The sequence below is a fragment of the Equus asinus genome, chromosome 16 (genome assembly GCF_041296235.1).
Source record: "Equus asinus isolate D_3611 breed Donkey chromosome 16, EquAss-T2T_v2, whole genome shotgun sequence".
Classification (NCBI taxonomy): Eukaryota; Metazoa; Chordata; class Mammalia; order Perissodactyla; family Equidae; genus Equus; species Equus asinus.
The window spans coordinates 29,755,232-29,810,279 of record NC_091805.1 but is presented as its reverse complement, the minus strand read 5'-3'; the positions used below and the strand labels follow the sequence as shown (position 1 = coordinate 29,810,279).

The 55,048-nt window shown below is 43.2% G+C and overlaps 1 long non-coding RNA gene across 1 annotated transcript; it reads left to right on the top strand.

The window, feature by feature from the left end:
• Positions 1-28,118: 28,118 nt before the first annotated feature.
• LOC123277501 (uncharacterized) lies at positions 28,119-54,083 on the top strand. Its single transcript, XR_011494854.1, has 3 exons — positions 28,119-28,210; positions 36,088-36,195; positions 53,947-54,083. It is a non-coding gene; the product is annotated as an uncharacterized lncRNA (long non-coding RNA).
• Positions 54,084-55,048: the final 965 nt, after the last annotated feature.

Genomic DNA, 55,048 nt, shown 5'->3' with positions numbered 1-55,048 from the left:
GACTGTGTCCCTGGGACAAAGTTTGTGTTCTTGTTTTTACTAAGACTCTCTTCACAGCTGTCAATTAAAATAAACACATGCACAAAGGTCAGAGCGACAAAATATGTGAAGCAAAAACTGATAGAACTGCAAGGAGAAATAGACAATAGAATAGAATATACAACACCAAGAGTGAACCCTAATAGAAACCATGGACTCTAGGTGATAATAATGTAACAATATTGGTGCGTCGGTTGTAATAAATGCACCACACTAATGCAAGATATTAATAATAGAAGAAACTGGCAGGGGTGGGTACTAAGGGGTATACCAACTCTGTATTTTCAATTTTCTATAACCTAAAATTGCTGTAAAAAATAAAGGCTATTAATAAAAGAATCAGTTTGCACCCCACATTATATTTTTATGTATTTTAGATTTGTGTCATATTATCCTGGTTTATGAATATAAATTCTTTTTCTTATGTTGTATGAAACGTTGGCTACTTAGAATACAGTCTTTCTGTGTGGTTGCTATCTCACTATTACACATTAGACTCCATGATTAGAAGTAAGACATTGCCATTAAAGAGTGAGTAGAAAAGCCACAAGGAGAGGTGGCCCAGTCACAGGGTTTGCGGGTTTGGATCCTGGGCGCAGACCTAGCACCGCTTGTCAAGACACACTGTGGTGGTGTCCACATAAAATAGAGGAAGACTAGCACAGGTGTTAGCTCAGTGACAATCTTCCTCAAGCAAAAAGAGGAAGATTGGCAACAGATGTCAGCTCAGGACCAATCTTCCTCACTCACACACTCACACACACACACACACACACACTCATGCACACACACACACACAAAAGCTGCAGGGAAACCTGTTACAATGTTATAGGTTATTTGTAAGGCCTAGTATCAAGCTCTTTTATCAAGGCCTGCAGAGTCGTGATTTCCAGGCAGATACCACTCATCAGAATGTTATCGGGCTGGCCTGGTGGTGCAGCAGCTAAGTTCACACGCTCTACTTTGGAGGCCCAGGGTTTGCCTGTTCGGATCCCAGGTGTGGACCTACGCACTGCTCATCAAGCCATGCTGTGGCGGGCGTCCCACATACAAAGTAGAGAAAGATGGGCACAGATGTTAGCTCAGGGCCAGTCTTCCTCAGCAAAAAGATGAGGTAGCTCAGGGCTAATCTTCCTCAGGAAAAAAAAAAAAAAAAACAAAAAAGAAGGTTATCGACCTGAGCCCTGGAGCCAGGCAGCCTGGATCCAATCCCAGCACTTAAGGAATGTGCAACCTTGGCCAAGTCATCAGCCTCTCAGAACCTTGGACCTTCCATCTGCAAATGGAAATGGTAATAACTATTTTCTCATAGAGCTATGGCGACTTTTTAAGCTGTAACGAATTTTCACAAACTGAACACACCCGTATAACTAGCACCTTGATCATGAAGCAACATTTCCCTTAAATCCATTATTATGTGATTGTAAGTTGTAAATTGCTCTCTCATATTTCTGTATGGTATTCCATTGTATGAATATTCCACAATGTAATTATCGTTCAGTTCTTGACGGGCTTTCAGGTTCACAGAGTTATTTTGGGGATTGAGCGGGATACACTGAACTTTCATAGCCTGAACACATGCACGTAAACCAGCACCTAGGTCAAGAAAAAGAAGCCGTCTTCCTGTTCCTGTCCAGTCACTGTGCCCCAAGAGTAACTGCTATTTTGATTTCACATATTATATAATTTTTTAAAATAGTACCTGATTTTTAATTGTTGTCCTTGTTGAGGTCAGAAGAAATCTCAAGTTATTTTTTCTCTTCTTCAGCAAGAGTTATGTCAGGAAATCATTTGTTTTCAATGAAAGTAGACTCACTTTCCGGAAGAGAAGGGGTTAGCGCCATCAAGTTGCTTGTGCAAGGGCAGGGCTAGGGCCCTGCTGAAGGAGGCGCCACTTTAAGTCACTGAGAGTGACTTCCTCAGACCCTGAGGCTCTGAAGGTAGCTGCCTTAAAAGGGTTCACTTTCATCTCCAGTATCCAAGGAAATGGGGCATAACCAGACCCTCCTTGACTCTGAGGTTTAAATAGAAAAGCTGACCAAAGTTTAGATCAGTGTTCCTCAAACTGTGGGTCTTGAACCCTTAATGGATCACAACGAATGTTTTTAAATAAAATGACAGAATAGAATAGAGAAAGACTATATCAGTATGGATCACATGTAGTAAGGATAATTTTTGCCAAACTTTTGTTTCAAATTCACGTACATAAGTGTGTGTGTGTTTATTCAGTTGAGTAAATGTATTTCTCACTGTGGGTTGAGAAAAACATTTTAGGTGGACCCAGAGGAAGGCAAGAGGGTCAGGGCTCAGGTCTGACCCAGCTCTTCTAGGGCTGGCTGATGCCCCAGAAAAGGGGCTGTCCGTGTAATCTTAAAATGCTGTGCCCTGAGGCCGGCCTGGTGGCCCAGCAATTAAGTTCACACATTCCAATTCTCGGTGGCCGAGGTTCTCAGGTTCGGATCCCTGGTGCGGACATGGCACCGCTTGGCACGCCACGCTGTGGTAGGCATCCCACGTATAAAATAGAGGAAGATGGGCATGGATGTTAGCTCAGGGCCAGTCTTCCTTAGCAAAAAGAGGGAGATTGGCAGTAGTTAGCTCAGGGCTAATCTTCCTCAAAAAAAAAAAAAAAAAAGCTGTGCCCTAAATCCCGCAACACTCAGAGCATAGGAAGGGGACACTGACTGCCCTTTTTAAACCTTGAAAGCACCAGGCTTCTTGGACTGTTCAAGAAGAGAACATCCTCCAGAGGAAGCTCCTCTGCTTCCTGCTTACGCAACAGATGTGTTCTTAAGCTATTACTTGGGAAAAATAAAAGTGGTAGGTGTGTATTTTCATTTTGAGTTTATGGAGAAGTTTATAGTAACTCAACAATTCATTCATTCAGGAAGTGTTCAAGATGAAGTTTTATGTCTGTCTGTCTATCTGTCTATCTATTTATCTTTCTATCTATCTATCTATCCATCAGATTGTCTATCTATCTTCCTACCTGCTGTCTGCCTACTTACTTATCAAAATGTAGCAGCGAAGTTAAAGACTGGTAATACAGGCAGTTTTCACTTGGCTATAAAAAGAGATGCTCAGTACATATTTGTTGAATGAGTAAACGAATGACTTTCCTTCTGTGTGCTTTCCATCCAGTTCTAAACTCCATGAGAACAGAGACTATGTCTGTTTTGTTTGGTATTGCATTCCTAATGCATACATGTAGCAGGATCTCAAAAATACTTATTGTTTGAATGAAGAAATGTTTTTTTAATTTTCTACATTAAACACATGTTGCTTTTAAAATCAGAAAAAAAGAATACTAGTATACCATACTATAGTATACCATACAAAAAATAATGTTATTATAAGAATAACTAAGTAAATACGTGTCATCGAAAATGGGGATTGGTACTTTATTCCAAAAAATAAGCACATTGCCCTGACCATCTCCTTGGCATTGAACTATGCTGTTAAGAAACCAGGAGGACTCTCAGAGAGCAAAGCATTTTAACAGAACACATAAGCCTTTCATAATTGTAGTTCCTCCATCTTTTTTTCCTATTCCAGCATCATTTTTCTCTTATTTTTTTCTAGAGAAAAGAATGCTTGAATTTTTAAAATGTAAAATAAATAGATAATTTCTTCCATAGTGCGCACGTAGAAAAATCTCAACCCTCTCTGAAAATCCTCTTCTTTAGCTATCCGTTTGAAAATGAGACCTTTCAAGGCTCCGACCTGTATCTTCAAAGCCCCAGATGAGTTACGAAGGAGACTATCATTTATGAGCTCTAAATTCAGATCAGTTTGGACCATCTTCTTCCTTTAGGAACTTTTTAAAAGGAAACTTTAGATGTTTGTAATAAAAGATTTTAGGGGGAAAAACCCCACTCCTCTATGTTTGGATCGAAGGAGACCCTTTAACATTCTAGAATCTCTCAAATGTGAAATTTTTCTCTCCATTTCATTCACAATAACACACCTTCTGATTCAGAAAAATCTGGAAATGAGTGACTCAACATTCCTATTGTATCTTCAACCAGCTTAGCATTGAAGGCGTGCCACCCCACAATTAAGCAATAGTACACTCCTGACTTAATCAAACAGAGCCACCTCTGCCTGCAGACTTAGAATGCCTTTCACCTCTTGCCTAGTTCCTTTCATGATTTTTTTAAAAGAATTCTGGAAATGTATCTGGTAGATTATTGACGGCGGTGATGGGAGGCAGTGGGGTTGGTGGGGAAGATGAACTGCAGAAGCATCTCAGTGCAAAGTCCAGAGTTCTCTCCTGATCATGAGCTGGGAAGGTGTGGTCAGCAGGCAAGAACTCTCAATGAGGAGAGGGGAAAGGACTTCCCAGGACAAAGGGTAGGGAAGCAAAGGTAAATCCTGATCTGTTAATCACGACTGTCTTCTCCTGCTCTCGTGTCATGTAACGTGAGGGTAACAGTGCCGTTTGTCAAGTGATTAAAATTGGGAGAAGAATATATAAGGCTTTGCTAGAAGCTGGAATTTCTTTCTTCTTTTTTTTTTTAACATGACTAGGTCACAGGTTATGATCTTTGACAATTCGTTTCTTTTTGGGTGAGGAAGATAGGCCCTGAGCTAACATCTGTTGCCCATCTTCCCCCACTTTTTTCTCTCCCCAAAGCCCCAGCACATAGTTGTGTATCCTAGTTGTAGGTCATTCCAGTTCTTCTATGTGGGATGCCACCACAGCATGGCTTCATGAGCGGTGTGCAGGTCTGTGCCCAGGATCTGAACCAGCAAACCCCAGGCTGCCAACGTGGAGAAGGTGAACTTAATCACTCAGCCATGGGGCTGGCCTCTGGAGTTTCTTATGACTATATAAGCTTTGCTTAAAAATATATATTTTTTATATATATAAGTATATAATATCATAATTTTATGTATAAATATATACCCCTTAGATAGTATTGAGGAGCTGCTTGTCTATTTCCTCAGTGGTGACAGGACAAACGTAAAAGTTCATAGTTGCTGCCAGGCAGATTGTAAGAGCAAATGTTCTCTTTTGAAAGCTGGCATTTGATCCACACAGCGGAGGCGCTTTGGAAAGGTTGAGCGTATCAAGTTGCTTAAAGGAAACGGAATGTAAAATAAGAGCTCACATATTAACTTCTGGCTGCCTTCCTAGGTGTTCAAATGGGAACTCAAGTGAAATGGTGATATCTGACTGCCTCTCCTGGCCAGACAGTGGGCCCTGCAGGTGGATGTGGGAAGGTGAAGCGGGCCTGCAGCCATAGACTTGGAGCCAAATGGCTCCAAAGCCTAGTATCGGTTGAGGTGTCCTCGAGAAGCAAACAATAGCCAATATCAGTGGGGATACTTTAGGCTACAAGTAGTAGCATAGCAAAAAGTCACAAAGTGGTTATGTCTGTGGATTCTGAGCCAAAGGTAGGGTTCAGATCCTATCTTTGTCACTTAACTAGCTTTGTTACCTGGGCAAGATATTTAATCTCTGTCTCTTAGTTTCCTTATTTTCCAAATGAGGGAAATAATCAAGTTTTGTTATAAGCCTTAACTACATGAATTCATTTAAGCTACTTAGAAGGGTGCCAGAACTTAGTTCAATACATGGTAACAAGTAATAGAATCCTCTACTCACACAGACTTAAACATTTAGGAAATGTATTATCTCACATAGCAGGAAGCCCAGGTGGAGGGTGGGCTTCACAGTGAATAAATAAGCAGCACCACGTGGCCATCATTGCTGTTCTGCTATCCTGAATAGTAGCTTCATTTTCAGGCTGCTGGCAAATGGCTACAGAAGCGTCAAACATCACATCTAGAAATAGGGTGTTTCTTTCTGTGGCTTTCTTTTAAGAGAGAAAGATAATATTCCAGAGAAATTCCTCCTCAGATTTCCTCTAACATCTCATTGACCAGAATTGATCTATTGGCAAAAGGAATGAATAGGTTACTCTCAGACCAATCAATTTCATCTCTGAAGCTGGAGGTGGGGTCAGCTTCCTCTGACTGCTTGGAAATAAGCTAATGTCTGAGTGGGGTTGGGTTCCATCAAAAACTCATCCTGAAGGGGTTGGAGAATGGTAGAGAATGGATGCCGGATAGCCAACCAACAGTGACCGCTACAATAAGGTGGACAAACAGGCAACAGGTGTGAGATAGGACAGAACAAGAGAGCACAAGAGGAAGAGCCTGGAGAGATCCATTGAGGCAATTTTTCCCTCTGGGAGATGACTGTTTAAAGAGCATGGCCAAGCCCACAAATTGGGGGAAGCTGTGAAGGACAGCAAACGTTATCCCGGTTCCTCAGTAGTTCTTCTTTCATGAGTGGACAGGAAGAGGATTGTCCTAGGTTAACTTGGTGGAAAGCTTTAACCCATTAGGCGCATTATAAATAAGATGGATTCACGTCAAGAACTGTGAAGCATCTGACATTTACCCCATTTGCCAGCTAAGAAATTAGTCTGTCACAATTTTATGGAGGCTGGCAGGAGACTTGAGACTCTAAGGTCAAAGGCAAAGGACTTTATTACTCACAGCAATAGCAGGTGCCAAGGCACTTGTTCCCCAAGCCCCAGTTTCCATAGGGTGGTGCAAAAAGGGCCAAGTGACGCCTGCACATATAATAGGGAGGAAGATGACCTTAGAACACCCAAATATTTTACAATGGAAAGCAAGCATGCCTGCTCTTTGTTGCAAAAGTAAACATTATCTTTATTATACTAGACAATAAGCAAGTCTATCCACATTGACTTGGATCCTGCAAAATTCTCCAGGAGTGGACCATTCCGTTGGCCAATAGAGGCTGACACTAAATCTGTTCAATTTGTCTCATACAGCATTTAATTAAGCTATTATCAGTAGGGCTCCAATCAGCAGGATGAGGCCAGCCTGCAGTATTGACCCCCACCATGCCTCCCAGGGTTCCAGACCCAGGCAGGAGAACAAATCCCATCTGTCATCAGGTTCGACCTTAGAAGGTCAGGGGATTTTGCTCCTTAAGTTTCTGTACTGGCGTTTCCCGTTGGCTTGAGGCATTAATCCAGGTACAGCAGGATGTATCAGTGATTGCACAGGCTCTGTCTTGGGCCTCAAAGAGGAAGTCTAGGGTAATTCTCTCATCCATTACAACGCTGACCAGTGAGCTGAGGCCAACTTAAATGCCTCCCAGGGAAGAGGTGGTAGCATTGAGCACTTCAGGGACTAATTCTGAACGACCTTTTCAAATTGGATGACTTCTGAGATAGGGATAACTGCATACAACTGCATAAGTAACAGATCAGTTATCTCTCTGGGAACCCCTCTCAAGTCACCAAAGGTAACCTCTTTTTGGAGAGATCACCGCAGTTCTGAGGGCTGCAGGATCTGCCAGTGATGCTTCCTTCAACACTGGAAGATTTCTTAGGACCACTGCTAAGTTGCAAGTCACTGTGTTTTCAGAAGGCAGGGAGGTTAACGCACGGGTTCCACAAAAGAAGCGCAGTCCCAAGGGTGTACCTCATGCCCATGGAAGGAAAGTGTTGTTCATAATTGTTCGTAACATACGTCATAGGACGTATATTATTTAGAAGGAGATGTTGGCAGTGCCTCCAACATAACCTTTTGGCCAGCTGGTAAATCTTAAAATTCCCAGTTCAGTTTAAATATTTGAGTTTGGTCTTTGTTTTCAGAAGGACTACCTGAGGGCAGTCAGTCTGACCTGTCCTGTTTGTCCATACCACTGGCTGGTTAGCATTTGTCTTTCTGGGAAATGACTTGATGATAGTTATGAGAATAGGGGTGGAGAAGACACCTGGAGGTATTAACAGATGTTTTTTGTGGGAGGTGCAGGAGCTGGGGTCATCGTCTGCTTTTCTGATTGACTTCTCAGTGAGGTAAGGAGAACAGGTGGTCAAATGACAGTCAGAGCATCGGGCAGAGGATAAGCAGTCAGTGACATCTGAGGCACTTGTAACGGTTTGGGAAAACCTACCCAGGATGTGTTCCTCCGTGAGGAAGCCTCCAGGGGTGAGTCTAAAAAACAAAGATCATTCACATCCCTGTCTCCCCTGTATTTCTTGGGCTCTGAAGTGCCCCATCCCACATGCTGTTGGTGTTGTCTGCCCTCGGTTGCTTCAAAATTGGTGCATCCTCAGGTCCAGCTGGTGGCTTAGTGATTAAGTTCACACAATCTGCTTGGCAGGTTTGGATCCCGGGCGTGGACCTAAACACCACTTGTCAAGCCATGTTGTGGTGACACCCTACATGTGAAATAGAAGAAGATTGGCACAGATGTTAGCTCAGGGCCAATCTTTCTCACACACCCAAAACAAAACAACATTGGTGCATCCAATTCCAGTATCTATAATTTCATTTCTTCTGCAATCATCCTCTAAGCACATCCAGACCTTTTACTCAGAGAAAGAGGTGCATGAGTGATTTGGACATTTTTATAAAAGTTATAGAGACCCATTATGCCTCATACATTGGCCTGTGTGGGCCACTGTAGGAGGCTTTGTTGACTGTGTGCTCAATCAAGTGGTAATTATCCTTATGATCTAGGACCCTGTCAATCCAACTAGAGAGTTCCAGTGCCAGAACCAGAATTAAGTTTGAATCTCCCAGGACCCCTTTTGACTGGGCTGCCATCTGGAGGGTATAGCAACCAGGCTGGCCTGGGGTTACTATCAGGGGAGAGAAAGACATCCTGTGCCCAGAAATGATCAGGAAGAAATCTCAAATTTTCAAAATAAGTCTATATCACCTCCCATCCCTTTTGTCCTGATCATTACCCAGAAAGCAGACAAGAGGAAATGATCCCTTTCTAAGGACAGCTGCATTTGGTGACCAAACTGCCTTACTAAAGTGTGTGGACCAGGAGAAGGTGAGGGAAGTAGAGTCAGAAATTTTTTGAATCAATTTTTGAGGAGGCCATTCTGATGCCTGTGGACAGTAGGGAGCATGGAAGGTCCAGCTAATATCTGTACTATAAGCAGCTGAGGCAAACATAGAAGTGTAGGAAGAGTTCAGATGGCATGAAGAGAAAGGGCCTCTCCAGGTCGGCAAAGCTTTACATTTACCTTTAGTTTCAAACAGCGTGGCTGTTTCAAACAGGAAGCTGCTCATGGCTCAACCGAAAGAACTTGCAATGCTTTTGGCTGGTTTAACAGTTTAAATTGGGTGAAGATCCTCATGGCCAATACCACCTACTTCAGCTGTGGGAACCCTTTGGTTCAGTTGTCACAGACACATTATTTTCTGGCTAACGTCCCTGGGTTTTCACCCTTTTGCTGACTTAAGCTTGGCTCACACAATGGCAACCCTTTTTAAAGGAGTCTGCCTCAATCTGAGGCAGCTGCTGCCCCATGATCAAAATAACATCTGTTAAGGTTTCATCTAGTTGCAATGTAAGTTTTTCAGGCCTCTGGAATTGACCGTAAGAATTATGCAGAATTCTTCGGGTCAGTTTCTCGTTCTCCAATGGGTCACCTGCATTAGCATTGTAAACCCAATCCCAGGCTGTAAGAGCTCAAATATTAGTTAATGTCTCATCTATGGCTTCCCATGGGAGTTTGTTTGTCACTGGGAAATCTCCCCAAAGGGCCATTATAGCAACCGGGACCTACTGCAAAATACCCTGAGATATTTTGCTCTTATCCGAATGGGTCTAAGGTTGGTATGATACATTGTAGAGTTGACTGAGCCATAAAATGGCCCAGCTGTTGCCATTCTTCCAAAAAGGGGCAAAACCTTCTGCCCATCCAGGATGAGTATTAATATTAGTACTAGTTATAGCGAGGCTGACCTAAAGCTGACAACCAGATTGCTGGGGTAGTCTCTCGAAACAGAGGAGACCTAACAGCACTCCAGGCACACACAGCTAGCTTTGACCCTAACTTACTAGTACTCAGCCTGTAACTCTTCAATTCCTACTTATAATTGGCAAAAAAAAGTGGATAACTGTTTAACACCTTATTGACCATAAAATTTGGTCAACACGTTCCCTACCGATTCCCAGGGACTTCCCTCAAAATCTGTTAATCGGCCTACAAGGCCCTCAGCCTGGCTCTTTCACATCACAGTCTACATCCTATCTTGGTCACCAAGACCGTCAAGAACTGTGAAGAGTCTGAGATTTTACTATCTTAATAATCTAGGATAGTCTGCCACAGTTTTGTGGATGCTGGGAGAAAACGCAAGACTCCTGTATCATAGACAAAGGACTTTATTACTCACAGCAATAGCAATAGCCAGATGTCAGCATTTATGGCAGTTTCCCAAGCCCTATTGCCCACAGGACAATGCAAAGAAGGCCAGACCCATGGAGAATTGTTTCCCAACAATGAGTTTTAGCAACTGCTTCTCCAAGTTGCACCATTCCTCATAAATCTCTTATGAGTCATAGTCTATTCTGCATCCCAGTTTATCACAGATTGGAGATAGGATATTAGTAGATGAAATGGAGCCAGAGATGGTGATGACTGGGAAGGACCTTAATGGATAGAGGCAACAGGCATTAGTAGATTTATTAGAAGATTTTTTGGTTACAAATGGCAGAAACCTACTCTGGTTAACATAAGTAAAAAGGAAATTTGTTACAGAATTATGGAGTAGCTTAGAGAAATAAAAGAAAAATTTGGCAATAGGGTCTTTGGGAGGCCAGGAAGCAGGGCAAATCCAGGAATCTAGATCCAGAAATTCATGAACTGTCTCCCCAGGGCATCCCTGTTAGGATGACCTAGCTTCAACAGTTTTTATTCTTGTATTTCACACAGCTCAAGATTCAAATTTTCATGGGGGAGAGTCTGATTGGCCTCTTTTAGGTCATATGCCCACATCTTGGGCAGATGTGGGTAGGAATCTTAACAGACAATTATACCAAGATTGCATTCAGGGTGAAGGGGAGGCCCCAAAGAAAAATCAAGATATTTCCCTACATTTAAGATTGACTTTCTCAATCTTCTCCATATGATGGGGGATACAGTTGCTAGCAATTCAGGGATCACATCCAACATCTCTATGGCCAGTGAGGGAAGGGAAAGGATCATCAGGAATGTCTTCGAATGGCCAGGCTGGGTCGCATGCCCTGCATGTGGGGCTTGGGATGGGGATAGGGTATTGGGACAGATTCCTATACCCAAACCATAGAGTGAAATCGGGCAGGAACAGTTTCCTAAAGAATGGAGGTGTCATTACCAAAAGAAAGGTGCAAGAGTGGTACTGGACAGAGAAAAGCAACGGATGTCCACTATGGTCACCAACCCTGCATTATCCTTTTTTCCGGTCTGGAATGTTGTGAGTCCTGGCTTGAGCATATCTGTAGGAGAAAGACATTGCTGGGGAATTTTCACAGGAGGGGGATCCCAGACCAGAGTGGATGGGTTCTCTCTCTGGCCACCAGAGGGCAATGGTGGGGAGGCAGGCTCGGGCACAGAAAATGGCTGTGGGGTCTTAGCCCCCACTCGTTTCATCTCTGGGTGCCCAAGGCCATTCTGGGGCCACCAGAAGGCACAGCTAGAGCCCAAGGCTGAGAGGTCTGCCACTAAGTGCCACCAGCTTCTCATTAGGGAGCTGAAGAAAATCTACAAGGCAGGCAGGGTCAGGTAGGCAGGTTTGCCATTGGGGCCTACAGCCCATGGACCAGGAAGAGGCAAGGAGCTTACTGTACTGCCTCTCATCCCAGGCCACTCTGTGACAAAAAGCACAGTCTCAAATGTCAAGCTCACAGGACAGGTCAGGAGATGGGAATAAGGGTGAGGTGTGCCAGCAAAACTCTAAAACCAAATACCAGCCAAGGTCACATTGTAGAAAACAAATTTTAATATGTCATATATATTATAATATGGCATGCTATATAAAACTTGCATTGGCCCACCTCTCCTTGGATCACCATGCACTTACTGTAGGAGTAATGCAGAAAGAAGCCACAACAGGAGAACATTGGTGCCGCTGCACAACATCCATGGAGCGTGTCCACATCGGCTCCCAGCCACAGAGCTCCCCATGTGGGTGTGGGTCAGAGGATAAAGTCTGGGAACCAGAGAACCCGAAAGTCTGAGATGTGGAGATCATTTGCAGGCCATGGTTCCAGATTAAGCTGTCATAAGAAAACACAAACGACTTAACTATGAACCTGTCTTCATAACCAGACACAGCCAGCATTGCAACTCATCCTTACATGATAGTGAGGCCTCCTTCCTTGGCAGCCTAGCATTTAATCCAGGCCAACATTTTAAAAACTTCAACAACCAGGGGCTGGTCAGTGACATAGTAGTTAAGTTCACACATTCTTCTTCAGTGGCTCGGAGTTTGCAGGTTCAGATCCTGGGCATGGACCTACACATCACTCATCAAGCCATGCTGTGGTGGTGTCCCACATACGAAAAATACAGGAAGATTGGCACAGATGTTAGCTCAGTGACAATCTTCCTCAAGCGAAAAAGAGGAGGGTTGGCAACAGATGTTAACTTAGGGCCAGTCTTCCTCACCAAAACAAAAAAAAATCAACAACCAAACAACCCAAGTGTCCATCCACTAGAAGATGGATAAATAAACTGGGGTACATCCATACAGTGGAATACCACTTACGGGTGAAAAGGAGCAAACTACTGATTCACACAACAATAAGGAGGAATTTCAAAAGCATTATGTTAAGTTAAGGAAGCCAGACATAAAAGAATTACACACTTTATGATTACGTTTATATGAAACTCTGGAAAAGACAAAATTATAGTGACAAAAAGTCAATGATGTTTGCCAGGAATGGGGGAAGGGGATTCGCTGCTAAGGGGCACAAGGAAACTTTTGGGGGTAATGAATTTTTTCTAATTTTTTGATTCTGATGGTGGTTAAATGACTGTATCCCTTCAAATCGTATACTTAAAATGGTGACTTTTTTTTTATTGTGGTGACATATATAGAGACTAAAACTTGATATTTTAACCATTAAGTTTACAATTACATTCACAATGCTGCACAACCAATACCATTCTCTATTTCCAAACATTTTCATCACACCAAACAGAAGCTCTGTGTCCATTCCCCCTTCTCCCCGGGTGACTTCTGTTGTACACAAATTATACCTCAATAAAGCTGATTAAAAAAAATTCACTGCCTCCATCCGGTCCCTGCAATAAATGCCTACTCCGTAGTTGAGGTCATTTTTATAATCTTTATTATGCAACTCCATTTGGCTTCCCTCTGGGCTCCAACCCTGCAGGCCCAGGCCATGGCAGTCATTTGCCTTTCCAGGACGTGCACAAATTATGCACGCGCCCAGCTTCCCAGGTTATCTGGGGACTTACTCTTTGGACTTGCTCATTCTGACAGCAAGGCATCTCTTCAATCTCTCCTGCTCTGTGAATCTTTTAGACCAGCTCAGCCTACTAGCTTCTAGCTTTGGCACCACACACACATGCACACACCCTCCAACTGCTTCTCCCTTCAGCAGTGTGACACAACCTGTTTTGCATGTGGTTCTCACACCCAGATCCGCTTTCCCTTAGCTTGCTCTCCTCCTTGTCAGCCAGCCAAGTCCAATTTGGACCTCGTATTTATGTCCTCAAATAGCATACAGCTGATTAAAAGTCCAGGTAAAGAGAAAGACATTTTGTTTTCTCCTAAAAAGACAGGAATCCTTTCTATGGCATCCTTTCTATGGCATCTCTGTAATCACACATTTCTAAGGACAGGGAGCTCTTATCTTCCAGTGTCCTATTCTATTATTATAGCAACAGCTTAGAATGTGACTGTTGCTCCTGTTGTCCTTTAAGGGGACAGAGGAAAATGTGCTTTACCCTTTTGGCTCTTGTTCCCCTTCTTCTGCCTAAGATGTGTAACCAAGCCCTTGTAGGGGAGGACGAAATTGTCCTCTAGCCTTCTAGGTTCTTCTGGCTGGTCTAAGAATTAAATTGACATGAGCTAGAATAACAGAAAAAATCAAACAAAATTTAATAACATGTATACATGGAGAAACCCAGGAAAACTGAGTAACACGCCAAAGTGACCGAAGCCACCACCTTAAATGCTACCTTTAGCTAAAGATGGAGGAGGATGTTGGGGGTAGTGGTTAGGGACTTCAAAGGGGAGATGGAAAAGTAAAGGTTTAGTAAACAAAATCTTTGCCATGCCTTGGAAAGACAATGAGTCATGGAGAGGACTAGATCAAATGGACCTTGCTAGGTTCCTCCCTAGTTCATACTACACTATAGTTATCCACGGTGATACTCATTCCTGGAACAGGCCTTCTATCTTAAATTCTTTTAGGTATTTAGGGAGAAGTTCAAAGTTTCTTCCCGAATCTTTTGTTCTCAAAAATAATCAGCCCCAGATAATCAAGCCAAAGAGACACATTTTGGGGTGCAAATTCTTCTCCCCTACCCCCTCCTCCCACTTTTTTCCCCAAGCCAAGGGCAAGGGTGGTCCTTGGTTAAAGAGGAAATCCCATCTTTTCACAAGAGGTGCTATCAAAGCTGCTGCGGGGTGTGTGGCTAAGGGAGTGGCCATTTAGGGACCATTTCTTATTCTATGAAGTCTGAGGGGACACAATTTGAAATCATGAGATTAAGGAAAGAAATGAATACAGTCAATAATGGGGAAATGAAGATGGGGTCTGCAGCTTATGTGGGTTGGGCTACCTCAAAGGGGGCTGGGCTTGGGCTGCTCACCATGATTCCTCTGCAGGGTTTGAAGTATTGACCCCCTCCCCATACATCTCCGAGGGATGTGCAAAGCCAGCAGATCACACCATCAGTGTGTACCGTAGGGTCCCTTGTCCCCTTCAATGTGCTCAGGGAAATTTACCACTGGAGGTAGAGAAATAATTCTGGGGCAAGACTGACCCTTGTGGACGGGTAGCAAGGTTTCTTTGAGAGGTGGGAGAAGAAGCAACGAAGAGGTTAGAAGAAAGATGTAAGGGTAGAGAATGATGTTAGTGACCAGGCATACCCATGAGGAACTCCCTATGAATAATTGAACTTCCTGAGGCACTTCTGGTAAAAGCCGATTTAACCCTCAGTTTTAGTCCTGTTCCCCCATCATCCTGTATTATAATTCCCTTTGCTTCAATGGAACCCCCCCTCAACACTCCTCCCATCCCAAAGCAGTCTGAAAACTGCACAGGCTTGTGTGATGGTGTTTTAGAAAGTTAAGTGAGGGTTTCCTAAACAAAGTGTAGCCTGCCCACACTCACAGCTCCACCGGTGCTGATGGAGCATGCTTTCAGGGCAGGGGACCATGCCCAGGGATTCCAGCCAGGGAGCAGTGTGAGATTATCTGAGGTCCTCAGCAGAGCCGGGAGCAGAGGGAAGAGGCACTTGAGGTTGAAGAACAGCTCCTGAAATACATACAACTCAGGTGGAATGCAAGAGAAAACCTTTCCAAATACTTAAAGAGGAAAGCAAACTTTTAACGAGGGGAAGATGCTATTTGGGCCACAAGTAGATCAGGATCTAGACATTTCACTTTACCTCAGAGAGGAGAAGCGAGTGGCAATGGATTTGTCAAGGTCAAGGCCATGTTCTCTAGGGTGGAGCATTGAGTGAGAATTTAAACAAATTTACACAAAAACCATCTTAAACAAAACTAAAAAGGAACAAATCAGGATAGATGTTCCCACACCAAGTGATAAACAAAGAGTTATGATCTCAATATAGACAGAGTGCCCTAAAACTCAGTGAGAAAAGACAACGTAATAGAGAACTGAAAATCATAGCAGACTCAAAATAGGGTAAAGCAGGGAAGGCTCATTTACAGGGACTCGGGGTAGAGCTGGGAATGAGGGGCACCACAGTCACCTGGGGCTATTGGCAGCCAACAGATATTATTTTTATGTGTGAAAAGTCAAAAGGAGAGAAAAGATACGGCAGCTCAGAGGGAGAAAAGGTCAGTTAGAGGAACAATGAACTTTGTTCTGAAGGCAAAACCAATCAGAGTAAACGCTTTGAGTTGACTCTCTTCCCACCTGTGACCTCTGGTCGGGCTCTCCACTGGCTGAATCCAGCTGGCAGCCGGAGGGAGGGCCATGTTGAAGAAGCCTGTAGAGGTCAAACTTCTAGGGCAAGAGCAAGACGGAGAAGGCGGAGAGTTAATCTGGTAACTCGCAAATTGGCAAATGGTAAACAACTATACTACTTGGTATCGGCAAGGTTATGGGGCATAAGACGCTCTCAGACACATTTTATTGGGAGTATAAATTGGTATATAAGCTTTTGGGGGGATAATTTGAAAATATTATAATTCGAGATAGGAGTAAACAATCCCATGTCTAATAATTTAGCCTACACAGCTACTTTTAGGAATACACAGGAATACACGTACAAAGATGTTCAATGCTATATTGCAACTGGGAAAAGTTGGAATTAACCTAAATTTATATAATGAAATTCTACGTACCCATTTGTGTTGGTTCTCTATTACTGTGTAACCCTCTGAAACTTCAGAAATTTAGCAGCTTAAAAATAACTATCTCACAGTTTGTGTGGATCAGGAATCCCTGAATGGCTTAGCTAGATACCCTTGGCTCAAAGGCTCTCAGGAGGTTGCGTTCTACTGTTGATCAAGGCTATGAACTCATCGGAAGACTCAATGGGGGCAAGGGCAAGGAGAAGACAGAGATAGACATCCACGTCTTTTATTCCTGCAGTGGCTCCCCATCCGGTTCGGACTGGCGTGGGTATCCTCTCTTGCCATCGGAGTGGTAAGATTCACAGTAAGGGTTTGTCTTCAGACTGGGAGGAACCCAGAGGAGGTTTTCCATCCTGCTCTGATCCCCCGGGTCGGTCCGCCTTACGTAAAAAGCCCTTCTCCTTTGAGAGGAAACACTGCAGTCTGGAGCTGAAGTCTGAGCTAATTACAAAGTCTTGCCTTTGTTCTTGTGAATATATTTCCCCCTGTTACCTTAGGAGAAGGGATTGGCATCTAAAACAGAATTAAAATAATCTTGTGTTCCAACAGGTCCTAGCTAAATCCATGTCTCAACACGTCACACCCTTCAAATATATGAGACTACACCTGTCATGAAGACGTCCCTTATGGTCCTTCTAAGTCTTCTCTCCTTGAGTCTAAACACTTCCTATTTCTTGTCATTTTCCCTCAAATGGGGTAGGTTTTATATCGTTTATCATTTAGCTCTCTAAAGTAGTTGTATGGTGCTTCATAAATGCTTGATGAATGATTTCATTCATTCAATAATAAATATTCTAATTTATCAATGTCCTTCTTTAAACATCACCAGGGTGCTGGAGCATTTTAAGGACAAGTGTATCAGTTAGGATGCTTTAGATTGCACAGAAAAGAAAAACCGACCTCAACCTAACTTAAACAATAATGGGATCCATCAGTTCGCAAAACAAAGAGTCCAGAAGTTGTAAAGATGCAGGAGGATTAGAAGGAGAGGTTCACATTGTGGTAGGGGCTCTGGCTCAGCTTGTCTATGACACTCTCGGCTCACCTTTGGACATGGTCCTCAGGCTGGAGTTTCTCCTGATGGCAAAGTACCCGCAGCCACTCCACTCTTACCAGGGCAAGTCACGCCCACTCCGAGAACAGAGGGCTTGCCTTTCCCTAACCACCAAGCCAAAGGGACTTTAGCTGGATCAGACCAACTTGGGCCACCTTCCCGGCCGTAAACCAACCACCGCCTGGACTGTTTGACTTGGGCTTGGCACTCTGAGCCAACGACTGCTGCCAAGAGGATGGGGCCTCCAGGCCAGTCAAATCCTCTTTTTCCAACTCCACCCCAGCACCTAGAGGTGGAAAAATCTTACCCAAATCCCGCGACTGGAAAATGTAGATCCTGCTAGGGAGAGGGCAAAAATCCTGACTCTTCCATTATGTATTCAGTTGGTGTTTACTCAGTACTGACTACTGTGTGCCTGACACCCTCCCACACCCTGGGGACACAGCAGAGAACAAAGTGGACAAAGTCCCTGCTGTCATGGAGGGGAGATAGGAAATAAACAAACAAGTACATAAGTCAGTTGGGGTAAGATCTCTGAGGAATGAGCGGTGCTGCTGTTCTGGGGAGGGTCGTGGGGCCCCTCTCAGGAAAGGTGACATTTGAGACATGATTAAGAGGAAATAAGGGAGGGAACCATGCAGCAGGAGAGCAAAGAACACAACGGGAGCACTCAGCAAGCACAGAGGGCCTGAGGTGGGAGAGGGCCTGTCCCGTCTGAGGAACACCGAGGAGTGAAGGCCTGTGGGAATGGGAGCTGGCAGGGAAATCACCCAGGTCTTCCTGGGGCAGGGGCCTGATCTTTAAGCTGTGGTGGCCACACCGTGGGTTGCTATGTCACTGCCATCTCCACGTGTTCCTTCCACAGAGCTCATCTCCTGTGAAAGTCTGCAAATATCAGACAGTTGGCTTTCCCTGCTGCCCTGCAGCTGAGGCAAGAGCGAGTGATCCAAAACCTGGCTAGGTTTCTGTAAGTTATAGCTTATGACCAGAAAGACTGGAAAGCGGGAGACTGCAAGCCAAGAGCCAGTCAGGAGGCTTTTTCCAGATTCTAGGACAGAGATAAGTTGTGTCTGAATAGCAGTAATGATCACAGGGCAAGAGATGAGGGTTGGATGAGACAGAGATGACAGAGATAGAAGGGACATGTTCTGACCACCAGATGCGAGCAGAAAGGGAGCGAGAAGTCAGATGAGGAAGCAGCGAGTGGAGAGGGGCAGAGCCTGGAGCAAGAGTAGTAGTGTGTTAGAGAAAACGATTCAGTGACATGGTGGCTGTCCCTCTGACATGCACATCCACATGCAGGGGGAGGGAAAAGACTCATCTTTGCAGAAGAGGGTCGAGAAGGTAAGAATAGAAACTAATGAGACTCATGCACAGATCTGGCCTTTGCGTGTATTCTTCTTTCTGCCTGGGGCGCTCTTGGCCCTGCAAACCCTTATGCATCCTGCTATATCCAGATTAATTGCCACCTCCTCCTGGAAACCTTCTTGGACTACCTTGAGGCAGAATTAGTTCTTTTTCTAGGCTACTGGAGCCCTTCATTAACATCTGCATCCTATCACTTGCTATGCAAATGCGTTGTAATTTCTCTTTTCCCCCTTTAGTATAGACTGCAGGTGGGCTGCTTAGGGGTCAGCTTAACGTTTTTGTAACCCTGGCATTCACCACTGTGTCTGCACTATACGAGGTAATCATCAAAAGAGTGATGAATGAATGAATGAAATATTGATCATGGAAAAAAGTAGAGGTTAAAAGTGATAGCAGAAAGGGGTAAAATTTTGAAATATTTAAAAGTTAGGATACTGAGTCATTCGCAGAGAATGGTGGAAGAGGTGAAGTTATCCTTGGAAACTCTTAGAAGATTCTGTATGTGGAAGGAGGAGATCTCAATCTTTGAGCTAGTACCCAATGTGAAGAAGAATTGGAATCATTATGTGAGAATAGCTCAAGAAGAAGGGTGCAGAGAAAAGTAGATGAAATATTAGATCAAGGTGAAAGCCAGGACCCACAGAGAACCTGAAGGTCAGGAAGTCAGGAGAGTAAGACTTTAGGATTTTCTGGAAACATAAGTCACATTTTATGATGCAACCATACAACGTAATCATAAAAACCTTACATGCTCGAGACTGACTTGAGGGGTGTGCATGCTCAGGCTTCAGGGTGGTAAACATGATAGTTTTGTGTCACTTTTCTGGGGGCTGATCTTCTGGCCAGGCCAACAGCATTTTTTCCTTGTTTCTGTTCTTCTTCTCCTGTCTCAAGACAATTTGGGAAAATTAAAGTGGTACCAGCCACGATGCTGTTTTTATTTTCTCCATTTTATCTCAATGATTTCATAGTGTACTCTCTCTCAATGGTTCTCAAGCCAGGAGAATTTTGGGTTTCTGCTGCCCACCCCCCACCACCACCAAAATGGAGACATTTCAGTCATCACAACTGGCATCTACTGGGTAGAGACCAGAGATGCTGCTAAATATCCTACAAAGCACAGGACAGCCCTCAACAACAAAGAATTATCAGCCCCCAAATGTCAGTAGTGCCGAGGTTGAGAAACTCTGTAAAATCTATTCCATATTAATAGGGTAGATATTACAGCAGCTATTTGGCTGGCCAGGTTTAAAATTTTGTGATTCTTAACAAATGTTAAAATGTTGAAGATATTCCCTTTATTTTCATTTTTGAGGTGAAAGGGAGACTTTATTGATATTTCTTATATTGCACTTCAAATGTACACAAATTGATAAGTGTGGCTACACTGTGATTCTTCAGGAACTCACTAAGAGCTGTGACAACAGGAGGAGCAAAGGTCTGCGCAATTTCTTTGTCCCAATTCTGTAATGCGCCACGAGAGGACGCCAGAAGACTGCTTTTGAAAACTTACGAGGGCCGTTTTTGGTTTTGTTTAAATCATATGAAAAATAGTCACAAGATGGAGCCAAAAGATTCCTTCTGAAAATCTAAGGGGCCAGTTCTTCCTTCAGTTCTTTAAATTACACCTAAAATGGCATATGGTTATCATATTTAACGAGCAAAAATACAGTACATGAGGTCAAGCACAAACATTTCAATTCCACAGAGACCAAATCGTTTTTCTCTGTTCTGGATCCCAGCCATAGGAAACTCTAGGAGAAAAAAAAAATTCTGTTTTTATTAATCTACTAAAATTTTTATGAAAAATTTTTTAAAAATCACACTTCCATCGGCCTGGTGGCATAGTGGTTAGGTTCGCCTGCTCTGCTTTGGCGGCTGGGTTCCAGGATTTGGGTCCCCAGTGCAGACTTACACCACTCCAAGCCATGCTGTGGAGGCATCCCACAAAAAAATAGAAGAGGATTGGCACAGGTGTTAGCTCAGTGACAATCTTCCTCAGGCAAAAAAGGAGAGATTGGCAACAGATGTAGCTCAGGACCAATCTTACTCACCAAAAAATAAATTTAAAAAATATCACACTTCCATTGATGGTGATTTCGCAGCCCCGTGGCATAGAAAGGTTGGAGTTCTCCAGATCCGCTATCAAGAGCTCCAGTTCCCTTCCTAGACAGGTTACTGCGAGGAAAGCCGCATTGGTCACTCCTGGTTTCTTTAAGGAAAAAGCTCGGGAGCTGGCCCTGTGGCTGAGTGGTTAAGTTCGTGCGCTTTGCTTCACCGGCCCAGGGTTTCGCCAGTTCGGATCCTGGGCACAGACGTGGCACCACTCATCGAGCCACGCTGAGGCGGCATCCCACATGCCACAACTAGAAGGACCCACAACTAAAAATACACAGCTATGTACCAGGGGTCTTTGGGAGAAAAAGGGGAAAAAATAAAATCTTTAAGAAAAAAGCTCAAAAAATGATTTTAGACAACAAAAATTAACAAAATGCAGGGCCTTGGCCTGGCAAAACCTGGTTTCCCTGTCCCTCTCTCCTTTCCTGGGTCAGCCCTTTGTGGGCAGCCGAGCCTGAAGTGACCTGCAGGCTGTTCCCATGGGCTGGGCAGCCCAGGAGGTGGGGAAGGACCGGCCAGGGGACACAGGTTCAAAATAGCACGTGTTTAGCCCTGGAGAAAGGGAACTTGGGGCCTTTCAGATGTCCCAGTATGACTCTCAGAGCAGTGATAATTCCTTGGAAATTATCTCAACTTACTTTCTCTCTTTTGTACTTAGGTGAAGAATAGGCTTAAAGTAAGAAAGAGCCTTGAAGTTGGAACCACAGGATCCCGGTTTTGTCTTGTCCGAATTGTCGAGCAGAGCAGATGCAGGAGGCGGAGGGGCAAGAGGGCCCACAGGCAGAGGCGCGAGGATGGCCGAGCCCAGGCTGCTCGCTTCCTCTGCAGGGGGCTCTGGGGGGTCGGTGCCTCGACCTTCATCTGACAGATGGGCCAACGCAGAACTTGAGAAGTGACTTTTTCAAGGTCACACAACTGGTAAGAGATGGAACCAGGAGTCCACCAGATAGCTAAGAAATGCCAAGCATGTGGAATTTTAATCAAAGCTGACCACTCACCATCCACAACCTTTAGCATTTACTCTGGGTGGTTGTTGTCAGAGGAACGCATAGAAAACGGGTTATTTACTCTCTGTTGCTTTGACCGAAGTGGCAATGACCACAGAGGATATGCAGGTGACTCAGGCCCTGCCCAGAGGAGGGGACTCGCATCCTCTCTAAGGAAGTCCCAGGATGTGGGCGTCTCCAGGTCAGAGTGGAGAAAGATGCTCCATGGCTGCCTACAGAAGCTCCCCAGCTTCCTCCGAGGTGGTAGTTTCCCTCCACCGTTTATGGGTGTGCTATAAAAAGAAAAGCGCCTGTAAACCACTGAAGTACATGAACAATCTAATTAAAATAATTAAAGTAATCGCTTGTGAAAAAAGTAGTAAAGCTAAATATTATAGAGCAGCCATGTGGGAAGACGAAAATTGCTGACATTCTTTAGGTCTAACCTGCTCCATTTGGCACAGAAAAGCACGGACAGTTGGCTAGGTCCCTTCTGAGGATATGGTTCCTCCCTCCCAACGAGATTCAAACTCTCCTGCTTCTCAGCTCAACGTTTAATTTCCTTCTCGGCAGCAGCCATACATCTGTAGTGACGCCCCAGCGGTTCTCACTCCATGTTGTTCCTTCTAGTCAAGCATCTGACTTTTTTTCTTTTAACTCAAAGATCGTGAAAGTTTAGAACCTCAGGACTGAAGGGCCCTGGAGACGCCTGGTAAAATGGCCCATAAGAGGCCAGGCTCCACTCGACTACCAGCCAGCCTTGGCTTGAGCACCTTTCAGTGGTGAGGAAGTGACAACTGTGGCTGGCTGTCTGCTGTCAAATACCATTTTGTTTTTGTTTTAAGCCACACTCTATCCCTTTAACGTCCCACTATTCCTCATGCTGTCCCTTGGGGCTGTAGAGAATAAGAAAAATGCCTCTTCCCAATATGAGGAGGCAGAATTATGTCAGCTCCTGCCTGCCCAGGCTCTAGCACCGAACCTGCCGGGTGTTCCCCCAGGAGTGGAGCCCCGGTGGAAAAGTCCCAGTGTACCCAGTAGGAGTGTTGACCTGAAATGGTTGAACGCAGCCCAGCAGAGGAGAGGCCCAGAACCTTCGCTGGGAGGAACAACGGTCGTATCTGAGGCGAAATGGAACATCAAATCCAAAGGTCGAACAGGGAACAGAGGAAGGACATCAAGCAGTAAATTTGTTAGCTCAGAGGCTCAGGAACGGAGGAGAAACAGTAAAAGGAACAGGTCCAGGAAGGCAGGTCAGAACTAAGACTGTGAGTTGCACATTTCTACAGGAGTTTGCCTTTTCCGTTGTGATTCACATGTGTCCCGAGGCCACGCAGAGCCAGAGAGCCTCAGCTAAACGCTGGTGGCTCTTCAGGTAATCACCGTATGACAGGCTATCGACACAGCCTTTATAATGCATTCTGGAATCTTGTTGAACATCTTGTCAAATATCTGGTCGTTAGTTGGTAGAATCACCTGACACTTTTGAGTAATAGGGTGTCTGAGAGGTGTTTAAAATGTAGACCAGAACGTGGAGCAGACTTTCTCTGCTCAGGAAAAGTCACTTTAGTGGACCCTCTGAGTTATGTAAACACAGCTTGATAAAGTGTGTGGAAAGCATTTAGTGCAACCAATAGTCCCAGCTTTCATCACCTCTCTGCGCTGCAGAGCACGTGAGTGTCAGGGTCCTTGAACGATCGGAGGTAAGCGAGCAGAGGTGGACTTAGGGCAGACAGATACAGATCATCTTGCAGAATCAAGCAATTACCTTAAGATGTAAAAGCGGTAATACTGTTTTTGTGCTCTGAATCAACAAAGCAGGCCATCCTGGTTTCATTTGGAATACCACACTGACGATGTTCAATCCCCAGTTTTCTTAACGGTCACTGTGATTTGAGGACATTATTCACCAGTGCACTGCGTATCGAATGTAATACATCCAGATTGGGAAATTCGCTCTCACTGAGAGTGGCAGGTTTTGTCCACTAAGTCTCCCAGCTTCCTCTTGGCCGAGCCCTGTGGTGGGAACTGTGGTACAATTGCTGGCTCCATGAGCGCTCTCTCACCACCCTCCACTCCCCTCGGGCTGCAGGTCGCCCCTCACAAAGCACCACATCATGAGCTGCTTGCTTTGTACCTGCTCACACACAGCAAGACGCCTGGCTAGCCTGGGAAGTCCTCCAGTGCTGAGGCGACCTTATCCTTTAACAGTATCTATTCCATTCGAAATGAGAAACCCAGCAGCTCTCTCCAAATCTCTAGATGTTCCCACAGCATTATTCTCTTCCTAGTCACTTCTGTCCTCCTGCTTCTGCTAAATTCTCAGTCCTCACCCAGCCCCTCGCCTCCTGGATGCGCTGTCCCTTTTCTGCACCATGTCACCCCCACCAGGGAAACTGCTCCAGTTCCTCCCCACACCCCATCCCAGAGAAAACCACCCCACTGTGGCAGTTCATGTCCTCTGAGATTCAGTCACCAAGACAGAATTAGAAATGCAAGAGGTTTCTTGAGGAAAACACTCGTGAAGGAATAAAGGGGAGAGAGAGAGAGCAGAAGTAGGTAGGGGGATCCTTAGCCCATGACACAGGTCAGACACCTGTGAAGAGAGAAAGGGAAGGAAGGAAGAGGATTGATAGGCAGAGCCTGAGACCACAGCGCAGCTCTGAGGAAGTCCTTGCAGGCAGATGGAGAGATCTAGAGCAAAGAGCAGCCATTGGAGGAGTCCTGCCTTGGGCAGGAATGGCCCAGCCAGAGCTCCCTACTGAGTTCAGTCACAGGCTGGAGCACCCAGGGAGACAGTGGCCTTGGTGTGAACATTGCAGTGGGTCCCAAAGGTGTGGAGGCTGATGTAACTGCACCGCTTACAGCCGGTTCTCCTGACGAGAACTCTGGGTGGCACACTCCATGGCTGCCACGCCCATTGACTTGGGGCACCACATAGCAGACTTTTATTGAGGTTCTAAAGTGTAGGAGAGAATGATGGGAGTTGCATGAAATTATAGCACAGCCCAGCCAATAACCACATATTGGACACCCCTGTGTGTAAATCTCACTTGGCCATTCTTAAGCACGTACTAGGTTTCTTTGTGGAGGTCCCTGACAGCATCAGCCCCTCACTTCACTTCCCTCAGCTGCTCTTTCTCTTCCTCTGACTGCCAGCCTTCACTTCTTGTTGTGCTGTGTGGGAATCCTCTGTTGGTTAATGGATGATCCTTAAATTGTAACTTAGATGGGAGAGACAAAGAGAACAACTCACTCTGCCATGACGCTGACATCACCCTCACCCAATTCTTGATATTTTTTCTTATACAGGGCACTTCACCATTGGGAATTTCATCTTTCATATTCAAGGTCTTTGGCTAAACAAAGGATGGTCTCCTCTCTGAACAATTCAACTTCTATCTTTAAAATTAATGTTTTTAGGGGCCGGCTCCGTGGCTGAGTGGTTAAGTTCGCGCGTTGTGCTGCGGCGGCCCAGGGTTCAGATCCTGGGCGCGGACATGGCACTGCTCATCAGGCCACGTTGAGGTGGTGTCCCACATCCCACAACTAGAAGGACCTGCAACGAAGATATAAAACTATGTACAGGGGGTTGTGGGGAGCTAAAGCAGGCAAAAAAAAAAAAAAAAAAAAAAGAAGATTGGCAACGGTTGTTAGCTCAGGTGGCAATCTTTAAAAAATAAAAATTGTTTTTAGGCCCATTAAATAATTTTCTGCACCATTTCTTCAGAATTTTAGAATTGTAGATATTAATTGATAACTGAGTGCAGTTGCATTTTTTGCCAAAGAATTAACAGATATGTCTTCTAAGATTCTTACCATAACTGTCAATCACTTCATAAATGATTTCAACTCAATATAATTCAACAATATTTAGGGAGTTCCACTCAGTCCTAGAAACTACACTAAGTCACTTTGGGAGATTGCAAAGAGAAATAAAATTAGCTTCTGCCCCTAAGAAATAAGCTAGCTTCTAGCTTCTGGAGAGAACAATACGCATATGAAAAAGGACAAGTGTACACCCCACACAGACTCAGTGGCTGATTAAATGTTCTAGGTGAGGAGGCTGAAAATGACTTCTAGGATCCTCATTCAGGTAGAGTGATTAACTCATTTATCCAGAGAAAGGACAGGATTAAATGCAGAGGGGGTGGGGATGGAGAGAAATAAGTAGATGATTTTAGACATGTTTCAGTGACATTCAACAAATATTTGTTGAGTGGATGGATAAATGAATGAAAATCAATAATGTGAAATTTTCAAAAGGCAATCGGAAATTCCAACCTCAGGAGGGTAGTGAAGGGATGACCTGCAAAGAAATGATCAGTCATGGGTGCGATGAGGCCGCCTAGAGGAAGGAAAGTGCGAGAAACTGGACATGCTAAGTCTAGAATCCTTGGAGACTGGTCCATGAACAGACTGAGGAAAGAAAAGAAGACTCAGAAGGAATGATAAGGAAAGAGAGAAAACAACCTGTTACTGAAGGTGAACTCAGAGTCGCAGGATGCTAGAATAGAATGGGATAGAATACACCTGTTACAGTCTTCTTTGGCGGCCAGCAAACCAGCTGTTTCTGTGGAGTAAGGGGGCAAAATGCAGATAGAGGGGAGCGTAGCCACTGCAGGGAAGCAGAGAAGGGCCCTGCTGGCTCTGCATGTTGGAGGAAAAGCCAGAGGAAAGGGGAGCGTGGCTAGAGGCTGAGGCGAAGGAGCTGTTGGAGGAGCCACTGCCACTAGGAGAGTGGGGTGGGCTTACTGATGACAGGCCATCCTGAGAGGGCCCTGGGAAATTGAATCCCTGGTGCAAGACAGGCCAGCCTTGGAAAGGAGCGGGGACACTGTGTCCTCAAAAATGGGACACGAGGCCAGGTGGAAAAGAAAGGGACTATGTTTAGAGTTGAAAAAAGGAAAACTGAGGGTGAAATAGGTCTTCCCACCATCTTTTAGATGGAGGGAACCAGGTAGGGGTGTGGTCCTTGGAGAGCATAAAGGTTTTGAAAAGGCAGTAGACGGTCAGCCAGAGATGACCCGAGGCAGTTAGGAGGGTCCTCATTCTCACCTCAGACCATTCACTGCAAGAGCTATTATTGGAGTTATTTTTCACATATGATCTCACTTAAATCTTAGGACAATCTTAGGTAGTTTCTCTATTAAAGTTTTATTTTTGAGATGAGGAAATCAAAGCGCAGGAAAGGTTAAACAAAAAAAAAGTTTACAACTATGGAGCTGGACTTCAAAAGCCAGATTGTCTCACTCTAGAACTTATGCTCAGAACTGCCTGCTTCTAGAACAGCTAACCGTTCCCACGACCCCTTATAGACGGATGCCGTCACCAAGCCCTGCTCAGGATTCCTCTGTCTGACTTCCCGCTCCTGGCTCCAGGCCTTCTCAGAGGCTCTTCCTATATCAGAAATGCCCTGTCTGCCACGAAAACTGTTCCATCGCCTCTCTTCAAGGATTTCTTCACCTCTTCTATGATGTCTTCTCTTTTTAGAGGACTCTGAGGTTGAGATTTTCTTGCTCGTGCATACACTGCACAATGCATGTGCCTTCCTATCACTGGATGCCCAAGCTTGTGGGAAATTTTATGTCTACGCTGATGTCAGCTCCTTAAGAATCTTAAAATCTCGAAGTAGGGAGGGGTTGTTTAATCTTCTCTTAGTACTTCCTAACCGGTCTCTATTCTAGGATGTGAGTTAATAAATAACATTTGCCGAATATGACGATGATGTCAATAAGTGTCCATTTAACAGCCTTCTCTATAAATTTAAATGTCCAAAACCTCACCAAGGATTTTAATTTAGAGGTAACTTTTCTTAAAATTAGATTGTTTTATCTTCTGAACTCATATATATCTAGGCATTTGGTAATTTCACCCCAATGCTTTATCTGCACTTTAAATTTTTCAATTGCTGCTGAGTTATGAGGGAGAGGCTAGCAATTTTCTGCTTTTTCTCTGGTCCGTTTCTAGAACAGTGCTAGGTTTACTTGGCTCGAATTTCCCTGAGTATCTCTGCCTTTCCAAAGAGCCATCCAAACGCTGTATTAAGGCAGTATTAATCTCTGCGGCTTTTCCTTCCCACTCAGGAGTTGTCTCCTCTTGAGTCATCTTAATTTATTAAAGGGAAATTCCTAATTGCCTTTAATTTATCACTCTTCTGACACTGTTTCCATTTCTGATACATTTTACTGGCTTCACGAAGGCAAGGGCAAAAAAACTAAACTAAAATAAAAGCTAGTTCAATTTTTCAAGTTCCTGAATGTTCTCCCTCACCCACGATCGCTTTAAGGTAATTAAGAATCTTTTATTGTTGTAGCTTTTTCTAACGCCATCCTTCCATCACTGTCTACTTTAGGCTTTCTTAGTTAACTTTTACACCCTCTTAGTCTTGTTTCAAAGTCGCCCCTCACTTTTTTTTTTTTTTAATCTTCTTTCTAAGTGTGCTGGTTTTATAAACCAAGAGCCTTCTGTTTTTTCCATGGTAACTTTCGGTCATTCTCATGTGATCCTTCTTCATTTATTAGTTTGTGTGAGCAGCTATTCATTTCCTGGACACAGAGTATTTTTAAGAATCCTTAATTTGCCTTCTTATCCATTTTGTCCCCTCAAGCCACCCTTTGTAATAGTATCTGGTTTTCCTAATCCTGTTGAGCGTCCTCATCTACTTTATCATCAACTCTGCCCTTTCTCTTCAACGACCCTGGTTGCTGCAGGCCATCCTTCTACTTGCCTTTCTCCCAGGATTTTCACATCTTGGCTGATTTGAGCCAACCTTCCTCTCAGCTTTCTGCCAATTGATTTTTAGGAATAAGTCAAAAACAGTTTTATTTTGGGTTCACCATAAATCTTTTTCCATTGTGCCAATAATCATGTATGATAAACACATTGATTTTAAAAATAAGCAAATCCTTATTTTCATAAATCAGCCATACTTTCTTCTATCACCGCCTACTAGCTATAGAACATTTCATCCCCTTAGGTAATTGTGGTAGTCATAGAAATTACTTTTAAACGCTTTGACATGTTTTCTTTAAAAAAGTCTCATTTTCATGAATACTTTCTGGCCTTAAACCAGGTACACTTGCTAATACCTGTGCTGTAGGTGTTTCTGATGTTTCCGATGGAAATATTCCGCTAGCCCATCCAAGCTTAAACTTTTGCCCTTTTTAGGGGGTGCAAGACAGGTTTTTCTAACTAATTATGAAGTCATTCTTATCTGGAATTCAAAATATTCACGCAACAATCTCCAAGAGCTTCATGAATAAAGATAGCTGCCTTAGAGTTTGACACTCTGAGGTATAAAGGGGTTAAATCACCAGCCGGAGCAGCAAACAATAAGGCCCTGACAGACCCCGAAAGAAAGCCAGCATTCCTAAGTCATTTCTCCTGGCTCCTCTCAGGCCCCCACCCGGCCAGTCCTTCTCTTTTGTTGCTGGCTCGCTTCCTCTGATTGTAACTCATTCTGTATTCCTTCCTGCTCCTCTGTCTTGGCTAATTGTTCTTTTCCCACACTACAGGGTTTTGATTTCCTCTAGCTGTCACCTCATTGCCAATGTCTACACTTCCTCCACTCTTTCTGACCTATCTCCAGCTCACCGTGGACTTTCAGTGACCCTGGCATGACTGCTGAATTTCCACTGTACCTCAGTTTGCCCATCCCTGAAATGGGAGTGTTCTCTCTCCCTTTCCTCCCAAGGCAGCTGCATCAAAACCCAGTCATTCTGAGACAGTCTTACCAATAACAAACTATGGACACGCTGAGTTCTGTGGTTATTTTAATGGACATTCCAATTAGGTTCACTTCCAAAGTTGGAAGCTGCAAGGATGTGTCATCCTTTGGGTTGTGTTGGCCCCTATTTTCAACTTTGTAAGGGAACTCAGCAATGCAGTTTCTAATGTTCTCAGTATAACACTTTCACTGACAAGAGCAATTTTCTCTGTTCTCACTCAAAATTTAGGTGACATTTTGAGCAAACGTACTATCTCTTTTCTTTCAGAAAAAAATATTCTCTCTACTCTTGTGTCTTCAGGACATGGTGCTGACCTAGGAACTCCATCATGATACACAGACTCACTAGCCAAGGTTGTTGACATAGGGTTAAGAGGGGAATCTTAACTGTTTAAAATTACAACCACATTTTCTAAAAATCTATTGCCATGTTACATTGGAGGAGGGGGGAATCCAACGTTAGGGGTGGACGGATGGATGCCAGCGTATGAAGAGGGGGAGAGAGCACTCAGTGTGCTATTACTGTTTGTTTTGGTTTTATTTTGCTCTTACACACTTGTGCCTTCTTTTTCCTCTCAGTGCCTGGGGGATGGGGAAGTGAACCTCCTCGGTCTGAGGAGGTGGAGTGGAGGCCTTTGTTTTAAAACCAGGGTTCTGATTACACCTGACAGGGCTGAAACTCGATTCCCACAAAGCTTTCCCGGCACCTTATCTTCTTCCACCAGTGACGATTACAGCAGGAATGCAGCAGGAGTTGTCACTTTGATTCCGTTTGTATACTGCTGCGTATGATAACACAAGCAAGAGTTCATTTTTTTTCTCTTGAAATTAGCTCCAGGGGGAATTCTCCCTTCCCTCTTTTCTTCTATAGGTCCACATGGCGAGTTTTCTTCTCAAGGCTAAATCTTAACATTCCTGGCTGAGATTCTCATAGTTTGGGAATGATCGCATTTAATAAAAAGCCTGCCTGAGAAAAAGCCCCACATCACCTGAGCTGGGGCAATGATTTTGTGGTATTTGGATTCATGTCTGTAAAAATATTTGGACACCAGATGGTGGATTGTTAGGCGCATTCATCCTAAACCAAAAGTTAAAAAAAATTCGCACACACAAAACACAGCGGGAGGGAAAGAGCATCATTAGTTTCTTTTCCAGTCATGTTGCATGAGTAATGGTGGAAGCACCAGCTAAAACAATAAGATTACTGTGTTGAACTCTTAATGCTTTGTCAGGAATAAGGATTTCAAGTAGTGCTGAAAAGGTTTTCTCCCTCTGAATAACGCATACCTTAAGTACAACTCACTCTGACAACTTACCAAGTGTACACATTTTCTAGAAAACAAAATCATGCTGCTGGTGGAGAAAGCTATATGGGTAACCCATCTCCCACACGGGACTGGATTGGGAAGGAGCCAAATTAAACACTAATCCAATAGCCTGGGGCCTCAGTCATTAATCCAAAATGACTTTTTCTCTGCAGGTCGATTTTGTTTTCAACAGTCAATTCTCAACTATCTACTCCAGTGGGTGGGGAGGCATAGGATGAATAAACCAAAACAGGATAATAGAAAACTAAATTTATATGCAACTGTGGAATGTCTGATATGTTTGTGGGAGGGTTGTTATTTATGTCACACAGTGGTCATGCTCCATGGGGCTGTCCCTTCGTTGTGTGTTTGAACCAACGTGTTTTCTGAAGAAAATTTGGCCCTTGCCCATGGCTAAGCTCAGTCTGCCTCTTTCCAGAGGTAGACCTGCGCAGGCACATGGCCTGGTTAGGAACCTTCATTTTCACAAGGGGATTCCAAGCTCTTAGGTGTAGACCTGCATTTAATCAGAAACACAGAGTTTCAACATCTTAGGTCCCTGCCAGACAATTTATCTTTGACTGCTCTGCTGCTTGATTCTTACTGAAGCTTGACTGGAGAAAACAAAATCTATGGAAGGATGCAGTCCATTGTTTCTTTTAGATATTTTTTTACTTTATGCCTGGATCTAATCAGATAATTAAAGATCTTCATATTTGAACTACACCATTTTGTTCCCTCACAGAACTAGGTTTTCAAGGACTTTGCTTGGCTGTTACACCCTAAGTTGAGGCTCTTTGAGAAACACTATAAGAAACGGCTATTGGAAACTCACTTGCTTTAAATGTTATTCATGACTTTAGTGTCCATTTTGAAGACGCGTGGGAGAAATTTCTTTCAGGTCTCAAGTCTTCTGAGCTCCTGGTGTGTATCTTACAAAACCTCGTGAATCCTATGACTGGTCTGGTTCCTTCGTTGCTCAGAGCCACATTTGTGGACTCTCTATAGTAACCACTCGAATCCTTGTGGTTAGAATTGCTGTGTAGTGGCATTATTTCTTGCTTCACTTTACCGTCTTTTTCTCTTGGCTCTGCTTTATCTCTTTAGTTTCAATTATATTGCATGATTTTGATGAGTCACCTAAGATTCATCTGGAAAGGAGGCAGGGATGAAATGGATACACATCATTCTTATGGCATTTCCCGAGCAAGCGTCGATGAGAAAATACCCCTGGAGACACCTCCAAAAGTAGGAGTGATTATGGGGGAGAACTCAAACATGTTTCAATTACCCCAGGTAATTGAGAATTTGATACACAATGACAACTATTTTTAATTAATTTGACCAAGGCACAGAGGAAATTGAAGGACATGTTGATCTCAGACTTGAGGAAGAAGAAGCAGACACTCTCTGTTGTTTAGGACTCTCCGGTTGAGGAAACCAGGACTCACAAGAATTAGGAAGGTACCATGTGACCCTTCACTGGGTGGGAAATGTTCCTGAAAGAGCCCATCTGGGCTGAGGGCTGAAACCAAGGCCTGTTTCATCTGGAGGAAGGGGTTACTCTGATGAAAGAGTAAGGCAGGGAGGGAATTCATTCCCATAACACAGTGGAATGCTTCATACCTTTTTTTTTTTATTGAGGTTATGATAGTTTACAACATTGTGAAATTTCAGTTGTACATTTTTATTTATCAGTCACCACATAGGTGCACCCCTTCACCCTTTGTGCCCACCCCTTGCCCCCTTGCCCCCGTTAACCACTAAATAGTTCTCTTTGTCCATGTGTTTGTTTATCTTCCACATATGAATGAAATCATACAGTGTTTGTCTTTCTCTGTCTGGCTTATTTTGCTTAACATAATACCCTCAAGGTCCATCCGTGTTGTTGCAAATGGGACAATTTTGTCATTTTTTATGGCTGTGTAGTATTCCATTTTATGTACATACCACATCTTCTTTATCCAATCATTAGTCAACGGGCACTTGGGTAATGCTGCAATGAATATAGGGGTGCATAAGTCTCTTTAAATTGTTGATTTCAGGTTCTTTGGATAAATACCCAATAGTGGGATGGCTGGGTCATATGGTATTTCTATTTTTAGTTTTTTTAGAAATCTCCATGCTGTTTTACATAGTGGCTGAAACAATTTGCATTCCCACCAGCAGTGTATGAGGGTTCCCTTTTGTCCACTACCTCTCCAACATTTGTTATTTGTTGTCTTTGTTATTATAGCCATTCTAACGGGTGTAAGGTGATATCTTAGTGTAGTTCCGATTTGCATTTCCCTGATGATCAGTGATGTTGAGCATCCTTTCATGTGCCTATTGGCCATCTGTATTTCTTCTTTGGAGAAATGTCTGCTCATATCCTCTGCCCATTTTTCAATTGGGTTGTTTGATTTTTTGTTGTTGAGTTGTGTGAGTTTATATATTATGAAGATTAACCCCTTGTTGGATATACGATTTGCAAACATTTTTTCCCAGCTGGTGGGTTGTCTTTTCATTTCAATTCTGATTTCCCTTGCCTTATAAAAGTTCTTTAGTGTAATGAAGTCTCGCTTGTTTATTTTTTCTTTTGTTTCCCTTGTCCGAGCAGACGTGGTGTTCTGAAAGATCCTTTTAAGACCAATGTCAAAGAGTGTATGGCCTATATTGTCTTCTAGAAGTTTTATGGTTTCAGGTCTTACCGTCAAGTCTTTGATCCATTTTGAGTTTATTTTTTTGAATGGCATAAGAGAATGGTCTACTTTCATTCTTTTACATGTGGCTATCTAGTTTTCCCAATACCATTTATTGAGGAGACTTTCCTTTCTCCATTGATTGTTTTTAGCTCCTTTGTTGAAGATTAGCTGTCTATAGATGTGTAGTTTTATTTCTGGGCTTTCAATTCTATTCCATTGATCTGTATGCCTGTTTTTGTACCAGTACCATGCTGTTTTGATTACTGTAGCTTTGTAGTATATTTTGAAATCAGGGATTGTGATACCTCCAGCTTTGTTCTTTTTTCTCAGGATTGCTTTAGCAATTCGGGGTATTTTGTTGCCCCATCTGAACTTTAGGATTCTTTGTTCTATTTCATCGGGATTCTGATTAGGATTGCATTGAATCTGTAGATTGTTTTAGGTAGTATGGACATTTTAACTATGTTTATTCTTCCAATCCATGTACATGGAATGTCTTTCTATTTCTTTGTGTCATCATCAATTTCTTTCAGTAAAGTCTTGTAGTTTTCGTTATATAGGTCTTTCACTTCCTTGGTTAAACTTATTCCAACATATTTTCTTCTTTTTCTTGCCATTGTCAACGGGATTGTGTTCTTGAGTTCTCCTTCTGTTAGTTCGCTATTAGAGGATAGAAATGCAACTGATTTTTTTAAGTTGATTTTGTACCCTGCAACTTTGCTGTAATTGTTGACTATTTCTAATAGCTTTCCAATGGATTTTTTAGGGTTTTATATATATAAAATAATGTCTTCTGCAAACAGTGAGAGTTTCACTTCTTCATTGCCTATTTGGATTCCTTTTATTTCTTTTCCTTGCCTAATTGCTCTGGTCAAAACCTCCAGTACTATGTTGAATAAGAGTGATGAGAGTGGGCATCCTTGTCTCCTTCCTGCTCTCAGAGGAACAATATTCAGTTTTTCCCCATTGAGTATGATGTTGGCTGTGCGTATGTCACATATGGCCTTTATTATGTTGAGGTACTTTCCTTCTATATCCATTTTATTGAGAGTTTTTATCATAACTGGATGTTGGATCTTCTCAAATGCATCTATTGAGATGATCATGTGGATTTTGTTCCTCATTTTGTTAATGTGGTGTATCACGTTGATTGATTTGTAGATGTTGAGCCACCTCTGTGTCCCTGGTGTAAATCCCACTTGATCATGGTGTATGATCTTTTTAATGTATTGCTGTATTTGGTTTGCCAATATTTTGTTGACTTTTGCATCTATGTTCATCAGTGATATAGGCCTGCAATTTTCCTTCTTTGTGTTGTCCTTGTCTGGCTTTGGTATCAGGGTGATGTTGGCCTTGTAGAATATGTTAGGAAGTGTTCCATCTTCCTCAATTTTCTGGAATAGTTTGAGAAGGACTGGTATTAAATCTTTGAATGTTTGGTAGAATTCTGCAGAGAAGCCATCTGGTCCTGGACTTTTATTTTTGGGGAGGTTTTTGATTACTGTTTCACATACCTCTTTTTTCTCCTTGTTTCTACATTATTATTATGATGATGCTTAAATTTAAGCAAACCATGACTTGATCCCTATATCTCCTCTTGATAATGAAGCTTATTTATGAAGATAAAGTTTCTCAAATACATTCAATGCTGTGCCTGGCACTGAGGATACAAGAACAAGTCAGAATCCCTGTCCTCAACAAGCTTACTCCTTTTTAGCCCTTTCTGTTTGCTCATTTATTTAAACAGTATTTCTTGCTTATCTGAAGGGAGGGCAATAGGAATAATTGTGAGAGGTCACCTAAGTTACGATGAGTTGGGGAACAAAGCATGCCTACCTGAGGAGATGGCATTAAGATGGAGACCTGAAGAACAAGAAGATGGTCCAGGGACCAGGAATGCGGAGGGAGAATGCTAAGCTGATGGAACAGTGTGTGCAAACCCTGACGTGGGAAAGAGGTGGCTGCGGTGGCTGGAGAGCAGTGAGAGAGGGCCAGGGTGCATGAGAGGAGGTGACAGGTACCAGGTGAGGTCACGCTATAGGAAGGCATTTCTTCTCCTCCCAGATCCCCTGGTGGCCCAATCCTTCACCTCCTCCAAGTCTTTGCTGCAGCCACCTTCTCAGTTAGGCCCACCCTGACCATCTTATTTAAATTGTAATAGCTCCCTCACTCCAATTAGTTTCCTTTGCACCTATCACCTTCTAGCACAAGATAATACATGATTTATTTATTGTGTTTCTTATTTGTTCCCCACCCCACCACCCCTCTTCCATAAGCTTCAGGAAGGCAGGAATTTTTATCTTTTTTGTTTACTGGTGTTTTCCTAACTTCTTGAACAGGGCCTGGCCTGTGGCAGGTAATCAATGGCTGTTGAATGGAACTAAATTGAAAGGCAATGAATGTTTTAAGCATGGATGTGACTTTATCTCATTTATATTTCTGAAAGATAACTCTGGATGCGGACTGAAAAGAATGCTTTAAATCCAAAAGACACCTTTCTGCATCGTTCTGCTTCAACTTCAGAATCTAAAATGAAGACTTTGCTAAGAAGATGGTAAGGTTCTTTCCTTTCCTTTTTGAATCACCGAGGTAGAGAGAGAAACAACGTAGGTGTTATGGAAGCTTTAGGCCCATGGGCGCGAGCCACAGAAGGAAAGCCAACCACTCTCCCAAGTCAGGTCAGGCCAGAAGCACACGCTGTGTGTTTTTACCAACAAAGCCCCAGAGAACTGGATCAGTTAAATGACAAGTTACAAAAGGTGTGTTTGTGTCTTGATTCTCCTCGCTAGGACTTGCTACTGCCTTGAGGAAGAAACTGTTTACATTTCATATCAGTTTTTTTAAAATTTAATTTTCAGTTTTCGCTCAAAAGCAAAGCAATTTGTACTGGTTAACTCTTTTTAAAGAAGTTGCCTCAGGATGGGGTACTGTACTCCATTAAGAGGAGATTTATTGGTTACACAGGCTTAGAAAGCCTGCTCTAGGCTGATTCAGTCTTTGACAAATATTTATTGAGCATTTTCTATGTGCCTGGCCTCGCTGGGATGTTAAAGGTGCGATTCTTATACAGGTTCTTTATAAAGCTTACCTTCTAGTTGAGGAAATGACATATGTGTGCAAGTTAAATAGTCAACAACAGAAAGTGCGCCCCCAGGCAGCTTGTGAGTAAGCGCTCAACAGCTGGAGGAGATCGACCGGAAGTGCTCTAGAATCACTCCCAATGCCGGTCCACAACGTTTTCACTACCTCAGTCACACAATACAGAAAAATGTAGTGAATTTTTCTAAAGGTAAGTGTACTGCATTGAAAGAACTGACCATTACTCTGAGATGATTATGGGTTTTGTGCTTTTTGAGTGGCAAAATGTCTTTAATAAGATAATTGTGACAGTATTTTTTTTTGTCTTTATTTTGGCAAAATAAAAAATTGACAATCCTATACTGGACTTTGTTAGTATTCTGAAAAGTTTTATTGGCCTGTTAAATCCCCCAAACTAGAAACTGCTGCTTTCAGGGCAAACAGGGTTATATCTAGCAGGATGGACAAGAGGGGTTCTTTGGCTGAGGGGCTAAACCAGGTAGGATTTTGATGATGAGACTGGATGCAGATGGACATCCTATATTAAGTCTCGGCACATCTTTGTTGTGTTGAATTTAATCGTACTCTGTGTGGAGATGGTGTGAACAAAGCTGCAAGGTGACAATGGGGATGGCTTGCTTGGAGTCTCCCTCCGTGGAGAGTGTGTATAGGTGATTATTCAGAAATAAGCTTGAAGAGTAAAATTGGGACAGATTATGGAGAGTCTTGAATGTCCTAGTAAGGAGATAGACCTTAGAGAAATAGACAGCATTTTAATGGGCAGTTCTAAAGCAGAAAAGTACCATGAAAGAGTATTACTTTTTAAAAAATTTTTTGAGGAAGATTAGCCCTGAGCTAACTACTGCCAATCTTCCTCTTTTTGTTGAGGAAGACTGGCCCTGAGCTAACATCCATGCCCATCTTCCTCTACTTTATACGTGGGACGCCTACCACAGCATGGCGTTTGCCAAGCGGTGCCATGTCCACACCCGGGATCCGAACTGGCGAACCCAGGCCACCAAGAAGTGGAACGTGCGAACTTAACCACTGCGCCACCGGGCTGGCCCCAATAGAATTACTTTTAAAAGATTAGGCTTAACATAATCCGTAGACTTTGTATGATAATGTTGTGCCCCCATAGGTTCATCAATTGTAACAAATGTATCACTCTGGTGTGAGGTGTCTATAGCGGGAGGAGTTGTGCCTATGTAGGGGCAGGGGATCTATGGGAACTCCCTGTACCTTCCACTCAATTTCTCTGTGAACTGAAAATACTCTAAAAAATAAAGTCTATTAAAAAATAGAAAAGATTAATCTGGCAGCTGAGTGAAAATGGTTGGGGGTGGGGAAGATCCTGTTTGGAGAGCACTGAAGGTGCTGTGGTTTGGGGAGTCTTCTTCAAGACAAGGAATATAAAGTCACAAATATAAAATCAGGTACAAACACTGGAGCGAGGTCTGAATACGCAAGCAAGGCATCCTGGAGTTTAGGATTGATTAGCTAAATGGTCAATCCACTTCTGGAAGGAAGCGACTCTCAAGGCAGAAAACCCAGTCAGGAGCAATTGTCATACTCCGGATCCAAGAAGAGGGGCCAGAGAACAAAGTATGAGCAAAAGAAAATGGAAAACAGAGTATGAGTTTGGGCATTAACAGGAAGGAAAACTCACAGCGCTCGTGATTAACGGGATCTGAGGGGAGGGAGGGATCCGAAGAGGTGACCCTCAGGTTTGGCCAGGTGGGTGATAATTGCACTGCAGTCAGAAATCGGGAAATCAGGGCAGAAAACTGGGGGTGTGTTGCCTTCAGGTTGATGGCAGCATTGCCCCAAGGAGGTGGGAGTCTGCTGACAATCTTTTCTGAGCGCCAGGCCCAGGGCGGGGCCCAGCATCCTGATGGAAGTCAGGTGCATGAAGGAGATTTCCAAGCCAGAGAATCTGAAGAGTGTAGTGTCCTAGATAGGATAAAACTTTCAATCCTGTGACATTTGAATTCTGTCCTCCCACTGGCCCCAAGAAGTCTTAGAGAAATAGAAAATTGTATTATTTGCTCCAAGAATCTGAATAAAGACAGGAAGCAGTGGTTGCTGGTTGCCTTTTCCGGGAGTAACCCAGAGGATGTTTACAGGAAAGATTCCTGTCTGCCCTTTGACTGGTAGAGCTTTTAGACTAGAAATAGGGCCTCCAGAGTAGAAGTCCTACGGGGACAGAGCACATACAGATAGTACATAAAACCAAAATGGAACCTCCCAAGAGACGAAGCACCCTGCACATCCCTCAAAAAGAAAGGAAAAAAGGCTGAGAGGGGTGGAGAGTCGTCCTCAACGTCGGCTTACATCTCAGCGCCTTTTGCTCCCCTCTTCAGCCTCGCTCTTTTCATTCCCTGCTTTCCTAAATTTCCTTCCACCTACTAAACAAGGATATTAAATGGAGGTGGGGACAGGAAAAGCCTGTGCAATAAATGTTTTCCCCAAATCATAGGTTATTTTAAAAGACCAGCCATCATTGTTATTATTACAGTTACATCAGGTGAAATTATAGTATTTAGCAAGAACACACCTAATTTAACATGGGCCGGAGTCAAGTTTGGCCTCCCTTAGTGCTCAGTGGGCTGCAGAGTTGGTCTCAAATGCCAGGGTACAAATCTCTGCCTCTCCCGCCCTAGAGGGTTCCCTGATCAAGGGATCCAGTTTCCTCATCTGATAAGCGGAGATAACAATAGAACGACCTCACAGCATTGTTGTGAGGACTACAAGAGGCGACCACGGAGAGGACTCAGCAGAGTGAAAGGCAGTGAGGACAGAGGCAGATCCAGATTTGGTGGAGCCTGAAGATTATACAACTTTGGGGGGCCCTCTTTAATAAAAGGAAGATAGATCTTTTGCAAGTTTGATATGAATATATGACCCTGTGAACACATTGCTGAGGCCCTCCCAGGATCTGGGAAGGGCTTGTTATGGTGAGAGATCCTGAAGCTTAAGCTTCATCAGCTTCAAGGCCAACCAACCTCTGAATAAATGTTCAAAATACGTGTTAACCTTTGCTGCTACTTACTTATTTGAAAAATGTTTATGAAGCACTGACTATGTGCCAGGCTGTGAGCTCCCACTAGGTGTTGGGGGTGTTACGCATGTGGAAGTTCTATACCCTAGGTAAAGGGAAGGTCATTAAATATCAAAGCAAATCAAACTCCTTATCTAAAGAATGCAGTTTGATTTGACAAAGTATCCAAAAGCTGATAAACCACTGCCAAGCACTTTGCAGAACTCTTTAACAGGAACACGGGGCCAGTGGACTAGATGAGCTATTTGTGATCGTTATTTTTATTTTTTTTCCGTTTTTAAAAATTGTGGTAAAATATGAATAACATAAAATTTACTATTTTAACCATTTTTAAGTGCTCAATTCAGTGGTGTTAATGCATCCATATTGTTTTGCAACCGTCACCGCTATCCATCTCTAGAACTCTTTTTATCTTGCAAAACTGAAACTCTGTACCCATTAAACACTAACTCTCTATTTTCCCCTTCCCAGAGACCTTGGCAGCCACCATCCTACTTTCTGTCTCTATGATGTTGACTATTTAGAGTAGCCAAATACTGTCAGAGTAGATCCATAAGTATCCACTTACAGAGTGCCTCATAGAAGTGGAATCATATCCTATTTGTCTTTTTGTGATTGGCTTATTTCACTTAGCATAATGTCCTCAAGTTTCACCCGTGTTATAGTATGTGCTAGACTTGCCTTCCTTTTTAAAGGCTGAATAGTATTCCAGCGTATTATACACCACATTTTGCTTATTCACCCATCTGTCAATAGCCACTTGGTTTGCTTTTATGTTTTTGCTATTGTGAGTCATGCTGCTGTGAGCACGGGTGTACCAGTGGACACTGTTTTTCTGTTGCTTTAGAACATTTGCATCCCCATATTCACTGGTTAGAATGTACTTAGATTATTGCTTTCCTTCACTCACATGTGAATTAAATAAAGCAGTCAAACATCCATGAGCCGGTAGTCAAACGTAAGTTCTTCCTCACGGATGACCCCATATCTCACTGCCGTGGACAAGGACAGTGGGTCAGTGGAGCACTGATCTATAACTTAGGAGATCTGGGCCCTGGTGAGGCAATGCAGTGGGTGTTAGCTACTCATGTGACATCAGGGCAACTCCTTTCATCTTGTTGGGCCTCAGTTTCCTCATCTGTCTTGTGAGTGATTTGGACTAGGGTTTTCTTTCTAGGGTGATCACTCAGCCCACGTCTTAGGAAAGCCTTCATTCTTGGGCAAACTTCAGTAGGTACTCAAATCTGACACCAGATTTTTAAAAATGTGCTAGATTAAATGGCATGAGGCTGTTTACTCCCCCATTCCCGCCCCCAGAAAATACAAAAGGTAATTCAGCAGCCAAGTCCAACTGGGACAAAATTCCAAATGTGTAATTTTTAACAGGGCTTTTGGGAAAGAGTTGATTTCAGATCCTGTTAAGAAGTCATCCCTCACAAATGTTCTGGTTAGGGAGGTTTGTATGTTAACGATTAGACAGGAGCTGTTAATCTCAGCTGAGCAGCTTGAAATATTTCCTACTTTTAATAAATAGTTTGGCTTCTCATGGAACCAAGTGTAAGACAGGTAGGATTTTTTTTCTCCCTCAAAGCGCACACATCTATGCCAAGGGGGAAAAACAAAACAAAAAATGTCAAGGGGGAAAACAAAACAAAAAACAGCAACAACAAACAAACAAAACTAAACTAGGATGTGCTCCTTGTCTGATCCACAACTGAAAGGAAAGCTTAACCTGGAATACGTTCAAACTTCCCCTCTCTTACACAGAAACGTGCTGATGTGTGTGCCTGAAGCCCCAGATGAGCCCCCTTTCCTGGGGAGGAGTCAGCCAGAATCCAACTACCACAAGCAAACAGGCAGCGCTGGCGTGAACCATGCCGATGAAAATTCAGGGACTGTTAACTTCCAGGAGCGAAATGAAGTCCTGGTTGATTTGGGCAAAAGCAGCACATCAGCTCAGTTCTGTCGGTTGCATACTGTTAGATTATTTGCAAATTCAATCTTAAACCCTCGGGCAGGGGCCAGCCCGGTGGCGCGACAGTTAAGTGCGCAGGTTCCGCTTTTCGGCGGCCCGGGGTTTGCTACTTCGGATCCCGGGTGGGGACATGGCACCGCTTGGCAAAAAGCCATGCTGTGGTAGGCCTCCCACGTATAAAATAGAGGAAGATGGGCATGGATGTTAGCTCAGGGCCAGTCTTCCTCAGCAAAAAGAGGAAGGTTGGCAGTAGTTAGCTCAGGGCTAATCTTCCTCAAATAAAAAAACAAAACCCATGGGCAGTTAGAGTGCATGACTGATTTGTTTGGGTGTTGACGTACAGCCTAATAGGCAATCTTAGGCCTACACATACAACCTTCTCCCTACAAGGACACAGAAATGAAAAGAAAAGACAATTTCCCATATCAATTGTTATTCCCTGAGACAATGGTTTAGTGACCCCTTTTTAAGGTCTGTCATAATAGAACCTATGTTTGTAGATCAAGTTATATTTTATAAAACCTTTCCACACATACATCATTCAAACTTCATACATTAAGATAATGTACCTAAGATAAGATATTATTACCTCCATTTTTTGAATGCACAAATGGAAGCCCAGAAATGTTGGGAGTCTTGCCCACAGATACAAAACTGGTAAGTGGCAGAGCTTGGCTCAAACTTACATCTTCTGAATCAAAATCAGGACTCTTCATTAAAATGCTAAGCAAGGGGCCAGCCCCGGGGCCGACTGGTTAAGTTCCTGTGCTCTGCCCAGGGTTTGTCCCTTCTCTGACCACCGTATGGCCCAGGGTTTCACTGGTTTGGATCCTGGGCGCGGACATGTCACCACTCATCAAGCCATGCTGAGGTGGTGTCCTACATAGCACAACCAAAGGCACCTGCAGCTAGAATATACAACCATGTACTGGGGATTTTGGAGAGAAGAAGAAGGAAAAAAAAAGATTGGCAACAGATGCTAGCTCAGAGCCAATCTTTAAAAAAAAGCAAAGCAAACTGTGTTTTACTTTTTTAATATTCCTTCTAGCATTTTTGTTAATCTTTCTCATACTATTGATAGCATCTAAAGATAATGATTAACAGGAGTTTAGAGAGTGTTAAAAGAGAAGGTCAAAAACAATTATGGGTAACACCTACATTTAAAGGACCAGCAAGAGAAGCCAGCAAAGGGGTTCCATATGGTGGTCAGAGAAGGGACAGAGAAGGGCCACAGGAGGAGAGAGGAAACTTCGTCTGTAAGGGTAGTAATTGACAACAACTCCTGGGTTTGATGCTCAGGGAGCTGCTGATGGCCTCAGGAAGCACAATTTCACAGAACCAGAGTCTCGGGTTCCATTAACCCAAATACTCACCCTCATCCCTGACAAACTCCCCAGATGTTCACTGCTTGCCCACTCCAGTGACATGGATGAGTGGCTCTCTGAGGGGGCCATTGTACTTTTTGCATGTCATACCTTTGACTCCCTGGGAGTTCCGTCTTAAACAGAGTGCCTACCTTGCACCAGGCACTGTTCTAAGTGTTGGGAATGAAAGCAGTAAACAAAATGCTCAAACTCTCTGCCTCATAAACTTACCTTCTAGCGGGGAGTATACTTTCAACCACAAGAAGGGTAATGTCAGATGGTAAGAAGCGTTGTGAAGAAAACTTAAGCATGGGGTGATGGTGGGGAGGAAGAGGGGTGTGTAGTCAGGCAAGTTATCTCTGATATGACATCGTTTAGGAAGAGGCCCTAAGGGACTGAAGAGGCAAGCCATGTGAATAGACAGCTAGAGGGAAGAGCATGTCGGGCAGAGAGTGCAAAGGCCCTGGGGCAAGGAATGGCAGGAAGAGGAAGACAGGAGGTGAAATCCGGGAGGGATGGGAGCAGGGTAATATGAGTGCATCACTGTAAGGCCTTGAAAGCCATGGTGAGCGCTGCCTCACCAAAGTTTTTGTTCAGAGCAACAGGAAAAATGAAGCTGACATTTACTGAGATGGGAAAGTCTGAGGGAGGTGCAGGTTTAGGGGGAAAGATCAGGAGCTGAGGTTTTGACATATATTAGGTTTTACATGCTTGTTAGACATCCAAGAGGATATGTTGAGGAGGAGGATGAAATCTTCAAGGGGGAAGCCCAGGTTATCACCATATAGATGGTATGTAAAGCCACAGACCAAATGGAGTGTAGATGGAGAAAGGATGAGGTCTGAGGACTGAGCGCCTGGCACTCTCCCATTTAGAATTCAGGAAGCTATAGCTTTCAGCAAAGATTGAGGAGCAGCCAGTGAGCTTGAAGCACCTAGAGAGAATGATGCCTTAGAAACTAATGAAGCAAATTGTTTAAAGAAGGAGAGTGGGATCGGATTTGTATGATGTTAATAGGTCAAGCAAAATGAGGACCAAGAACTGGCCATTGGATGGGGCAACATGGATTTCATTGGTTATCTTGACACTGGAGTGAGGGGGAAGAGGAATGATGGGGAGGAAAGCCCAAGTGGAGTATGTTCAAGAAAAAATGAGGAAAGAGGAAGTGGACACAGTAAGTATAACAACTTTTTCAAGCAATTTTGTCCGAAAGAGAATCAGAGGAATGAGGCAGTAGCTGGAAGGGGATATGGAGTGAGAGGAAAGTGTGTTTGTTTGTTAAAGATGGGAGATATTATAGCACGTTTGCACGTTTATCTGAATAAGCCAGTAGAGAGAGAGAAATTGATGATGCAGGAGAGAGGATGATTGCAAGAGCAAGGTCCTTGCGTAGGGGAAGAGGGAGAGATCCAAGATGTAGGTGAGGGTCAGTTTTGGAGAGGAACATAGACAGTTACGGAAGGAGCCTTACAACAGGAGGGAAGTAGAACATAAGCATACGCATGCAGACATTTGATAGACTTAGCGGTACGTCTGCGGAAGCTCTCTTACCATGCTTTTATTTTCTAAGTAAAATAAGAAGCAAGCCCAGCAGTTGGAAGTGAGGAGGCTTGAGAAGAGAGGAGAATCAGTGGAAAACTGTCTTCAGAGAATGGGAGAGTGAGTTGACTGAGGAACCTGGCTGGATTGCCTGGCGGCACAGCGGGTTTGAAGTCACTTAAGATTTGATGCTATTGTTGAGTCATTAAGATCAAACCACCAAACTCTGGGCCTCCCTTTGCCCCGAACCCTCACATGTGGTCTCCTTTAAAACATAGCATCTGCTATTTTATTTGATCTACAAACGTTTGTGTCACCCTTAATCAAGTCCCAGGTGAGTAGGTGCAGTCAGGGCACGTTCTCTCCAGGGTCAGGCTTGGAGGGGGGTAGGGAGGAGAGAGAGAGAGGGAAGGAAAGGTTGATTCCATGGGGACCTTGAGGCCTCAGCCCTATGAACAGAGGGAAATCAATATTCTTTGAAGACAGAAGCTCCCTTCAGGAGGGAGAGAAGAAATAACTGGAATGTGGCTTTGATTTAAGAACTAAATGAACTTCCATACACTGAACCCGAGAATTAGACAGGCCTACCCACCCAAGCCCAAGCTTCACTGGACCACTGCAGACCTCCCCAAGGGGCCTACCTAAAACTTACAGCATGGAGGAGAAAGGTCAGAAAATAAGTGTTTGTGTGTGTTTGTGTGTGTGTGTCCCTGTAGGTAGCTCATTGCCAAGAAGAGAGAAACAAGGAAGGTGTTTTCACCTGATGTAGGTGGAGTTTCTCCCTCCAAAGTCATCAATCAGGTACATCATTCTACCTGGAAGGGGTGGAGTGGGGAAGGGCAAGTGGAAGGGAAGGAGGCCAGGAGTGTGACACTAATTCATGTCTCCCACACAGAAGGGAACAGCAGGAATGGGGAAGGAAGTTTCCCTCCTTATAGTCATGAATTGAAAGAGAGGTCTTGGACCATGGGAGGCTGCCCAGTCCCACGCCTTGGCCTTGAGCCCCTCTTCAGCCCTGAAGCAATCACTGGATAGATGAGAGGGAGTGAGGAATTTGAGGGTACGAACAAGGAATTGATTACCATGTTGGCCTATGTAATCTGAGCTAGCTAACAAGGGAAGTGAGATAGTGAAAAGGAGGTAGGACCAATCAATTGGAGGCCCAAGGGAGGTCAAAGAATGGGTTGGATTTGAGGTTGCAAAGGGAACGTACTAGAAAGGTCACAGCCTTTCATATATTTGAGAATCATTATTATGGCCCTCTTGAGTCTTTCTGCTGAATTACACATACCCCGTTCCTTCACTGGTCCTCATATAAGAATGTTACACATATATTTATAAACAGTGTGTTTGCTTTCTACTGAGCATGCTGCAGCTTGTTCTTTGAAAGGGCGGCACCTGGAGACCACTACAAGACTCCATCAAGGGGAAGTAGGCAAGGAGCCAGTCTCCCCTAGTCATGGACACCCTCCCTCAACTGGCGCAGTAAGCCATGCACCTCCTTCCTCTTTCAGTGTTTCCCTCCCCTGCTAACTCACCTTGAGCTCTCTGGCTACTACAACCCCCACGTCTTTCTTGTTCAAGTGCTGCTACCAGGCAAGAGCACTGCCACCCCATCCCTGGGCAGTTGGGTCTTGTGGACCTCATGTGTATATCTACCCAAATTCAATAGCAAAGGTTGGAGGAGTGGTTTGTTTATGGGTCATTTCCACTCTTACTAAAATTCTTACTTAATGACATTTTTATCCATTTCTTGATCATCCAGCGTTAGTCTCAGAAGTTTTTGGTAGTGAAGGGAAGTATATAATTTATTTGTATCTACTTATCCAGTGACAACTAATATTTATTAAGAACCTTATAAAAGGTCAGTACTGGTATACAGCAGTAGACAAACCAGACATGGCCCCTGCCTACACGGCGTATGCAGTGCAGAATCAGAAGGAGGTCCTTTTGGTTTGTGTTTTTGCATAAGGGAGATAACTTTCCTAGAGTCACTAACTTTCTATAGGAGTTTCTTCTTTTCCCCTCTAGTTATAACAGAGGAATTGACCTTTATCCCTACAAAAGCCAGTCTCTACTTCTACTTTGGGGCTCATCCCCTCTTATCTACTTCCTCTCTCCTGCATCCTCCATTGCTCTCTCTCTACTAGGTGATTCCCTTTGTACATGCATCTGCTCAAATATTTCTCACCTTCAAAAACCCTTTCCTTGACCCACATTCTCCCCTCCAGCTACTGCTCTATTCCTTCATATTCCTTCAGGAGAAAAGTCCTTGAAAAAATATCCTCTTTGCATGGTGTATCTGAGGCTGGAAAAAGCATGGATGTTTTTGGAACAGCTATAAGTGTCATGGCAGAGAGCTGATACGTGATGAACAGCACTTTCCAGAGTGGTAGGCACTGAGATCAAAGCCCTCTGCAAATATTTTGATAGGAGGCAGCTGTGTTACACAGCAAAGCAGCACTGCTCTCCCCTCAGAGGACTTTGCCGAAGTCTGGTTCGACCATTCTCTAGCTGACGTGACCCTGGTCAAATTACTTAGCTTCTTTGAGCCTCAGTTTCCTCATCTCTCAAATGGAAGTAGAGATATCTGTCTCATAAGTTCGTTGTAACAATGAAATAGGACACCTGACAATACATACAATAGTATTATTGCATGGTCATATTTCTCCATTTCAAAGACAGGAGCTCACCCCAGTTGGCATATGAGTTCCTCCCGAATCAGAGCCTGAGCCAAGGCTTGCACACACAATTCCCTTGTTGTACATTTGGGACTGTGATCCTAGAGAGCAGGACTGGGGAAGAGGAGAAGTGAAACAGGGAGGGAAGGAAGGCCAGTGACAGTATGTGTCACTAAGCTGGTCAGGATGGTGGGTGACGAGTGCTTGATCCCACGTGACATTCTGAGGAGCCTAATGAAATGTATCTCAGAACTGTCCACTCAGGGGACTAAAAGGGAAGCATTTATGCAGAGATTCCCATCTCTATGGATCAAGGGTGGCCCGCTGGGCATTAACTCCCCATCTTCAGGGCTTTACACACATGAGTGCCAAGTGGTCCACAGGCGAAGAAGTGACAGGTAAAGGCTGCAGGATGGAGAAAGGCCAAGCCAGGCTGCACCTTTGAAACTTACTTCCAATGGGCTCCAGCAGCATTGGCTGGAATGAGAGGTGGGATCAGGAGGCTTTGAAATACAGCTCCATCTGAAGAAAGAAAAACAGAGAAGAAGATGACATGACTTGGCTTTCATATTTCTAGCAAGCACTATATACCATCTCTTTGTAGAAGAGGAGAGTACACCTTAGACATTAGTTTTCCATCCTATTTTTCGAGACCCTATGTGTCTCTCTGGAATTAAGAAATGTAATCCCCGAATGGCGCACCTGGCTTTTTGTAACAGATTATAATTAGAGACAATATGGCCTAATTGAAAGAAACCCAAACCAAGACCTTAGGTAAACTCTTAATTCCCCTCGTGAAGCAGGGGCAGGGTTGGGGGGGGGGGCATAAATTGCTGCCACTACCATCCTTTCTCCCCATATTCTACCAGTTTGCAGTGGGGGAGGGGAGTTCATCATACAACCTATATGAAAATGTTTTATAAACTAGGAAGGATTATTATCATTTGGGTATTTTAAAGCCTTGATTACTAAAGTCCATTTTTTGAAGGTATTCTATCATAATCAAAATAGTCCGAGTTCAAACAAGTCAATAGGCCTAGAGTACGTACTTTGTGCAAAGCCCTGTGTAACCCCCTCAGGATTCAAACATACATAAAGACGAAGGACATAAAGAGTAATGTTTGCTCTTAAGTACTACTAGTGAGTACTACTATTACAGGAAGAAAAAATAGCAGCATCAATGCTTTGCTAAACGGAACTGTTCAGAAACAAATGTCCTATAAACGTTGAAAATGTGTATGTGGTATCCAGCAGCTAAAACAATTGAAACAATTAAACAACTTATTGTGTCTTTCTCTAATCTCTCCAATCTAGCATTTGTTTAATTGGGGGTAAAGACTGGCAATTCTTCTTAAAGTGATTTTGCCTAGGACAGTTATTTAAAATTACACTCCGAAGTTCAAGAGCCCTTTTCCCTTCAAAATGATTTTACAACAATTAAATACACAAGTACAAGATTCCACGGCAGCAAGAACTAATGAATATGATCAGGAATCAGGAGAACCTTGGTCATTTATTTATTCATTCAATGATTATTTATTACACCAACTGTATGCCAGGCACTGTGTTAAGTGCTGGGTGGGTATAGAGTAGGGAACAAAACAGGTGGTTACTGTCCTCATGAGAATGATATGGATCATCCAGGGAGGGAGTAGACAGTGAGAAAGGAAAGGACTCAGGATCAGCCCCAAGGCACTCCAACATGTAGGAGTCAGGGGGCCCACAAATGAGAAGCCACCAAGGGAGACCGAGAAGGAGTAAGCAGAGGAGCAAAGGGAGAGAGTGTGCTCTCATAGAAGCCCAGAAAGGAGAGCACATGAGGAAGGACGGAGTAGCCACCTCAGCATAGAATATCGCTGAGACATCAAACAAGGGGACGGGCTGCCAGAGATCTCTCCACATGGAAGTTATTGATGATATAACCGGAGCTGTGGTAGAAGGCTGGGCACAACCAGAGTGGAGCGGGTTGAGAAGTGGCTAGGAAGTGCGGAGGTGGGCAAATGCTCTTTCACAAACCTGAGTCAAGGAGACGACAGCTGGATTGACTTGTGAAGCTCAGGGAGAATTTTTAGAGTATGTTTGGAAGCTGATGAAAAGAATTTCTGAGAGTAATACTATTAAAATCACTTTTTTAAAAATGCAACTCCCAGTAAGAAATATATTTTACACTGTGACTCAGTATGTGTTCTGCACACACACAATTGAAATAAATGTTTCAGGAAACAATAGTTTAATAAAACGGTATTTGCTTTTAGTACATGTGATAGGCTTGATCATTTCTATCTTCTTCTATTTCATTTTTAGTTAAATTTTAAAAGTATACTAGATCAAATGCTTAGTGTAATAAATTCAAGCAAGGCAGAGGTAGGTACAGTAAAAGCTAAAATTCCTCCTTCATGCCTGCCATCTTTCTAAATCCCATTTCCCAGCTCGAAGGAGTGTTGGGAATTAATAATTTGGTGTGCGTCCTTTGAAAGCATTGTCTATGCATCGACATACATAAGCACACACACGTACACAGTTGTTTATTTTTGGTTTTGTTTTTTTGCAAATGTAATCACACATACTCTATTTTTCCTCAACTTGATTTTTTTTCTCTCTCTCGAAGGTATTTTTATGTCAATACATTATTATCCACTGCATTCTTTAGGAAGGTTTGTAGACTTCTGTAAAATGACTATACTACGATTTATTCAAGGCATTCCTCTAGTGTAGGATGGTGAGATTGTTTCTAATTTTTTTAGTTTCAAACAGTGCTACAATGAACATCTGTGTACATATATGAATATTTTTAAAGAAGAGAATAAACAGGATCATTTTGATAGATATTACCAGATTGACTTGTGCGTGTGAGGAAGCTTGTCACTGAGCTAACATCTGTGCCCATCTTCCTCTATTTTATGTGGGACGCTGCCACAGCATGGCTTGAGGAGCGGTGCTAGGTATGCACCCAGGACCCGATCCCAGGGCCACCAAAGTGGAGCTCGTGAACTTAACCACTACACGACCAGGCCAGTAGCCTAGGTTGACTTTCTTAAAGGCCAGGTCAGTGTGTATGCCCAATGATAGCCAATTTGTAAAATTTTTTGTTTATTTCTTGGTTTTAAGTCTTGCTTTCTAAGGCCTTTCCCATTATGAAAATTATAAACACTTCCCTATTTTTCCATTTAGTACTTTTATAATTTTATTTTGTATAGAACATACAGTTTTTTTTTTTTGAGGAAGATTAGCGCTGAGCTAACTGCTGCCAATCCTCCTCTTTTTGCTAAGGAAGACTGGCCCTGAGCTAACATCCCTGCCCATCTTCCTCTATTTTATATGTGGGATGCCTGTGACAGCATGGCTTGACAAGCGGTGCATAGGTCCATGCAAGGGATGCAAACCGGCAGACCCCAGGCCATAGAAGTGGAACGTGTGAACTTAACCACTGCACCACTGGGCCAGCCCCTACAGCTTTTTAAATACAGTCAATTTTTTTTGAATTGTTGAGAAGTGAATATAAAACTATTTTTTCCCAAATAAATAGCCAATTTTTCCAACACCATTTGTTGAATATTCTATCCTTTCCCAGTGTTTTGAAATACTACCTTTATCTTACCTTATATTCTTATACGTGGTCTCTGGTCTGTGCCATTGATGTATTATCTATACCAGAAACAACTCCACATTATTTAATTATGATAGTTTCTTTGATAACTGGGAGGGCAATATTGCCCCTGTTGTTTTTGTTTTTCTCATTTTCTTGGTTATTCTTGTGTATTTACTTGTGAGGACAACCTTCGTAATCACTTTCTGTTCTGTTATAAAATCTCTTTAGGGTTTTGGTCATGACTTGCTTATATTTTCCATATGAAATGTTATCCAAAGTCATCCATTTACAATAAGGCGTGGAGGAGAAGATCAGATGTTTGAAGAGAGTGAAGGTAGGACATAATTGTTACAGAACGTAGAAGAGCTAGCTTCTCAGATTGTCCTGCAGATGAGGAGGCAGCCAAGAGTTTACAACAGCATCTGTCTGCAATTTGGGGGGCTTTTCCTCAATGCTCAGCAGGAGCAGGCGCAAGAATGATTTGATTGGTTCACTCTGGGGTTGGGTGTGGCTGAGACAAGCACAACAGAGGGAGAGGGAGCAGAAGAAATGAAGATATTTTTATTTCTTTGTCTTCCTTTCTTAAAGATAGAATAGAAATAATGGTATTTTCTATTCACCAAATAGGAATATATGTGAATAAGTGAAGAGAGGGGCGACATTTTTATTTTCTTGTTCTTTTAAACATCTTAATAAAATAAAAATGTTAACTTGTGGGCAAGAAAGCTAAATTAAAACTGCTGTTTGTATTGTATAAATAATTTATCTTGTGTGTATATATAGATATATTTTATCATGTTATACTTGAGATACTTTCCTTGTGACAAGAGAGCACTTTTGGTGTAAACTCTTATATTTTGAGTGTGTATTTCCCTAACATTTTCTTTGGTAGTAAGCATTCTCAAATGTATTCCCAGGGGGATCTAGAAATGTTGGTACACATCCATTTGGCAGTTTAGGGATTTGTTAGAGTGTGGGAAAATTCCGAGGTTATTTTCAGGTTACGACATCTGAATATTTCTTTGCAGGTCCAAAGACCAGTTTGTTTTTAAAACTTTAAAGATAACATAGTCTTGTTCCTCCATAGAGGAGAAATTGCTGCTGTCTCTGAAGAAATATCATTCAAAATAAAATCTTGAGTTAGAAAATTGAGGACCTAAAATACAGATGAAATATAAAAGTCTACTAATGTTTCAAATTGCTTATTGGTTTACTGGACTTTGCTTTACTTAGACCAGCAAAGTTAAAGCATTATTTTCTGCTTGTTTGTTTTGGTGAGGAAGATTGGCCCTGAGCTAACACTTGTTGCCAATCTTCCTCTTTTTGCTCAAGGAAGATTGTCCATGAGCTAACATTTATGCCAATCTTCCCCTACTTTGCATGTAGGACGCCACCACAGCATGGCTTGATGGGTGGTGCGTAGAACCCAGGGCTGCTGAAGCAGAGTGCATGAACTTAACTGCTACACCACTGGGCTGGCTCTAAAGCAATATTAAAGAAAGTGGTCCTAAGGGACGTGACCATGGATATGATGGATACAATTATGGATATCACATACTAACCTTCTTACATTTTCCTTTCCTGTGAACCTAGGCTTCAGCAGGGTGATTCTCTGTTCCACTCTGTGGATATAATTCAAGATCTCTCTTCTAGGGCTTCCCAGACTCTTGAGATGCTCCCCATTCCTGTCCTGACTGCCTTGTAGCTGGGGAAAGACCTAAAGAAGCTGTAGCAATCCCAATGACACCCAAGGCTCAACTACTGCAAAGAAGAAGACATGTTGCCCTGTTAGTTGGTTAGGAAATGGCCTCATCCGAAGGCATCTGGCTGCTGTTTTCATAATTCCCATCAGCCTTCAGAATATTCTTGATGTCTCCTTAGTCATGGCAAGCTGGACTCGTGAAATTTTAAATGAGTTGTTCTTTGTTCCAGTCTAGACTCTCACTGAACCAAAATATGATCACATGGGGTGACTGCACCAGCAACCTCACATTCAACTGCTCTGCTCATGTATCTTGTGTGTGATCAACCACAACTTATACCCTATACTATGAAGTAAGATGGTGAAAATAAACATGAAACATCAATGTATTCTGACACATACCACCAATTAGAAAATTCACATTTCAGATTCTGACTCCTCTTCTCCCACTCTCTCGATCCAATCATAAATCCAGTCAATTTTACCTAAAAATGTAACTCTTACAACCATCCCCTCCTATCTATTGACACTGCCAAGTTCTTGATTCGAGTCTTTATCATCTCTTATCTGGTCCATTATGAAAGCCTGTTAACTAGTCTCTTTCAGTTTTTGAAAATGTGTATCTACTTATAGTACTTCTCCCCTTAACAGTTTCTTGTTTGGGCTTCTCTGCGCAAGTGGTTGATCTTAATTCCTTCAAGTTCTGTTCCTTACCTATGTTTCCTGCCTCATCCCTTCTGTCATTCTCCCATTGATGCTCTGTCCTCCTGCCACATAGAACTGCCTGAACTGGCAGTACTGTTCCCTTTGCGCAGGAGTGATATTTAAAATGTTTAAAGAACGGGAACTGACCAATCAAAGCAAACCCCAGCGACCACTCAGAACTACTGCATTAGGGCATTCTGCTGAATGTCGGCTCTGGCTGATGTTTCCAGCACCTTGACCTTGATTCTCTCCCTGGGATCTTCTGTAGATCCTTTACATGGTCAACAGAGGGCTAGCCATTGAGCAGGGGCTGGAGGTAACGGACGGTGTCATTTAGAAGGGTTTATGGACTTGAAGACACCATGGTTAACATTTCAAGTACCTAGGTGGAGGCTGAAGATTTGTACAGTAGGCACTATTTGCAGAACCTGAAATGACCTTTTACATTTTTGAGATGTCCTCAGAAAAATCACTGCCTCATCTCTGGTTGCTTCGTAAATAGTTTTGCTTGCTTCTATTTCTCAGGATTTAATCAGCAAGAGACATCCACCTCTCACACGGGCTCACTAGCAGATTGGTTTTTTAACCAGACTCATTCTTTTAATTTCCAGGCTGACTAGGAAACATGATGTCCTGAAGTGACCTGAAAGTCCAGGGAAAAGTCCCAGTATCTTTTCCAACAAGAAATAAAATAATACACGCTTTTCCTCAACCCAAATCATGGCTGTGTGAACGGTCATCATTAATCATATTTCCTGCATCAGCATCATTAAGAAGTTATTATCAAGTCTCTGCTCAATGCAAAACACTAAAGTGGCATTGAGAGAAATTTAAACAAGTAACTGATGCAATCCCTGGGTGCCACGAGCTAAGAGTCTGCTGCGGAGACAGGACCTGAACAACTGAAGGAAGAACTTTTACCAACGGAGCACATCACGCATGCTGTCAAATAATAAACACTGCAGTAGTTAAGGGGAAGAAGTGACCGTGTCTCTCTGTCAGTTGTGTGAGTCTTTCTGGAGCAGTTGGGTCTTGAGCTGAGCACCGAAAGGTGAGGAGAGTTTCAGCATTATCCCAGTAGGAGAAGCAGTCTATGCTATGGGCACAGATGACACAGGGCAGGGTGAAGCAGGGCCTTGACCTTGAGATGACGCTAGAAAAATAACTGGGGTCAGACTGCAAAGAGAATTGTGCCAGGAGGAGGCATTCGGGCTTTAGACCAGGAGCAGACCACTCAAAGTTTTCTTAAGCAGGAGCTTGACGTAATCAAAGCAGCATTTTGAAATATTAATCAGGCAATATTAATGGACAAGTGGTATGCTGGGAAGAAAAGTGGAATAATAGTAAACAGCAGGGGCTCCTGGGGCAAGCATTGGGTTTGAGTCTGGCACTGCCATGTTCTAGCTGGGCGGGCTTGGACCAGTTACTTAACCTTGAAGTCTCCATTTAATCTCCATTAGTCTCTATAAAAATAGAGATAATACCTCATTCTCAGGGTTATTATGAGACTAATAATATTTCACATTGATGCCTGTTGTCTCTTTTAATTCTTACATCAATGTTTTATTGCTGTAAAATATACGTAACGTAAAATTTACCATTTTATACACTTAAAGTATGCACTTCAAAGATGCTAAGTATATTCTCATTGTTGTGCAACCATCACCACCAACCATTTCCAGAACTTTTCTCCTCTCCCCAAAGTGAAACTCC